The sequence below is a fragment of the Chrysemys picta genome, chromosome 3, assembly GCF_011386835.1.
Source record: "Chrysemys picta bellii isolate R12L10 chromosome 3, ASM1138683v2, whole genome shotgun sequence".
In the NCBI taxonomy this organism is placed as follows: Eukaryota; Metazoa; Chordata; order Testudines; family Emydidae; genus Chrysemys; species Chrysemys picta.
In genome coordinates, this window is record NC_088793.1 from 67,624,831 (window position 1) to 67,696,919 (window position 72,089).

At 41.2% G+C, this 72,089-nt stretch overlaps 1 protein-coding gene across 1 annotated transcript; it reads right to left on the bottom strand.

Moving 5' to 3' along the window:
- Positions 1-24,095: 24,095 nt before the first annotated feature.
- On the bottom strand, positions 24,096-50,534 carry TBX18 (T-box transcription factor 18). The gene is made up of 8 exons (XM_005310732.5): positions 50,093-50,534; positions 48,544-48,727; positions 46,323-46,424; positions 42,774-42,945; positions 34,062-34,229; positions 32,395-32,459; positions 28,877-28,971; positions 24,096-24,924 (listed from the first exon to the last, which is right to left on the bottom strand). The coding sequence occupies exons 1-8, from the start codon at positions 50,385-50,387 to the stop codon at positions 24,200-24,202; spliced, it is 1,806 nt and encodes a 601-aa protein (XP_005310789.1). The 5' UTR covers positions 50,388-50,534; the 3' UTR covers positions 24,096-24,199.
- Between the last annotated feature and the right edge of the window lie 21,555 nt (positions 50,535-72,089).

The following is a 72,089-nucleotide window of genomic DNA, read 5'->3' on the forward strand; positions in this document are numbered from 1 at the left end:
AGACTGAAATAGGTAACGTTGTGATTGTCACTATTGTTTTACCCCAGTAACATGACTGAGGATTTGGCTTTCAGCTAACATTCAAGAAATTGAACTTTTAGAACATGAACACAATAGGAAAAAATCCCAGTTCAGGATTTGAAAGACTCAACATTCTGTCAGGGCAAAAAATGTAGAGAGACTTTACTTAACGATCTTTCCAGAGTAACCAACTATTGCTGAGGACGTGTGTATAGAAGGAGCTATATATAGCTGATAACACTTTGTACAGTATAGATAGAGAACTGTCTTTCAAGAAGGAATGGGAGAGAGATACAGGGAGCAAAATCAGTGAAAGAAAAAGATAAGTATATGCCCCACACCCTATAGAATTAGTTGTGGGGTCCATCTCTAAGCCTGTCAGATCCCAGGAGATCCATGAGATGCTAGGGTCATTTGCACAGAAATCCTATGCCCATGTACCAGTTCTGGCCCCTGAAAACCTCTGGTCCCTGACAGCATGCTATGAGGGACTGCCCCTGGCTGGTTGGGTCTCCATGGAAAAGATTACATAGCCCCAGACTGGGGGTTATCTGCAGCTCTCTGGTTCTGCTCTTAAATTGTCCATCTGACACTCCTCCCCTTCCCAGACTCTGGACCCGCAAAGCATCCTATGGATTCTGGAGGTGTTGTGGGGAGATATAGCACCATGAAGCTGAGCCCTGACCCTCTTGCTTTGTGGGGCTCTTCCACATGCCAATTTGGAGGGGCGTTTATTAACAAAAATGTGCAGGACTAGCACCAAAGATGTTTCATGGTTTAGAGGTTCACAGAGGAAAAAGTTCCTTTCTGCCTCTCACCCCTTTTGCATTTATGCTTCCTTCCTGTGTTGATCCTTAATTAAGTACTGGGCCCTGTAAAAAAGCCCCTAACTTTTTAACCGAAACTTTTTGCAGACATGGAGCAGGATTTATTTATTTTTTCTAATAGATAAATAATTACATCCTTATGCAAAGTGCAACATGTGCTCAATAACTATTTTTCAAACATCAATATCTTGAAGGCTTCAAAAAAATTTTCAAAATACTAAAAATAAACCCCAACCCTATGTTCACCAAAGTCTAACTGATTGCAAACATGTTTTAAGTACTTAAATCTGTCTTTTGGTGGGTTTTTATATGTTTGTTTACTTGCCTGTTTGTTTTTGGTTTGGTTTTTTTGTTTTTGTTTTTTGGTTTGGCAGGGACTTTTTTTTTTTTTGCTATTCTCTCTGGGGAAGATTAATGTACAGCATTTCTCAAAAAGCAACAGCAAGGCTGACATTTCTATGTCAAGTTTCAGCTAACTGGGATTTTATATATACATTTTTATATATACAAAATCATGGTTGAGAGTGGAGTCAAAAGTCTCTGCCGAAATGCCTTGTCTTTCCCTAGAGCTAGATGCTTCACACTGCATGATATTTCAAACTGTACAATGATATAACAACTTTCCATTTTACCTTACCAGTACAAGATGGTACTGTTGCCAGGTAGCTTTACTTTAAGATTATACCACATCAAATATCCTTTTTAATACGTAACTCCTTTAACACAGTTTGATTTTGACACCTGGTGCATGGAAACAGCTAACCTGAGCACAACATGATCTTAAGAATGTGGACAAAATCTGCTTGTTTACTGTCATTTTAGTTATGTTTTTCCTGACCCTTTATCCCTGGTCTATAAAAGAGACCAACAGTACAGAAAACAAAATCAGTAGCACCGTGGCTAACCCAGAAGTGTGCACTTTTCTGGATATTATTAGCCCCCTTCAGTTGTGAATCAAATACAAAACAGAAATATGCTGGAAAGAAATAAGGAAGTTGAAATTGATATTCATAAAAATACTGTAAAGATCTTTCACATAGTTCCTCTTAAGTGCCTCAATGATTTATTCCCCTGGTATCAGACTAGAATCTTCTGTAGTGTTATAAATGCTTTATAAAATCATGGACTTATCTCATCTGCATGCATGGACAAGAGAATAGGCATGGCATACAGTACCCACTGAAACACCAGGTCCTTGAAAGGTATCATGGGGGTTCTACATGCTATGGGTTGCAACTGCTGATAAAGAGGGGCAATCAGATACTATGGAGATGACTGCCAGACCAAAACCTTAATAGTGATAGAAATCAGAGCAGAATTACCTAGATCTTGAATAAAAATAGAGAACATTAGGTGTAGTTACAGTCCCCTGGAAAAAATGCCAGTTTAGCCTATTCCCTGTTGCACAAGTGCTAGGGTAAAATGCCCAGCAGTAACATGACCTGAGAGTTTGAGGGGTTCTTTAATAGAGGAAATGGAAATTCTGCCACAGAATTTGCATCATAAGGCAAATGCACAAAGGAATTAAATTAAATTTGCCAGAATTAAGGTTGCCCAGGCATTCCTGACTTTTGAGTGCTTGACTTTCAAGCCATAGTGTAGTTTTATCTATGTTTTTCATCAGTAATTTAAAAAAACAACTCATTAAAACAAGTGGGTAGTGGGCATGCTGCTCTCTGTATGATAACACAATTTAATAGCGGAACAAGAGTATGCAGATCATGGCCCAGAATTTGACAGCTAAATAAACAAAAGGGTACCCAACGCAGGTGCATTTTCTATTGTGCTATTATTAATATTCTTTTAATATGGTGTTCTAAGGCCTGCAGTCAGCTGGTAGGTGACTGTCTTGACAGGTGACAAAGCCAGTCCTCTGAGCTGTCACAGTTGTCACTGAAGGGTGAGCAAGGGTAATTGCACCACTGCAGCTGCCACACTTCTATCTCTTGGCCACATTGGGACTCCAGTGGTGCAGGAGGCAATAGTCCTTAAGCCTTGCTCAGAGCAAGAGGAAACAACGTATGACTGCGTGGCCACTATTGGAAGAAGGTTTGTGGGTGGAAGTGATGTGTTTTACAGGTGTATTAGAGGAGATTTTAATGCCTCAATGCTGTCATGAAGACAAGCCTCTACAATCCAGCGGTGAAGGACTTTAGATTTGATTCTTCTCCCATCAACTTCCATGGGAGCAGGAGTAGGTCCTACGTTATTACTCTACTATGCCTCATTTTGTTCATGAATCCACAGTTGCCTCATTATTCATCATAGAAATAATAGAATAAGAGAAATGTAGGGTTGGAAGAGACTTCAAGAGGTCATCTAGTCCAGCCTCCTATGCTGAGGCAGAACCAAGTACATCTAGAACATCACTAACAGGTGTTTGTCTAACTGGTTCTTAAAAACTTCCAGTGATGGGGATTCCACACCCTCCCTTGGAAGCCTATTCTAGAGCTTAACTACCCTTATAGTTAGGAGTTTTCCCTAACATCTTACCTAAATCTCCCTGATTATGCCCATTACTTCTTGTCCTACCTTCCGTGGATATGGAAAACCTCAATCACTGTCTTAACAGCCCTTAAGATATTTGAAGGCTGTTATCAGGTCCCCGCTGAGTCTTCTTTTCTCAAGATTAAACATATCCAGGTTTTTTAACCTTTTATTATACCATGGGTTTTCTAAACTTTCTATCATTTTTTAGCTCTCCTCTGGACTCTCTCCAAATTTATCCACATCCTTCCTGAAGCGTGATACCCAGAATCGGACACAGTACTCCAGCTCAGACCTCACCACAGCCAAGCAGAATGGGACAATTAATTCTTGTCTTACATACAGTACCCCTATTAATACACCCCAGAATTATATTGAACTTTTTTTGCAACTGCATTGTACTGTTGACTTTGTGATCCATTAACTTCCCGATCTTTTACAGCAGTACTACTCCCTAGCCAGTTATTCCCCATTTAGTAGTTATGCATTTTATTTTTCCTTCCTAAGTGGAGTATTTTATACTTGTCTTTCTTGAATTTCATCTTTTTGATTTTAGACAAATTCTCCAATTTGCCAAGGTCATTTTGAGTTCTATTCCTGTCCCCCAAAGTGCTTGCAACTCTTCCAGTTTGGTGTCATCTGAAAATTTTATAAGCATGCCATCAACTCCATTAATCAAGTCATTCATGAAAATATTGAATAGTACTGGACCCTGCTGGACCCCACTGGATGCATCCTCTTTCCACCAGTTATGAACCTACCTTATAATAATTTCATCTAGATCATATTTCCCTAGTTTTCATATAAGATTCATGTGAAATTGTCAAAAGCCTTATTCAAATCAAAATACATCATGCCTACAGACTTACCTCCCATCCAGTAGGCCCAGTAACCCTGTCAAAGAAAGAAATTAGGTTCAGTTGGCATGATTTGTTCTTCACAAATCCATGCTGGCTTTAGTTATTACCCCATCATCCTTTAGGTGCTTCCTTCTCCAGACCTAAAGAACAGCTCTGTGTGGCTTGAAAGCTTGTAACTTCCACCAATAGAAGTTGTTCCAATAAAAGATATTACCTCACCTACCTTGTCTCTCTAATATCCTGGGACCAACATGGCTACAACAACACTGCATACAAATTAATTCTTTAATCATTTGTTGCAACCTCTTTACATTAGGCTGACTGGTCTATAATTCTTTGGGTCCTTTTTGTTCCCCTTTTTAAAGATAGAGCCTACCTATGTTTACCCTCTTCCAGTCTTCTGGGACCGCACCCATCCTCCATGAATTCTCAAAGATAATTGCTAATGGTTCTGAGATTGCTTCAGCTCGTTCTTTAAGCACCGAAGAGTCAATTTCATCAGGCCCTGCTGACTTGAATAGATCTAACTTATCTAAATATTGTTTAATTTGTTCTGTCCTTATTCTGACTTGTGCGCCTTTCCCCTTGTTACAATTTAATTGTGTTAAGCATCTGGTCCCAATTAACATTTTCAGTGAAGACTGAAGCAAAATAGGCATAAAACACCTAAGCCGCCTTCTTATTGTCCATTATTAGTGCTGCTTCCCCATTAAGTAATGGACCTATGTGTTCTTTGTCTTTCTCTTGCTCCTTATGTATTAAAAGAACCACTTCTTATTGCTTTTTTTTTAAAGTCCCTTGCTAGGTGTAACTCATTTTGTGTCTTAACATTTCTGATTAGCGTATGCTATTCTTTTGTACTCGTCTTTAGAAATTTATTCATGTTTCCACTTTTTTGTAGTATTCCTTTTTGATTTTTAGATGAAGAGCTCCTGATGGAGCTGCATTGGCCTTTTACTATTCTTCCTACCTTTCCTTTACATTAGGATAGTTTGATAATTTAATATTGTCTCTTTGAGAAACTGACAGATCTCCAGAACATCTTTATCCCTTCCATTTTCTTCCCATGAGACTTACCTACAAGTTCTCTGAGTTTATTAAAGTCTGCTTTTTTTAATGTCCACTGTCCTTATTCTGCTGCTCTCACTTCTTCCTTTCCTTACAATAATTAAAACTATCATTTCACCAGTATTGCCTTCAACCTTCAGATTTACAACCAATTCCTCCTGCTAGACATAATCAAGTCTAAAATGGCTGTCCCCTGCTTACTTCCTCCACCTTCTGAAACAAGAAGTTGTCCCCAATAAATTCCAATAACTTACTGAACATTTTTGTTGTATTGCTTTTCCAAAAGATGTCTGCATATTCAAAGTCCCCCATTACTCCAAGGTCTTGTGTTTTAAATATTTCTATTATTTGTTCTTGAAATGCCTCATCCACCTCCTCCTCCTGATTTGGTAGTCTTTAGTAGATATAGTATAGATTAGTAGTAGATATAGTAGACTTTTACCTTCACCCAAATACTTTTATGTGGTCTGCCTCTGACCTCCTTCTGGACCTCAGAACAAGTATATATATTCTTGATGTATAATGCAACACCATCTCCCTTTTTTCCCCTGTCTGTCCTTCCTAAACAAGCTATACCCCCCCCCATATCAAAACTGCAATCATAAGATTCCAATCATCAATTATCCCACCAACTCTCAGTGATGCCAATTAAGTTCTAATTTAGCTTATGTACTAATACTTCCAGTTAACATAAGACTGGCCATACTGGATCAAACTAATGGTCCATCTAGCCCAGTATCCTATCTTCTGACAGTGGCCAGTGCCAGATGCTTCAGAGGGAATGAACAGAACAGGACAATCTCAAATAATCCATCCCCTCTCAACCAGTCTCATCATCTGGCAGTTGGAGGTTTAGGAACATCCAGAACATGTTGTGTCCCTGACCAACTTGGCTAGTAGGCATTGATGGACCTATCCCCCATGAACTTACCTAATTCTTTTTTTAATCCATTATAGTTTTGGCCTTCACAACCTACCATGGCAACAAGTTCCACAGGTTAATTATGCATTGTGGGAAGAAGTATTTCCTTTTGTTAGTTTTAAATCTGATGCCTATTAATTTCATCAGGTGACTCTTAGTTCTTGTATTATGTGAAGGGATAACAACACTTCCCTATTCACTTTCTCCATACCATGCATGATTGTATAGACCTCTATCATATCTCATACACTCATAGACTTTACGGCTAGAAGGGACAATCATGATCATCTAGTTTGACCTCCTGCACATTGCAGGCCATAGAACCTCACCCCCACCACACCTGTAATAGACCCATAAGAGCATAGTTGTCTCTTTTCTAAGATGAACAGTCCCAGTCTTTTTAACCTCTCCTCATATGGAAGTTGTTCCATACCCCTAATCATTTTTGTTACACAATTCTGTACCTTTTCCAATTCTAATGTATCTTTTTTGAGATGGGGCAACCAGAACTGAACACAGTATTCAAAGTGTGGATGTACGATGGATTTATATAGAGGCATTATGATATTTTCTGTTTTATTATCTATACCTGTCATAATAATTTCTAACATTATTAGTTTTTTTTGACTGCCATTGTGCATTGAGTGGATGTTTTCAGGGAATTATCCATGATGACTACAAGCAGTGGCACTGGAACAAGTTTTATAGTGAGGGTGCAGAAAGCCATTGAACAAAACTGTAAACCCTGTATCTGATGGAAACCACTTCAAGCCAAGGGGTACTGCTTCACCCCCAGCACCTCTAGTTCCAGCACCCCTGACTCCAAGATCTGTTTCTTGAGTGGTAACAGCTAATTTAGACTGTATCATTTTGTATGTATATTTGGGGTTATTTTTTCCCATGTGCATTACTTTGCATTTATCAGCATTGAATTTATCTGCCATTTTGTTGCCCGGCTTAGTGAGAGCCCTTTATAACTCTTCCTGTTTATTCTGCATCCTCCTTGCATTTGTGTATAGACATAAATTGTTGAGCAGATTCCCCCACTGTTTTCCCTCTTGTTGCTCCCATGACCCTATTGTAATTTTCCATTCCCCCCACTCCAACATCTAGCCCTCTGTTAATGTCACTTTTTTTAATACCTATCTTGGGCTTTTGTCACCTGCTCACTTTGAACCAAGTTTAAAGCCCTCCTTACTAGGTTAATGAGTTGGTATCCAAAGATGCTTTTCCCTTTTTGGTCAGGTGGACCCCATCTCTTCCCAGCAGTCCTCCTTTCTGGAACAGCACCCAATGGTCTAAGAAGCCAAACCCCTCCTGTTGACATCAACTGTGCAGCCACGCATTCATCAGGATGAATGTGTCCCTGCCTGGGCCTTTACCCTCACTGGGAAGTTTGGACCAGACCACCATCTGTACCCCCAACTCGTTCACTCTCGGTGCCAGAGCCCGGTAGTCATTGCTGATTTCTTCAGAGTCACACCTGGCAGTATCATTAATGTTCACACGGATGAACTGTTTGGGGTAGTGGTCAGACAGATGGATGAGCCTCTGCAACCTTTCTGTAACATCTTGCATTTGGGCACCAGGCAGGCAGCACACCTCTCAGGACATCAGGTCAGGTCAGCAAATGAATGCCTCAGTCTCCCTCAGAAGGGGGAAACTGACCCCCTCCCCATCCTTCCATTGTCTCCTCTAGCCATGAGTCTCCCAGCTGTGTGGACAGGTAGCTCCGACTCTTCAGCCATTGTGGTCGGCTCCTAGCCTCCTGTTACCAGTACAGCATACTGTTTCTTGACCTCGATGGACCTAGGTGAGGGGTAGAGCACAGTGTCTTGCCCGAGGTGACCAGCAGCCAGTCTCCTCCCCTTAGAACAGCTGGTTCTCCTTCCTTCCCTGGTGCCACTGTAATCTTCACTAGTCAGCTAGCATCCTCCATCCTGGACATCTCCATGTGCATCCTGCTGGTGAAATCCTCATACTACCAGATTCTATGAAGAAGTAACGGCAGTTTCTAACACACTGGCACAGTTGCTGAATCTGACATTTCTCTCCTCTCTGCAAATCCCTGTAGAGACAGGGGCATGAACACTAGATTTGATACAGCTCTTATCTAAAGTCATTATGCTCTTTACTAAAGGGATTTTGCAAAGAAGAGGGTGTTTCTTTTTACTTGTATCAAGAGATTGAATCCCTGAATTAGAATGATGTTTAACATTGCTGTTCTCCTGTTTGTAAAACACAATTTGAAAAGTTTGGTTTTGCAATGCATGAACTGACCTGTTTAAAAGTTGATCTTTTCGGTAGGAGAGAAACTGAAGAAGCAGCAACTGCAACAGCTGTTGCAAAAGATTAGCTTATTCATAGCAGAAAGTCCAGACCAAATCTTTTGAAAGGGTGGGTTTTTTTAAATATATAGACTTCAAAGAAATGACTTGTGGCATCTGTAACATCTACCAAACAGTGCTAGTTGAAGCCAGTGAAGCACAGTCTATAGCAGTACAGTACAAGTCATGCAATTATTGGAGTTTGCAGTCCCGCTTTCTGGAACAACATATGGTCTGCAGCAAGGAAGCCAGGATTTTTAAAAGAGCTCCTACAGTGTTTCAAACTTTGATTTTACAGAGGTGTAGGAAAAGAAACAGACTCCATTCAGGCTCTTATATTTAAATCCATGTGTTGTCGTTTTGGTGATTGAAGAGGCCCCTGTTCTGCTCTTACATATGCAGAGGATACTCAGGATTTTTAAGTAACAGATGATCATGTAAAGTCACATAACAAACCCTCCTTTTCATTTACAGTTGATGAAATGTGTATGTAGTGCTGAGCTCTACAGGACTGCAGAGGGAAGTGACACAACATCATAAAAAAAAACACACCCAGAAAGTCTCACTTGCCAATATGAGTAAATTGCCTTTATTTTCTTCTCTGTTGTTGACAACGTACGGCATGGAGTCCGACTGGGGTCTGAGGCTGCACTGGTACAGGGTCCACCCATACAGATCCTGATGCAAGGTTAGGGTTCAACCTATGTTCTTCCCAAGCAGCAAACCGGAAGAGATCAGATATTCCCGCTGAGCAAACACAGCAGAGTTGTGGCAGTATAAGTTATAATATATGTATGTCATATTACTCATAAGCGCAAGATAGAGTCCCATTTGTCCCCATTTTCTTCAAGTTGTTTATCTAGTAAGTCATCCATTTCTCTTATTTTTGTCAACCACATTTTATAGGGGGTATTTGGTTTCACAAGCTCAGGCCCTGCTCTTGCAAACACGTGACTTAACAGGACTATTCGTGTGAACAAGTGTTTACAGGATCAGAGTCAAACTGCTGAAATACTTCGATTGGCTGCAGTCACAAGGATTCTAAGTGCATATCTCTTTGTGCTTGTTTTAGCAAATCAGGAGAATTCCTTAACACCATAATAGACTTTGGGAAATATATCCCTGAAGTGACTCTTGACTCTACTGTCTAAACACCCAGTCTTTTATTCAGGACAATCTCAGAAGACTGGAAGATTTTGAATATATTTGGACAGTATGAATTGTACAGCATTGTGGTAGTCCCAGTAAGATCATCAGGGTTCAATCAACTTCAGGGTTCAGACCCCAAGCCAAGGCCTTAACATAATTTTTTTTAAAATCTCTCAGAGGACTGTGCTATCCCCCAAACATCTCTGAGTCTGCAGAGCATGCTGTGGCCAATGCTTGTGATTTTATTATAAAGCATGTGATATTTGGTGGTTTTAAGGCCTCAGCTCCTGGCACCAAGTTATTATGTGAGAAACAACTCTTTTTTTTTAAAGATGTTTCTAGTTCTCATGGTTGTGGAGAAAAGCCTGAAAACATGAATCTCAAAGGTTCAAAAACCAAAAGGCAAATCAAACGTATTATTTTTAAAATCTCATGATTCATTGGAGCCTGACTGAGGATTTTGAACCTGTGGCAATACTGAGAGAATGCGACAATCACCGAGTCTTCCCTCCCTGCCCATCTAAATTCAGAGTCTCCCTCAACATGCTGTTCAGTGCTGAACTAGGGTCTCCAGGTGTCCAGTTTTCAACCGGAACGCCTGATCTAAAAGGGACCCTGGTGGCTCCACCATTAAAGTTCCAGTCGGTGGCGCAGTGGGGCTAAGGCAGACTCCCTGCCTCTGCATAGCTCCCGGAAGCCGCCGGCATGTCCCTGCAGCCCCTAGGCACAGGGGTGATCAGCAAAGCTCTGCGTGCTGTCCCCACCCCCAGTGCCGACCCCAAGCTCCCATTGGCCGGCAACTGCGGGCACGTCCACCATACAGAGCCGCCTGGCTATACCTCCGCCTAGGGACCAGACGTGCCGGCCACTTCCGGGACCAGTGTGGAGTCAGGGCAGGCAGGAAGCCTGCCTTAGCCCCGCTGTGCCACTGACTGGTAATCACCTGAGGTAAGCGCCACCTGGAACCTGCACCCAAAGCCTCCTGCCCCAGGTCGGAACTCTCTCCTGCACCCTAACTCCTTCCCAACTCAGTCTGACTCTGCTTAGGCTTCTAGATACATCCAATTCATGCTATGTTTGCTCAGAATTAACTAGCATTAGCAAAGTCATGCCCATACTCACTAAATCATCTCATTAAAATAGTCACTCCTGTTCTAATATCTTCATACCTGTTCTGACAACATTTCTGAGTGTTAGCTAACTCCCAGTTAAGAAGTCAAGACAGTTTCTAACACAGTGGCACAGTGGCAGAACATGATATCTCTCCTCTGCAAATGACTGGAGAGACAGGAACATTAATACTAGATTTGATACAGCTGGTATTTAAAATGATTATGCTGTTTACTGAAATTATTTTGTATTAAAGTGGGGGTTTTATTTTTACCTATGTCAACTGTCTCAATTCCTGAATTAGAGTAAGGTTTAACATTGTTGTTCCCCTGCATTTTTAAAACACCATCTGAAATGTTTGGTTTTGCAATGTATGAACTGACATGCGGGGATCCATTTACGTTTGATTTGTTGCTATTTAACTGAAGGTAATAAAAGTGGAACCTGTTATTAGTAGTCATAATGTGTTGAGAAAGATTCCTATCTCCAAGCACCATGACCAAGCACCTTCAGATATAAGGAATCTGATTTTCAAAGATGTGTGTGCACTTTTGTGACCATAAAAATGCAAATACAACTGCCTGTCTAAGCTGTGTGCACAATTACTGTAAATGCACATGGAGATAGGGTATTTGCTCCTGCGACTGGCCAATTACAGACATAGCAGCTCTCTTGCTTGTACAGATACCTTATGTGTGCAAAAACCAAATACCCCCCCCCAGTAATTATACATGAAGATTAGGTGTGCAGTTGCACACAATATTGAAAATCAGTCTTAAAGGATTGCTTCAACTCCCTTTGAAGTTAGTAGTGCAGTTTCCATTGACTTCAATAAGAAGAAGAGGAGGCCCTTAACCTAGTAAAAAATCCTTATGAATTTTCATAAGATCTTTAGACAAGATTTCATTTCACTTGCATTTCAAGTATATTTTGACCCTACACCCACAGAAGAGACTCTGCGTCCAGCTGGGAGAGCTGAGAGACTTCCATTATGCATCCCCAGTTGATGTCACTCAGTTTAACCAGCTCTGGCTCAACATACTATTTCAGTACAGATGTAGCTAGATACCAAAATACCCTAATATCCTAGCCAACTATTGCCCAGTCTCAAATTTCACCTTTCAGAGGAAGATCATTGAAAAGTAGATGACAGGCCAACTCCAACATCTGACATCCTTGGGTTCCCTGCACCCATCCATTCAGGACCAGACAGGGTCATGGTCATGAGTAAACATTGTGGTCAATGACCCTTCATGGCAATGGACAGAGGCCAGAAACCCCTGCTGATTCTGCTCAGTCTTCTCATCATTTTGGATACAGTGAATTACAAGAATGTAGGACTTGGCAGAAGTGGCTGGAATTGCATTAGAGTGGCTCTGCTCCATTCTTTCTGATCATTCCTGGAGGGTGATTATGGGCAGCCGTTCCTTCTCCTTGAGAGGTCTCAGCTGTAAAACACTTTACAGCTCAATCATGTTGCCTCATCATCAGTTCAACATTTATATGAAGTCCCTGGAGATTTCATGAAATAGTATGGGCTACACTATCATCAGTAAACTGAATATACTTAACTCTTTGGCTCCATTTTCACCTGAGCCAGAACCCCTAGTCATGAGGCTTACCCAACATTTACAGAAACTGTGATTTGAGTAAAAGGCAGCTGGCTGTAAGTCAACCCAGACTAGATGGAGATGATGCGGATCAGCAAAGATAAATACGTGTGGAGCTGGCAACATCAATAACTCTTTCATCAGCTGAGACCATCTGCCTGACTACTGTCAATATGGTCCACAGTCTTTGAATATTACTACAGTCATTGCTGCTCAGACTGTATCATTAGTCAGAAGGACTTTCTTTCATCTTTGGCCAGCAAAGAATGTATGCCCATTCCTCTCACATCTAGGGTGGGATCCATGACAGGACTTAGGCGTTACAATGCTGAGCATAATGATGCCTAGAAAACCCAGGAACAACACTGTGATCCACAAAGCTGAGTTAAGTGCCTAGGCTAGCTATACAACAAATGGGAAGAGACAGATGCCTAAGAATGATGTCCACAAATGCCAGTATGCAAGGCAGGGAGCAGCCTAAGCTGGCCAGTAGGGAGAGATGCCAAGGCCATGGGTGGGTTCCAAGCCCCTCCCCTCTCCCAGAGATAGGTGCCTACATCCAGGCTGCAGGGAGGTACTTAGCTGTGTTTAGTGGTCCACAAATGGGTACCAGCCACCTGGAGGCGGGGGTTTCTTGCAGGGAATGAGTCAGGCACCTGCCTCACACCACACGAAGTGGCTGGAGGAGAATCCCATCTTATAACTTGTGGGGTTCCCTCAGTCTCTCCTGTTGAAGCTAACTAATGAAAGTGTGAATGGAGGACTGAATGGGGGACTGGACCCAGGGTCTCCCACCTCCCAGGTGGTGCCCTAACCACTGGGCTACAGATTAATTCTCGCTCACTTTCTGACTATTTAAATATTCACAGTGGAACAGTCACTGGGCCAGAGACAGAGCGAGTTGAATTGATTTTGTGGCCCAGTGGTTAGGGCACCCCTTTGGGAGGTGGAAGACCCTGGGTCCATTCCCCCTGCTTCAACCACTCTTTCATTATTTAGCCACAGAGGTACCACTCAACAGGAGAGACTGAGGGGTCCCCACATAAAAATATCCCATAGCCAATGGTTAGGACACTCACCTAATAGTGGCAAATCCCTCTTCAAATCCCTTCCGCTCACCAGGTGGAAGGCTGTGGGGGGAATTAAACTTGGGTCTCCTACATCCCACATGAATGTACTAGCCACTGGCTAAAAGTTATAAGGTGGGCCCCTCCACCTCAGTTTTGAATGGGACCCGATCCCAAGGCACACCTACTGGATTGGACTCCACATGCAACTTAGGCAGACGAATGCCTATCTTCCCCTGGTATGTGGATAGCTCTTATGTGGTAAATAAGTGCCGAACACCTAGGTTGAGGTGACAGTGCATGTGTCCAGAGGCAGAAACATAAGCCCGATGGAACTTTTACTCTGAAAAACTTAGATACGGAATGAGTTTAGGGATCTACAGCATTTAGTGGGAGTATTGTGGTTTGCAGTAATACCAAAATTGGGACTTCGGCACGTGAGACAGGGACTTACACAGTTAAGTTTTGGGTTTAGGTGCCTGAATACTTTTATGGATCCCACCCTTTGTTACCTCTAGACTTGCATAAAGCTGCACTTTGGACTAACTGTGAAGAACACTCAGAATCTTAACAGACCAAATAGCAGCTGGCCACCTGCTTAGTGAGTGAAGCTAGTGGGTGGAACCATATTCCACAACTGGTGTAGAGGACCTGAGGCTGCTATTCCAACACAAGCTACTCCAGCCCAGACTTTGCAGCCTTCTTCCCTAGCCCCAGGAAAATCACTACTCAGACTCTGCACTATACCGCCTCCATCAGGCTTGAACACACCAGTAGGCAAGCTTTATTCATGTAAAGGGAATATGGAATATAGCAGGATCGGGATCAGCAAGGGAAGTTCGGTTTAGTGTAGATGAAAATAAAATAGGAAGTTTCCATGGTTTAACACACACACACACACACACACACAGATTTTCTTGGGTCTTTGAAAATCTTCCCCTTGAGTTATACGCAAATATTGAATAATTTATTAGTAGAAACTATATAATATCATCTTAGATTCTGAAATCATTTGACTATCTGAAATAGAGACAAACATTTTGTGGAAAAATACACACTACTCGACTGGATTCATTAAACGCTAGTAATTTTAGCTCAGGTTAAAACATCTGAGCCCTTAACTAGAGCAAGGGCATAGCATAAATCAACAAAGTAAGTTTCTAATAGAATTTGGCCTTGGGAAATTTTTCTACATATTCTTTCTGGGTGATGTTATTGTTTTTAGGGAGCTTATCTACTATCTTGCTGGGAACAACTATCTACTTTAATAAAGTGCCTAAAATATCGTAATAAACACACAGCTTATATCAATAGCATCAGATTTCCCCACATAGTATTGGTGTGTGGTTTAATTAGATGAAAGGATTACGGGAGAAGTTTGTGTAATGATGATTTTTTTAAAGGCAAACCATAGATCAAAGTTCATAGCTGCCAAATATACAACTTTCAAAATGAGCTCAAGTGCTGCTATTAATCATGGCTGCTGGGGGATTTGATGACAAAGATTACCCTGCTGTAAAGGATACTGCTGTGCATCAGATTCTTGCAACTGTCATCAAATACTTTGCCAACCATTAACAGGTCAGGGAAGTTGTCCAGCATTTACTGCAGGTGCCTCTGTCACTACATTGGGTCAGAAAGTCTATGCAACAGTGAATAATAGCTAATAACAACATCCTAGGCAGGGATTCTGAAACTTTTTCATATCTTAGAGAGTGCCTCGTGGACTAGCTCCCCTCCCATTTGTGAATGTGCAGACCATCTCCCTCGCATTCATAATCATATAATATCTCTGTGGGCAGCTACAGCAATTGCTTACATAGGAAGGTAATATTAGGAAAGTATTTAATGTATTTGTTTATATGTAGTTTTTTTTAATGCGACTTAATAGCAAGAAACAAGCAGGTGAGCCAGAACCATGTGACCAGCCAGCTCTCTCTGACCCATCAGCAAGTGCCCTGTGGTGGGTCACCATGGGCCTTTAGACTACACTTTGAGAATTGTTAACCTAGAGACCTGTAAACTCATACTTCTGCTGCTTTATACGGAATGTGAGAATAGTGCATTTTAGAAGTGGTGATTGTGCATAGTTTAACCTCTAAAACAGTCTAAAACAAGACATCAGAGTTTCTACCTAGCTGTCAGTGGAAAGTAGATGTGAATGACACAATGTGCTACAAGAAATAACTAAAGATCCAAACCATAACTGCAGATTGGAACACTCATCAACCATTGGGAGAGTTCAGATCTGGGTCCAAACTTCACAGCTATGGCCAGCTATAAAAGGAGCTTGTCTGTATAATGGGCTGAACCAAACCTCTATACCTGAATGCCCTTGAACTTTGGGGAAGTTTGGAGATACATCTGGATGTGACTTTTTTGATTCAGATCTATCCATTACTAACTATATCTTGAATAGATCAACAAAATAGATTTAAAAAGTGTACTAAATTCTAGATCACTGCAAGTGTTTTGGTGACTAACTTACCAAATAATGGCCATTCATTCCGCAGGCCACTCCATAAATAAGAGCTTGTTAACGGACCCACTTCTCTTCCTAACGCCCCAATTCCTTTTTTAATAATGTTTTTTAATAATGTTCATGGTAACAGTATAAACATTATAGGAAACATAAAAACATTATAGCATGGATAACATATAGCTTATATTAATAATAAACATATAATATTACATGTAACATTATAGGTTACAACAGTAGAGCCTATTGCTAAAGCTATGTTGACTCTTTATTTATACCTAGACTTTCATTTACATATATACTCTTTATTTAAACATTGTTTTCACATGCTCTTAACTTTCTGAAAAACTCTCTTTTGGGGCTGAAACTTTCAATATTAGGTCTCAGCCCAGAGGCAATTTTATTTTTCAGAAAGTTTGAGAAACTCCACTCATTCTTTTTTGACCTATAATAAAGTGAAAATAAATGTTTTCTTAGATTAACCCCCTCCATGCACATGTATTTCTTTATCTCCATCACAAAAATGGCTGGATTGTATGGGGAAAAGTTCCAAGTTTGGCATATAACTAGTCCTCACTGAGAAAGAATCTCCTGCTAAAGTTTTGGGCACTATTGTTCTGGGGTGGGATCTGCTAAGATTTATGAAGCCACCGGCATCTCCTACATAACATTATTAGGACCAGATACTGACATATACTCACCTGTAGCACAAGAAGCCTCCCTCACTAGCACCCCCTTAATGCGCATGGGCTGCTTAATTTGGGAGAATGCCTATTGCCTTAACAGTGAAGTATTTATTACAGTTCTTTAAAAATATCAAACATAACTACCCACTAAGAATTGCATTAAAGAACTGCTGCTGCTCGACACGCTAGCAGCCATATTATTTTCAAGGACTAGCAAGGCAACAACTTTAAAAACAAACAAAAGAACCCCAAATATCAAATCAAACAGAGTTAAACCAAGTGTGCTCTCTCTGGCTTCCTGATGCTCAAAAGGGGTCTGATCCTGCACTCACAGAAGTCAGTAGTGAAGTTCTCATTGACTCCACTAGAGCAAGAGAAGACTCTTAATGGCAGACCTCCAAGGGAAGCAAATTCCTGAATAGGGAGCCTTCAAGTAAATGCCTTTCTTCAAGTCCTTAGACTTAGACAGGTCAACTGAGACATTTTTCTTCATGAGAAATATATTACGCACTGTTATGGGGATAAGGTTTTTTTTCATTAGGCTAGTGGAAAAGATTGCCTTAAGAAAAGAAAAAAATGCCTTTTTAAAAAAAACTTTTCTCCTTAAAAAAAAAAAAAAAGAGTTGTGAAAAATCTCAAAAGAAATCTCTGAAATGAGCTGTGAGTGCAGCATCCACTGGCTATTCTGTGGATAGTCTATCCTTATTTCAGTGTGAGCTAGAGTCCGGTTTGAAAACTGCACATGTACGTCTTTTTTAAAATGTGGCTGTATAAACTGTGCATAGCATTCATGTAAGAAGCATTGCACCCCAATTCTGGCCAAAAGAATGCTCCTGCTGAATGCAATACAACCATAACTGTTGCACAACAAAAAGCACTTAACAGAAGAAAGGGGCATGATTTTGGTTTACCAGCTGTGGTGCCCCTAAAAATCAACTGGAAGTCAATGAAGTCAATGACCAAATGCCAGGAGATAAACTAGTTACTTGTAGGAACTCTTCATTCATGTTTTATCTCTCTCAACCATCTGTTGTTGTTGCTTATCATTTTGGCTTGTGGGCAGGGCCGGCTCCAGGCACCAGCTTAACAAGCAGGTGCTTGGGGCGGCCAAGGGAGAGGGGCGGCACCTGCGGCAATTCGGGGGTGGCAGGTCCCTCATTCCCTCTAGGAGCGAAGGACCTGGTGCTGAACTGCTGCCGCCGATCATGATCGCGGCTTTTTTTTTTTTTTTTTTTTGCTTGGGGCGGCAGAAATGCTGGAGCCAGCCCTGCTTGTGGGCTCCTCAGAGGGAAGGACTGTGACATATATTTGGACAGTGACTACAAACCATGGGTACTACCATACAAGAAATAATAACTTCTTTAAAAAAAAGAGTATGCTAGGATCCTTAGGTCCTGTTTGCCTGTCTGCCCCCATTCTTCCAGCAGCCTCCTGCTGAAGTGAAACCCAGCTGTTTGCTTTAAAACTGATGCATAATTTCTAACCATTAATGAAAGTCAGTGAGGGAAAAACTCATCTAGATGTGCAGCCACTGGAGCAATAGCCATGCGGTCTAATGGACTGTAGGATGTCAACCATTTCACAAATATTAGCTACTTAATTGCCGCAACCCCTTTGTGTGGTAGGTATTGCCTCCCCTCTACAGAAATTCAAAATGAAGTACAAATAGACTAAGGCCAACATTTTTCAAGTGTTGAGTGTATATAGTTAAGCACTGAAGTGCTTCATTTTAGGTAGTCAATTTTGAAAATTTCCACCCAACACTTGATAAAGCCCACAGTAGGGGGTTTCTGTCAGAGATGGGATTAGACCTGGGTAAAATTTTCAGAAGTGAGTAAATGACTTAGGGGTGGAAGTCACAACGGTATTTAGAAACGTAATGCCCATCCAACACCTTTGTGAATCCTACCCTTAGGAGCTTAAATCTCATTTTATTTAGTGACTTAGGCACCTAGGAGGCTAAATATCATTTAAACATAATGGAACTTCAGGTCCAGGTCCAAAAAAAAGCATTTAGGCTCCTAACTTCCATTTATTTCAGTAGCGAGGCAAGGTGGGTGAGGCAATATCTTTGGACCTCTTTCTGTTGGTGAGAGAGACAAGCATTCAAGCTTACACAGAGCTCTTCTTCAAGTCTGTGTAAGCTTGAAAGCTTGTCTCTCTGACCCAGAGAAGTTGGTCCAATAAAAGATACTACCTCACCCACCTTGTCTCTAATATCCTGGGACCAACATGGCTAGAGCAAAACAGCATACATTGATTTCAATGGAAGTTAGGAGTCTGAATATTTTTGTGGATCTGGGCCTTATGCACTTTTCAAAAGATTACCCTTTGTTTAGGCCCCTAAACTACACGGCCACTCTTTGTAGCCAAAGGTCATGCTAGCTGTTCAGAGTGGTAGCTGGCTCAGCTGCAGGCTATTAGCTGATAGGAAGCTTATTCCAGCATCATCTGTAGTAGCCTGCGAAGTTCTGACCCCAACAGCTGTGAACTTGATCTGATGTCTTCCCAAATCTCAAAGGACTGATGGATGGGAGGGAGCTGTGAGTAACCTTTGATCAGTGACAAGCTTTCAACCTGAGTTTACATGTTACCACACTATCTTTAAAAGGAAAGAGCTAGAAACTTATTTTTATACTAAGGCCTAGAGTCTTGTCCCTCGGCTCAAGAGAGCACTGGCTTTTTTTCAGCATGGCGTGAAGACATCCCTCATCTAGACCTCAATCTCCTTACAAGGAAAATGGCATGTTAGGAGAATTTAAGTTTTCAGTTGTCAGATTCCAGTGGATCCAGGGTCCATGGGACCATTGTATTCTAGCTATTTTTAAAGGCACTTCTGTACCTAAGTGTGAACAAAAGCTGATCACATAAGATTTTATTCTGGCTCATTAATGGGTTTTCCTTCTCATTTGTTTAATAACACTGGTAAAAAGTATTTAAACCAAGCTGTGGAGATTTTATTCACCAGTCACTCAATGACAGCCTCAATGAACACTTGCTAAAAGAGTATGTCATCTCTTTGGCATGATAATGTTTTGAATTACTTGCATGAGCTGATTAATGTGCCTGAAAACAAAGCAGGACATGTATGTTGATCTAGCACTGAACAGATTAAATAAATTACCATATAGTCAACTTTGTGACATATACATGGACAAATATTGTACCTGAGCCTTCATGTGAATAAATTCAGAGCCCAGCTGGCAAGCTAATACATTTTGTCAATGAAGTTTCAAAGGCAGTCTAAAAAGACTAGCAATTCTCTCTCAATTACACTTATTTAATTTAAATCCACACTTGGACTCCAAACTAAACCTGAATAATAATGCTATAGAAGTTTGAGGGAATATTCAGAAGAGTAGAGTGACAAATTCTTTTCATGTCCAAGTTACTACATAAATTAGTAAAGCAAGTTACTCTGCAGCATTTTAAAAAAACCCACCACACTCCTACAATATAAAGAGCAATTAGGTCCACTATATTTACAGGAAAACTTTAATATGGTTATGAAATCTCAAGGCTCCTTCTAGTGATGAAAAACATTTCCACTGATGAACAGCTCAAAGTATATCTTTACTGGAACTAACTCCAGTATCATGAGATTAGAGCTACTCCTTCCTCCCCTAGTTGATATGAGCAGTTAAAATCTAAAACATGGGGACTAGTTCTGCAGTTCTTATAGGGGAAATATTTTTACTATAATCATTATTTGTTTTCCATCCGTTTACTGCCAGATCTGGCCCCTTATGACTGAACTCTTCAGGCCTGATTCTCTGTTTCATCTTGTATCTTGCGTAGTCATTTGCAACAGTGCCCAAATGCCTGTAAAACATCACCATTCTGATTTGGTAGCATTTTGTATCCACTTTGCATTGATTACCCATGTGGTACAAAATGGCACCACCATGCACAAAAGTATTTTCAGAAGTGTTTGATTGCATGCCTGTCAATTAGCAGCATGGTACAACCATTTGATTATGCTCATTCTTAAAGACTTTGAAATCAACGTATTTTGGCATTTAGAATATGCAAAGCAAACATTGTGGCCGAAGTGAGAGCATGGGGAGAAATTCTGCAGGGTACTAAAGATCTCACTGAAGCACTTGGTAGCAGGCAAGTGTTAATTTCCTAGATTTGGTTGATAAAAAGAGGCTGACGTTATCCCATCACCACATTTTTTGGAATCCATTCAGGTATGTTGAGTTAACAGGGGTCTGTCACTAGCTAGTCAGCCTTGCAAGCCACTCATTCTTGTGTTCCAAAATAAAAACCTCACTGTTCTGCTATTGCTATTAGAATCTTCATGTGCTCAACATTTGTCATGGCCTTCACCTTCACATGACAAGGGGGCTCTCCAGCAGCTAGTTAAATTTAAACACACAAGAAATGTCTGCTGGTCGAATGCTCCCAAACTTTTTGTATAAGTAAGTGCACCCTATGGTAAGTTCCTTTGTTATTGCTGAAGTCATGGACAAACTCCCCCCCCCCAAACCCTTAAGTTTCCAAATGAAATAAAAAGTTTTAGATACACACTTTAATATAATTTCTGTGACATTTTCATAAAATACAGATATATAATTATATATAATGCATATATAGCATTTACTATATTGATAAAAAGCTAGTCTTTGCCATGACAAACCAATAACTATTTACAATATGAACTGAAGTTTAAGGGAAAATGTTTCAAGCAATATTGTGAGATTATAAGATTAAAAATAACGAAGAAAAAGCAACCAGTACTGAAAAATTCCCAAATTACAATGCAAATACTATCTCCACACATTTGCACGCGTGTGCATGCACATACATGCTACAATGCAATGCAAATATTATCTCCGCTCACACACACAAGTCTGCAGTCCTTATTCAGGAGTTTCCCCAAGTAAGGTCTTGCAGGATTTTACACACCAGCTCCTCCTCCCCACAACCCCATTAAGATGGCACACACAGTATGGAGAATTCTCCCGCTTATCCCTTTCAAACATAAAGTACAGAGAGTATTACGTCCATTTAACGCTTTGCATAATGACAGGATTTCAAATCTTTTGTTAGGACCGGGATTGCCGGACACAAGTATCTTGCAAATTAAATTGTCATAGCTCGATTGATTTGGCACTTGCTGAAGATCTGTCCCTTGCTGACTGTAATTTAAAGGCATTATATAAAGCTGAATTTCCTTATTTTAGTATGAACTTTAAAGACAAAGCATGGAGGGGAGGTAGAAAAAAGAACGCATTGTACTGCTGGTACACTTCATTAGGGGATCTGTCTGAAAGGACACGGATAAGTTGAATTCCAAAGCTAAAGATGGGCTGACACCAACCCCCACAATCTATCTAAGGTACTTACATGCCCCCCGCCATTACCGTAGTATCTGAGTGCCTCACAGTCTTTAACGTATTTCTCCTCACAACACTCCTGTGAGGTAGGGAAGTGCTATTATCCCATTTTATATATGGGAAACTGAGGCACGGAAAGGCTAAGGGCTGGATTTTGAAAGGTATTTAGGTGCCTAGTGGGATTTCCAAAAGCACCTATTAGGTGCGAGATGCTTTTGAAAATCCCACTAGGCACCTAAATACCTTTCAAAGTCTGGCCCTAAGTGACTTGCCCACTGTTACACAGAATGTCTGTAGCTAAGGAAGACCTTGAACTCAGGACTCCTCAGTCCCAGGCAAGCATCCTACACCTCCCTTATGTCGGGGGGAGAGAGAGATTGTTTTTCGTCTCCTTACCCCATATCCCCAGTGAAAACATATTAGCTATAATGAGTATTTCTTAAAATGTAAGTAGCTAAGTTATTGTTTGCTAGAAAACAGACAGTGGCCCTGAGAAATGCAATGAGCTACTTTTGTTGAAATCTAAAACCATACAACTAATGGCTTTGTTTTCATTTGCACTATGTCACTTTACACTGCTCTGGCCATAAAAAGTATTTAAATTACATTTGCACTCGCTTTAAGTTGTCTTTATACTACCCGAGTGGTAGCATAGGAGGCTTAGTGTAAAAAGAATGAGGCCTCCAATCTTTAAAGATTAAAATCTTTTCCATAGTTTATAAGATCTAAAATCTGACAGGTGTGTAGATCAGAATGCATCTCCAAACGTGCAGCTGAGCAACCATATTGACCACAACTAGGTTGTGCTGGTGTAACTAAGGGCAGAAGTTTGCCAGTAATCTTCCTTTTGTGACATAAAAGCACCTCATTTCACTGTGAACCATGGGAACCTTGCTAGGAATTGATTTAGATCTCTATACTTACAGACCAGCTAAAAACAACTAAAGGAAGTGAACTGTTTAAACTCCATGGAGAAGAGTGAGAAACAAAGCAGTAGCGACAGAAAGGAACAAGAAAGAAAGAAGACTCCCATTGGGATGGAAATAATAGCCTGTAGGTGCCATGCTAAAAACCTTAAGCACAGTACTATGGAGGTTGTCTAGAGCCATCCTGTTCCAAATTCCTCCTGGTTACATGGGTGTCTTCTCCAATTGCATTCTACTCCTAGTAGCACCCATGTATCTGAGGGCAGAATTTTGGTCACCTGTCTAAATTGGGTTTAGGTACCAGCACAGACAACTCCTTTGTTAGGATTCTAGGGTGGGCGGTAAATTTGCCCACAAGAAGAGTAAAATTGATAATGGAATTTCTCAGCCTGTTAATTCAATGGGCAACATTTTAAAAGACTTAAACCTGCATTTTCTTTATAACCAATCAAAGATTAATTAAAATATTCTATTCTCCAGCAAAACAATTTAAAATAGAAAATATCTGTGGAAAACACTTATGGAAAAAAATGCATCAAGTCTTTCCCCTTGACAAAAATGAATCTCCCCAAAAATTCACTCTGCACAGAGGAATAAGACAAGCTGATCTTTCCACTGCTTGTTTTAAATTACTCTTATTACCACAATTTGGATTGGCAATATTTGTTTTTTAAATTATGTGACATCATCAGGTGAATCTTGACTAACATTGAAATATCCTAATAAGAATGCCATGTCACTGACAGGCTAGAAACAGCATAGCATGAGAAGGAAAGCTATTCTTTCCATTTACTTTGTAGATAATCCATAGCTAACTTCCTATTTTAGACTGGACTCTGCATGCTTAACACTTGAAGTCCAATTAACTATTGTATCTCTTATAACAGAGAAGAAAATTGTACTATGTGTTTGCTGCATCAGCTCAGCATTCGACGAACACTGCAGGGAAATTTGCTAGTTCTGTAGGAAATGTGTTTTGTTTGTATTGTTTAATTCAGACCCAAGTGTCATTTCATTCTTTAAAGGGGTAAGAAAGGGGGAGGGCAAAAGGGGAGGAAGTCCTGCTTAATTTGTTGCATATGTTCCAATGTGTTATACAACTAAGTGTATTATCCCAGAACACTAAATGGACTGTGCCACAACAAACTCCGCAGAACTCAAACCAGAAAACAATCTGGCCACAAGCAAGTCAAATGATTCAACGAAGCTTCCTCTCATATTATATATACACTTTACAAGCTACATTGTGTCCTTTCATATTCCAAGAGAAATACATCGTAGACACCGAACATACTGTACTTTTCCTTAAGAGGCTTCATCAAACCATATGTGCAGACACTTGAGATGATGACAGTGTTAAGCTTCCTAGGGTCCTAGAGTCAAAGAAATTCTGCTGTCCCCCGCTGCTAAGTAAGTGAACTCCTTCCACAGGGGGCAACATCTGCCGATCAGTCATGGTTCCACTTGGTGAGGACCCCAAGAAACTTCCTTGGGAAGAAACAATTTTCTCAGGACTGGCAGCCAGTTTGGGGGATGTGGAAAAGTTATATCCATACAAAGCACAGGGACTGTGTAGTCTAAATGTATTGTAAGAGCCTTGGTGGGTTTGATTAGTGGTGAAGGCATTGCTTGCTGGGGATGGCATGATGTACTGAAGCTGTGGCGACATCCCTGATATCTGCATAGATAAACCGGTTTGTGGGCAGCTGAATGCATCACCGTCATTGCCCGTCATGGACATGTTCACAGTTGTGCTACTTGACACACCCACATAAGAGGGAGTCCTTGGGGGTGCAAAGGTCTCACTGGTTTGGTTTGTGAGCCTGTTGTAGGTTTCAGCCAGAGAAGTGCTGTATCTGTTAAGGGTTAAGCCTGAGCGGGCACAAGCCGAATAGTCAGCTGGAGCAAGGCTACAGAGCTGGCTAGTGTTGGGACCCAGGTGGAAGGCAGGAGAAGAGCAAGGGGACCCAGGTAAGAGGTGAGGGTGGGTAGATGGAACTCCATTGCCAGGTCCCTGGAGTAAAGTAGAGGAGCCTGCATTTCCTGGAAGAGAATTTTAAAACATAAATAGCATACCAGAAAAAGTTAACGTCTTAGACTGTGTTTGATCAGCAATTGAAACCTGCGCTCTCCTGGTACTAAACACGATCAGTTTGGTACAAATATTTTTGATAAATGTTACAAATATTATCCCTTCAAAATACACTAACTAACTACGGAATACTAGTTGGGACTGTGCAACCCTCTATACACCCAAGGTTACATCAAGGTTTGTCCTCCTGTCGCACAGTTTAGTTATTTCAGTAGACACTGGAAGCAAATTGTCAGGGCTGAGACTCTGGTGTTGCAAATTTCAACTCAGAATATATCTTAATTCAAAATTATGAACCCTAGAAGAGTTCTGAATTATTTATAACCGGCCTGCCCTTTGGAGTGCATTTATAGCCTCGGGCTCAGTGTGTGTTACACACTCCCCTCTGCGCCTGATCTACAGAGGACAGGAGTCTGCTACAGCTAGGGAACTAACCCTTAAAGTTTAGCTCAAGCTGTAGAGGCTCAAGTGTTGAAATGATTCCATGAAAATCAAGGCAGAATATTATGAAGTACACCTCTACCCTGATATAATGCAACCTGATATAACACGAATTCGGATATAACGCGGTAAAGCAGTGCTCTGGGGGGCCGGGGCTGCACACTCTGGCAGATCAAAGCAAGTTCAATATAACGCAGTTTCACCTATAACGAAGTAAGATTTTTTGGCTCCCGAGGACAGCATTATATCGGGGTAGAGGTGTATTGCCTCATTCTTAAATCCTGATCATACAGCTATGTATAGACATGTCTGTACTGTACAATTTGTTGTAATTAGAAAGTCTGTGTTATTTCTGAACCATATACTTGAAGAACACAGGTGGGGAAATGAGTTGGGAAAAATGCACTAATTAATACAGCCCAAGAGAGCTGTCAAGACTCCGAGAGTCTCCCTAGCTGCAGGAGAGCTTCCTGTTCTTAGTGGGTAGATCTCCCTCAGAAATGACCACATAAAGCTCATTTTTGGCCTTCTGTAATTACCTAAACCAATGGCCCTTAGAGGGAGGAATCTACAACTCTTCCCCACTCAAGAGTCATATATGACAATTGGATAGCTTGGGAGTGATGTGAAGAAACACAAAGCAGTTTTTCCCCCAACACATTAATAGTTTTTCAAGACAGATATATGAGTAAAAATACCAGACTGCCAGTGAACTTTGTCTGCCTCCTCTTGTTCTGCCCAGAGTCTGCATCGATTACCACCAGGCACTATGAGACGCTCACAATCCCAATTTAAAATGTACCTATTTTTTCTCTCAGGCTGTGTCAACGTGCCCCCAATGTGGAGACAACGTCTAACAATCAAATCAGGATACCATTCAGCAAAAGGATAAGTCTCAGCTCTGTAGTGGAGCTACTAGGCAAGGAGACAGAGGTATATTAGAGCTAAAATTTTGCCAGAAACCTAGCTTCCATTCTCACCATCGGTGAACGGCAATTGTAACTTCCACAGCCTGTGTGACCACCAGAGAAGGGGAGAGGAGGGGAACCAGAACTGTGAGTAAGTCATATATGGGAAGCAGGAAGTTTATTGATATGACCACCCTGCTTTCAGAACAGCACTGTTACTTAAAAGTAAATAGGTAGGGTTGATCTGCCTCCTGGATAGATCAGCCTGGTAAGCAAGCAGCATAAACTGCCTTTGGGGGCTTATGTACTCAAGTATGTCCATAGTATTCAGTCAGCTTTCTATGGCAAGCCTTCTCTCTCTCTCACACACACACACACACACCACTAGCCTTGCCAGAACTCAGCCAACCTGTCTGAAGTTTCACATGTATGATATTATACTGGCATAGAGCTATACTGGAAAGTTTGAGGCAAATAAAGCTGTGTGTTTTGGAAATCCGATGATTTAAAAAAAAAAGGAAGATGATTTCACTTCTTGAACACTCTCCTAGCCTTTTTTGGCTTTTTGTAACGTAAAATGGCTTGGCACAGAAACTCCAATTTTGTGTTTGGCCATGGCAAGGATTGGTGCCCGGGACTGTTTTTTTGTTTTATTAGAAGGTGGAGGAGGAAAGAGGCTAGTTATTAAAAGTGGTTTCTATGTATACTAGAGGCTCTGAGGATTTATTAACGTTTCCTGATGTGGATGAGACTGCCACAAAGGTTGAGGCGAGGGGACATGGTTGCATCAGGCAAGCACGTGGCATGTGTGGGGAGGCATTGAAAGCAGCAAAAGAGATCTGGTTTGGGTGGGGAGGGATGAGACATACACTTGAACTCACAGAGAGATGGGTTCGGGGAGGAGAGGGGACCCAGGCCCAGAGAGTGATCTGCCTCTGCCCAAGAAGTTCCACTTTATATGCCCCCTCCTCCACATAGCTCTCCCCACTATGGGGGAAGTGGGAGGCAGGAAACCATAAAAAGGGGTGTGGCCTACACAGTAGGCCAGAGAAAGCCACATGGAGAGAGGCACTCTCTAGCTCTTTGCAAAGTCTGCTGGAGTCTCTAGGCAGTTGCTGAGCAGTTCTTATGTTTTTCAGAATCTAAGGAGTTTCTCCAAGGGAAAGTTAGTGTTAAATTTGCCAATATCTATTAAATACTTCAGCACCCTCCTCCAGCCCACCCACACTTTTTTAAAGAAAACTAAAACCACACACGAGAGAGTCTGGAAATGCATGGTGAAAGTCACCTATAAACGAACTCTGCCCCTGCATCTCTGCCCAAGAGCAGCCAAGACCAAGAGACCATCCTGTCCTTAATAACTCACATCTTCAGCCACATTAGTGGCATTAAAACCAAGAACTAGTTTAACTTGATAACCTTACTCCTGTAGAAAAATTAAATATCCACTGCAGCAGCATTTAAACTGAAGTACTTTCACTTATACTGCCCTATCACAAGCTACTCCTGTCGACTTTTAAATTAACACCCTTATGCAGTCATTGGAAAGAGTCGACTTTCTACTTCTTTTCTTCAAAGGGCACCACTCTCAGGACAATTCTCCAGACATATGGAATTTCAAATGCAAGTGTTATGATACTGCAAGATATTCAGCTACAAACTTCAGAAGGGCTGGACCAAAAGACAGACAACACATGCAGCAAAACATCAAAGTAAGTGGGAAGACATGCATAGCATAGACACTTATCGCATAGACACAAAGTAGATAGCCACAAAATACAGTCTTTAGAGTCTATGAAAACCTCATTTAGCAAGAGTCCTTCACTATCTCCATTTTAATTAATTAATATCTCCATTTTACAAGTAAGGTGTAACAGGTGCACAAGAGACGAAGTGGAATGGATCAAAATTACAGTAGTTTGGGTGATCTTTACTATGCACTTCCATATTTATTTTAAGTGTAGTCTTTATTTTGAAATTTCTGGGTAACATTTGTGGGTTTATCTGACAGAACCTCAGTGCTTTTCTTAGGGCTCCCCCACTTCTTAAAATATTCCCAACTTCAGTTCCAGTTTAATGAACGTTCGTTGTTATTGTTGTTGTTTTTTGGGGCAGGGCGAGGTTGGTTAGGGTTTTTGTGCTTAGTATACACATTAGTCTGGATTATTGTATTTGAGAGATTTAAAGGCTTAATCCTTGGTGAAAAGCAAATTAAGTACTGGGGAAATGTTCAAGTTAATACATAGCTGTGTCAGTAACAGTATATGACTCCCTTGTTATGATTACTGGCATAATGTTGTAGAACAGTGAATTTACTGAACCATTCTGTACTCGGTTTTAGAAGCTACAATAATAGATCTCTTTTGTCCTGTTCACTGCAAACCTTGTTAAATTAGCTTATTTCTATCTCTGAAAATAAAAAAATTCATCTACATTTGGAGTTAAGCTTAGTTTTTCTGTAAATGATACACAAATCTAGCTTTTCATAAGGAGTGGTAGCACAATTTTATATTTAGACATTTTGCTTTTTCAGGACTACAAAGAAGATTATTACCTTGTTTCGGGATCCCAGGTATATCTTCAAATGTAAGTGTCCTCAGTGAAGGTCTCCAGAATGCATAGGACTCCACTAAAGCTTCCAGTCCCATTCTAAATAGAACAAAAACACTACTATGTGAAAAGAATGATCTGTATTTGGCTTGTCACTTTTTGTAGCTAGTTCATCACTCAGTCTCACACACACAGTATGTTTCAGGAAAAAAAAATATTTTTAGAACAATGTTTCTCAGACTCTGGTCCATGGACCACCAGTGATCTGCCGTGAACGTGCTGGTGGTCGCAGAGAGCTGGCTGGTCCCATGGTGCTGGCTCTTCTTGTTTCCAGCTGCTAAATCACTTTTAAAAAACTGCTAGCAGTACCTTTAATAATTTCCTAATAGGACTTTTCCACAGAAGTCTGATTGCCAGAAGGACGATCTGCCATCTCACATTAGAAGGAAAGTGATCCATAAAACGACTTCTGTTAAAATGTGATTCAATGCTCTCCTTGACTTCAGAAAATTGTGCGTACAAGATGGGTGACTCATGGATGTGCTGCTCTTTTTGAGCCTGTTACTTGGCGCTATTGGGTAAAAAATATCTTTAGAAAAATAGCTTCAAGAGTTTTCTCTCAGCCTTTATAGGTTTTTGAGTGACAAATAGAAATAATTGTCTAACCAGCCTTCTCATTGGATGTGCCACATACATTTATATAAATCAATTTGATCTTATACCTATATTCAGGTCATTCTTTCTGTGCCATGAATTCACAAACAAAGCTACTATGTCAGCACCCTGGTATAATTTTGCTGCTAGTTTTGATTGCTACACTCATAGGGCTTGTTAAGTGTCGACATCGAGCACATACCACAAACAAATGCTTGCCTTTGAACAGCAACACTTTGTAAACTGGAAATATGCAAATAGTCCGATTTGAGGCCATCCACATTCTCTTCTGATATTGCTTTTTTCACACTGCAGTTCCAGCAGGATCACAGATATGTTGCAGGAAACAGTTATAAAGTATTTATTAGCTGAACCTGGACTAAAACATAGCCTTCATTTTCTGCAGTAATGGTGACTTTTCACTTCTAGTTAAAGTGGAGATAAAAGCCACCTCCTGGAGGAGTGTAGCCAAGGCGATAATTTATACAAGATGCCTTCGAACAATTTCCACATTTTATCACCACCCTAATTTATGCTATTAAATGGCCAAGTTTATTTAACAAAACAGTTATGTTTTTCCTGAAGTATTTAAAGAAAAGAAATTTTGGTACCTTCCTGAGGAAAAGATTTTTATAGTGTCAAACCTAAGGCCTAACTGAAGAATGAAACTATTCTCAGCACATAAATTCTGTTTCACTTTGCAAAAGTACAGAGGGTGCTTTTAAAGGGCAAGGCTACTGATCTTTATAAAGCAGCCTGTGAGACTGTAAATGACCTGAAAGGGAATATTTTTAATTAAACAGAATTGTTTTATGTAGTGTTACAGGGCAAGGTTATTGCAGCACAATATACAATTAAAATGCATCCAAAAGGAGAATGCAATGACACCACAGTATTTTAACTTTCGGGACAGACTATAATGCCTGTATAAAAGACATACTATACAGTGCTGTAGAAAATAAAGCCTTTACATTTAGATTCTTCAAAGAAAAAAAAACTTGCTGCAAAAAGAATTGAAAATATGAACCACATTCCCAAATGTATTTGGCCGTGTCCTTAGTGCGTGTAAGTCAGCATAGGACTATTGATTTCAATGGAGCTACATCAGTTTGTAGCAGCTGAGGATCTGGCCCCTTCTACAGTAAACTTCCCTATTGCAACAAAAGGGCATTTAGATTTGTATTTAAAGGCAGAATGAAACCATTTACAAAGAGGCCCTCTTCAGGCCCTCACAATTCCATCATGCTCTCCTTGTTCTGAACGACACTTTTCATTTAATGTCCACACAAAGAGAATTTAATTACGGTTTAAAACAAAAACAAAAACAACCAGGTCCCAATCCGAAAACAGGATCTGTGTGGCTGGGCCCCTGCAATCACACAGAACCTGAGGAAGGTCAATGGAGCTCTATCCATGCAAACCCAGTTGCAAGACTGGTCTCTAACTTATCCCCACCTTTGGATTTAAAAGTTTATCCCATCTTCCAAGGGAGTCTGTTGGAACATAAAGGGTGAAATCTGGCCCCAATGAAGTCAGTAGGAGTTTTGCTATTGATTGCAGTGGTGTGAGGATTTTCTCCAAAGGCTTCTGTGCAGGGATTATTTATTTTGGGGTATTTGACACCCCCAAGAATACTGTGAGTGCTAAAGATATATCAAATATACCATCAGATGGTCATTGAAGGAGTTCAGAAGCACATAGGGTGAATTTCTCTCTCTAATTAAATATATAGCATGGCATTCAGCAAATTTAATTTGCTTCTTCCTTAACTAACTCTATCTGGAAGTTAGTTGTTTACTCAATTCTAAGATAAAGGACTACGTTCACCAAAGCTTTTCCAGACCTGAAGAAGAGCTCTGTACTGTCTCTCTCACCCACAGAAGTTAGTCCAATAAAAGATAGTACCTCACCCACCTTGTCTCTTTAATATCCAGGGACCAACATGGTAACAACAACACTGCAAACATAAGTTCGCAACTGGCATATTCAGGCACAACTTCCTTCTGCCAATGGAGTGGTGCCTATTTTGACCCAGAGCTGAGTTTGTCCAATTGTTTCTAATCAGGAAGACTCTTAATCCTTGACAGCAGCAGTGCTTGGTGTGAAAGTCTAAGATACTTTGTAGTAGATTCCTATCAGTCATCTCTCCCCTTGTATTATTAGTATTTATTATTAGTATTATCATAGCACTAGGGCTTCTGCCCTAGTCATGGCCCAGGACCCCACAGTGCTAGGTGTTGTAACGTTCATCTCCTCCTCTCCCAACATCATGCATTTAAAAAAAATACTAATTTGCTCTTCAAAAGTGAATCTGAGCTCTTCTGCGATTTGCTGTGAGCCCAAAATGATCTCCAATGCTTCACCCTTCTACTAAAATAAAAGCTCAATAAACTGGCAGGCACACACTGAACATTTTTACCGACACAGTTTGTTCTCTTCTCTGGAAGGTCAGGTCATAAATACAGCACTTGTAGGAAACAAAATGCAAAGTGGTCACTGAAATTACTGCACCATGTGCAATACAATTAAATGCTTTCTTTTTCAGGTGGAAGGGTTTAGTATGCAATTCATAAAAGAATCACCATTCAGACAGTGTGCAAGTTTTCTTTTCATGTTCTATGTCAATAAGCTGCAGTGTATATTAGTACATGAATCAAGTTAAACAGTAAACCTTCAAGATTGTATACTAGTCATTACATGCACAGAATTTAGGTTTAATTCTATAACTCTAGGGCTAGCACCGGGACACCTAGTTCTTACAAGCTTGAAAGGTCTGTAAGAACAGAAACCCCTTTTTGTGTGCATGGTAACCATTCTTTAACAAATTGATTTTGTCACTGCAGACAAACCCATTTTTCCAAAGCTTACCTGTTACGTCCAGAATCTCTAAATCCTTTGGCAAATGGATTCCTATCAATCTTCAATCGAGTGATCTGTAAAGATAATAAAATAAAGTGATGGCAAAACTTCTACCAATTCAGTTTAAGTGATATGCATAGCAAATATACCCACCAAACCTGAGCTGTCATTGGAATTTTCCATTTTAATTCTGTTTAAGAATTATAAAAATTCAAGTGGATCTTTCTTCCCATTTGAATCTGCTTTTCTTTTTAACACAATAAATTAAGACCTAATCCCACAATCATTCTCTGCATACATCCCCCAAGGAAGTCAATGAGTGTTTATTTTACATCAAGGCTGGTTGAGATTCTTGAAAGAAATTGTCTGGAAAATGTTGCTTCTTCAACTAAGACAGTGCATAGCCTCCCTGTCTGTGACAGAGTTACATAAGATATATACAGGCAGAGAAGGAGATGTTGAATGAGAAAGATTTCTATTAAGCGGCTATGCTCACATGTACATACTATAAACAAATGGAACACAAGAAAATAAAATATTTGTAATTTCTTTAAATCAACAAAATAGTTACCAAATAATGGTAGCTCATCAATCAGATGACTCTCCCGCTTTAAATGTATATTGCATCACTAAATCATTTTGCTTTCTACTTTCTGAAGAAAGTAGGCCATTAATAAGCACAAACTTTATATATACAAACATACACACAAACCAAAACATAATTGTGCTAAATTATTTAGAATGAATAAAACGTTACTATACTAAATATGATGTCATTGTGTGCTATACTTAGACAAAGTGACTAGTGCAGAAGAGTAGGAGTCGGGCAACCTGGGTTTTAATTTTGTCTCTGCAGCTCACTGTGTGAATTTGAATAGGTTGTTTATGGGCCAATCCTGCTCCTTTAAAAGTTAATGAAAGCTATGAATTACTAAATTAAAAACTAACTTCCCCTTTTACAACCTGGGGACATTAATACTTGACTAACATTGGAAAGTGTTTTGAAATCAGTGAGCGATAAGCACCTATGGAATTTTCAGAAGGGCCTATGTACCTATCTGCATTTTTAGGCAAACTATCTTTAAAAATCTGGCCTTCAGGCTATGTCTACACTACAGCCTATGTCAGCAAAATTTATGTCGCTCAGGGATGTGAATATTCCACCTCCCCAGGTGACATAAGTTCCACCAACATAAGCGCTAGTGTGCACAGTGCTATGTTGGTGGGAGAGTGTCTTCCGTTGGCATAGAGCATCTTAAACGGACATGCTGCAGCGGTGCAGCTGTGCCACTGCAGCGCTGTATGTGTAGACATGGACTTAGTTTCTTTGGCCCAGATCCTCATAGGTATTTAGGCACCCAACTCCCATGGGAATTGTATCTCAATCCCTATCTGTAAAACAGGGATAGAACTTCTTATGTCCTCTCTAGTTAAACTGCCAGAATTTCAGGTCAAGAACTATCCCTTACTATGTACAGTGCCTTGCACACTGGCACTCCTGTCTCAGTTGTGGCATCTACATGCTACAGTGATACAAAAAGCTATTAAATATTTAGAGTATTAGACAAATGCCTTATTACTAAGTGGTGAAATAAAAGTTTATCCTTTTCTTCTCTTGTACTTGTCTGACATATTCCGTAAAGCCAGTAAAATATTAACAAGAAAGCCAAAGTTACCTGTTGATTCTGGTATGCTGTTACAGTAGTGAAAACAGTTTCAGGAAAGGAAAATGCTTTGACGCCTTCTCCTGAAGGAATGGGCTTGACTGGAGACAGATCATCACCACAGTCTTTACGAATGACATGGACACGAGGCTGGTATTTGTGCATAGAATGAAGGATAATCTATACAAATGAAAACAAAGAAAAGGTAACATTTATTAGAAAGGATGCTCCGCTATTTCAATGCTAGTAGCATTTTGGAAAAAGATTATGGCATGTGTTGCTTATCATGCAATCTCCTGGAATTAAGTTTTCTATAACTTATAATGGGTCTCATTACACTAATCTAATCGTTATGTACTTACAACATTGCCATCCCTAAGCATTCAAAATTCATGAGTGAGGAACTCAAAAAATAATGAGTGGTGAAATGCTGGCCTCACTGAAGTCAATAGGAATTTTGCCATAGACTTCAGTAGGAATGGATTTCATCATATGAGATTTAAAAAAATATCAATTTGCTTTCTGGATTTTGAAACTTTAAGAAAATATTGAAAATGCTTCAGGTATGGTGGTGGTGGATTTGGTTGGTAGGTTTTTCTGACCATAAGGGCTAGAAACATACTTTGTTGGGATTTTATTTAAAATGAAAGCTGAGATTCTCATGAGTCCAAGAGCAGTGGCTTTAAGAAAACCACCAAATGTCACAATTGCAAACGTTAGCAACTGTGTATTTACAGTATGTAAACAGATACAATTCCCTTTACTAAGGATTTAGGCCCCGATCCTATAAAAATCTTATGAATATCATTGCCTCAAATTAAAGACATCCATAATCGTTTGTAGGATTGTGGTGGTATTTTTACATTTTGAAGGAGGCTTAAAACATAGATCTGTCCTTATGTTTTATTCAATTTCATTAAAGATAAACATACTTTTAATAAAGATTTCTTTTTTAAAAATCAGAAGCTTGGCAACTTTTGGAAGGTCTAATCAATAAATAAATCACCAGTCCCATAGCTACTGGCTTGCCGAAGCTTTAATCAAGATTCAAGAGCAACCTTTTTTAAATTTCCTGCTTCTTTAGCAGCCACAGAGTGCTTATGCAATCAGGCATCACAACATGGAGCCTTTAACTTCACCCAGCCTGAATAATGCCAAATACTATGAAACCTCATTTATCCAAATGAAATGGGGGACATTACATTAGCTTGGATAAACAAGGGTTGACTAGGCAGAGTACTTTTTAATACATTTAGTCCTGGTTGGGGGACATGATCCTGTTTTGGATAAGCAAAGTTTCTGGATAATCAAGGTTTTCATTATATTGCAACTGGGCTTTTTGACAATGACATCAGAAGAGCTCCAATAAATGACTTCAGACAGTCCCCTATGAATAGGGCCCTACCAAATTCTCGGCCATGAAAAACACGTCACAGACAATGAAATCTGGTCTCCCCCTGTGAAATCTGGTCTTTTATGTGCTTTTACCCTATACTATACAGATTTCACGGGGGGGGACCAGCGTTTCTCAAATTGGGGCTCCTGCCCAAAAGGAAGTTGCAGGGGGGGGTCACCAGGTTATTTTAGCAGTGTTGCAGTATTGCCATCCTTACTTCTGTGCTGCCTTCAAAGCTTGGCAACTAAAAAGCGGTGACTGTTGTCCGGGCACCCAGCTCTGAAGGCAGTGCCCCCCCATCAGCAGCACAGAAATAAGTGTGGCAATACCATACCATGCCACCCTTACTTCTGCGTTGCTGCTTTCAGAGCTGGAGAGTTGGAGAGTGGCAGCTGCTGAGGGCTGAGATCTGCAAGCAGCAGTGCAGAAGTAAAGGTGGCAATACCATACCATGCCAACCTTACTTCTGTGCTGTGACTGGCAGTGGCTCTGCTTTCAGAGCTGGGCTCCTGGCCAGCAACTCTGAAGGCAGTACCGGCACCAGCCGCAGTGCAGAAGTAAGGGTAGCCGTACCACAACCCACTCTACAATAACTTTGTGACCCCCCCACACAACTCCTTCTTGGGTCAGGATCCCTACAATTACCACACTGTGAAATTTCAGATTTAAATAGCTGAAATCATGAAATTTACGATTTTAAAAATCCTATGACTGTGAAATTGACCAAAATGGACCTTGAATTTGGTAGGGCCCTACCTATGGTTATTCTAATTCAAGGTGACTTCCCCAGCTTCTATAGCCTCACATAGAGCAAAAGGCTATATACTGGCTTTGTTGAATTGAGTGTTTAAATATCTCTTCCAACAATCTTTCCAGAGTTTTTCTGTTGGAAAAATTTCTATAAAAGAAGGATTAGCAGGTGAATAACAGCAAAAGTATGATCTTGCATTCCTTGCACACCCTAAATACCTGATGATGTAAGAGAGTGATGGGTGCATTAAGAATGCAGGATCAAGCTAAAATTATACATTAACGCCCCAATTGCCCATTGCCCTGCACTTTGCCTCGTCATTTACACCAGTATAATTGAATATAAATTGCTTTTCTACTATTCTGATTAGGCAGAAGTTTACACACACACACAGCCTTTGTACTGGGTTAAATGACTACACAAGGTGCAGGGCAATGGTGAAGTGGGCCCAAGACATTGCCAATTTAATAAGCAAATAACTAAATCACACCTCTCCCTGAAAATCTGTTACCCTCTATTGTTGTCAGTAATGCCATCACAGATTGATTAGAGAAAAAACCCTCTATGTTTTCAGTTTGCTTCCTCTGTGCATTTAATAGCACTGAGTAGACCGGCTCTACTCCATTGTCCCTGGAGAATCAGTCAGTTTCTCCTGTTTGTATGGGTCTTTTAAAAAGCAGGAAACATGCAAAACGCAAAAAATGGCCAAGGAATTAACATTACCTTGAACTTATTTTTTTAAATTGGCTGCATACCTTTAAAAATTCATTACACAGCATGACCCAGTCAACGACACCCATCTCAGACAATTCCATTCTTTATTTAAGATAATTAAACTCAAATTGACAAGCAGATCAGTACAGTATTTGGGTTTAACAAAATATTGGTTCATTTCCTTTAGATCCAGGCCTTGGTCCACCCTGTGAATGGGAGTAAGGAAGTCCAAGGCAGGCAAGCCATTTCTGTGACTTGAAGAGTCCCAATCTCCCTCCCAGACTGCTCCAGGGACAGTGCAACAACCCAAACTGCAATTGCAAACTGACAGTCCAGCTCTTAGAAAGCAAGTTGGCTTTCCACACATTTTAATTTTACTTCCAGAATAGCTCATCTTAAATATTAATATCGCATTGTTGGGATTTTTTAAACAATGACTATGTTAATAGTTTGTTCACACTCTCTTCCCTTTTGTTCCTCCTTAGGCTCATTGTTCTTGGACTGATTACCCATGAAGGTCGTCAGCTACCTGATCATCCTACGTAAACAAATATTTTAATGGAACCATGAGAAGAGGCACAGTGGCCTGTGACGGCAGGTGGCTATCAGTGTACCATAGCATCATTTCTCTAGGGGTGCTATCATTTCTTGCAGCATTTAAGTTTTCATTTTAAATTACTTAAGTGTCTTCCCCTATAGTGGTGAGGATCTTGTTCTTAATGTGGAACGACACAAAGAACAAAACAACAGCACCGAAGAACAAACCTTGGCCCTATTAGTGACTACAGCTGGCCCTAAACACAAGGGAAGCCACTGTTACTGCTCCACGGGCATGCACGCCATGCAGAAGGCCCTTGCTGCAACTCCCCTTTTCCATACAAAGTGACAGTGCCGGGCAACAGCTGATGGACGCACAGCCACACATGACATTTTTTGTAGCAGGGACTTTCTTTTTAAGAAGTGTTTATGGAATGCCTGCCACAATGGAGCCCAATGACGGGAGCCTTACGCATAACCAAAAGACAATCCATAACACCAGCACAACAGGGGTCCTCCCCCCTTGCCCTGCAGCCTCGCGGCACAAGGAACCCAGCCACTTTTCTCCTAGCTGCCAGCTTCCTTTTCCCACATCTCGAAAACCAAGCCAAGCAACCATGCAAAACCCCTTTTTGACCCTTTGTGCAAAGCTCATTTATTCAGGCTTTGGAGGTGGGGAGAAACATTTGGGGCTATGACATGTGAACTGCCCCCTATCACCTTCACAAAACCTAGCAATGCAAATTTAAATGTCAACATTTTCAACTTTTCATTGCAGGTAATTTTAACAAAAAATCTACAGCTACTCCGAACTTGTGAAGGTGGGCAGAGCAATCGCCTGCCTCCACCTGCAATCTGATCCCTGCATTACAGAGGGGAGAAAATAGACAAGTTTAATTCAATTTAAATACCACAGGTGGGACTCTATTTTGAACTAGGAGTTAAAACAAGCTACTCTCTATCAAAAGTAGTTAGTGGAAGAATGTCAAAAATATTGAATTTTTTCCCATTGAAATCTCAATAAAAAGGGTGTGAAAATTTCAACCAGTTCTAATCAAAGAGGATTGATCTTACCTGGGACCCTCTATTCCAGAGACTCCAGGGGAGAGGGGCTAGTATAAGAAAGAGGAAGTATGTATGTGTGATGAGTGCAACATATTTATCTATCTGTGTCAGTCGTAAAATGAAGATTTCCTTTTCATCATCATAAAAATCTCGAATTAATTATACTGATGTCTTTGCAAGGGATGGCATTATAACCCAGTGTCTCAGTGGAGATTACTACCCTGTATAATTTAAGATGCATTATCTTTTGAAAGCAGTCTGCAACAAATTAACTGGGTGACTCCCATTAAGTCCGCAAGCATCACATTGAAAATGTATCTTTATAAATTTCACCTGACCCTCCAGTTGCTCCACATGCAAAATTCACATGGGGATTCTACATGCAAAACCACTTCAAGATCTGGTCCATGTGTCTGTTTATACAACATTACTATAAAAGTGGGAAGACAAGGACTCCCAATCAAAATGCTGATGACAACATTAGCACACCGGAATGTTTACAAGAAGTGTTCATACGGAAAGTGAGTGGCCCTAAAATATTAAGAAATGTAGCCATGTTCAGTTCTAAACAAAGGGCTAAAATTGGGGCAGGCACTGTCATTCTGTACAGGGCCCTGGCCTCGCTGGCCATTCGTCACTTCCACAACATAAATGTTTACTAATAATACTAACTTGTCCTCAGTTCACATATGTAGCCCCAACTCACATGAATGTGAGTTACACATACAGCTTGAGGATAGTTGGACACCTGGGTTAGTATTTTAACATGCCCCTTAAAAATGTGTAACGTTGACTTTAGAGTATTTTACGTATTTACTTAGTGTCATTGATTAGTTGCAACAGCAAGCAACTTTGTGAAATGTGACTGGCCCTGCTGCCAGTGCCAGTAAGTTAGTACTACGGTGTACATTAAGGGCCCCAACTTGTCTCATACTACTGTCATTCCATGGAGGTCAATGGAGTTACGTTGCTGAAGGATCAGAATCAAGCCCCAGAACACTAGTGGAGAAACTTGTGTGTAAACTGGCCATACTTAGGTGTTTGGAAAGAGCAAAATCAACAGGGTATCCAAAATGGAGAACTGGACACATGTAAAATATGTTCAGAGGCAAAGGCTGAGGGCTAAATTCTGTCTCTCCTTACATGACCCTCAAGAAGTGAGTGGGGAGCAGAACTATAGAACCCAAGTGGAGGTTCCTCCAAGCCATTCTGCCTGAGCAAAAGCATAAAATCCACCAAAATTAAGGGATGTGAGGAAAGAACATTCAGACCTTGAATATAAAAGATAATATGTTAGGATGTTGCATGGGCCTGACTGCTAGCTCTTCTTATCTAACACCCCTCTTCACCACCATGCAGAGAAAAGTGGGGCATTCCCATTTATATGAAACATCATTATTTCTTATATTCATCACAAAATATGCAATTATTCCTTTTCCATTATTTCTGGAGGCCTCCAGAGGCTCCACAGCCATTTCAATTCTGCATTCCATGCTACTCAAAAAGAAACAATTGACCCATTGAGATAGACACGTCTCTGCTTTCTGTTTTTGCCTTTTCTGATAGCAGTGAGTGTTCGTAATTTCCCAGATTTTAGAAATATGAATTTTGCAACCAACCTTCTATTGTCTTTTTAAAACAAAAAAACCTTAAATTTCCATTTTTTCTTTTATTTTGGGAGTGGGGGGATGTTGTAGTTCTGAATCAGTTCAATGTGTCTTGAATCTCTGTAGAAAAATACTACTTGGCTAGCTTCCAAACTGAAACTTTAATAAATAAAGAGTGCTCCAGTAATTTTAAATTTCTCTGCACCATGAATAAGAATATGCTGCAAACTCTGTGGATTTCAGCTCAGGGGGAAGAAAGCCTGAAATGTGGCCTTGCACAATATAGTATAGTATATACCTGCACTATATTGTGCAAGGCCAATATAGCATACAGTACAGTAAATACAGTAATTTGGCTCTTTGTCCATCTTCAAGATTAAATCTTGAGCCCCAGTCCTACAACTGATAGCACATGGGCAGACTGCTGTGTCCATGTGTAGCCTCACTGAAGTCAATGGTTACAACAATCTGCCTGAACGGTTGGCTCTGTCTACTCTTGGAGGTAGGGGTGTGATTCCCAGCTCACCTACACATACTCTCTATAGCTCTCACGGAACTAGCACGCTAAAAACTATAGTGTAGCCATGGTAACATAGGGCTGCGGTGAGGGGTGGCATTGGCTAACTGCCTTGAGTTAAACCGGTCTGCACCTCATGAATACGTACTTGGGGCAGCTAGGTCAGGCTGTCGCTTGTTTCTGGCCAGGCTACCAATGCTATACTACTATTTTTAGCACACAGTGCGAGTATGTCTACACGAGCTGGGAATCACACTACTAACTGCAAGTGTAGACATAGCCTATCAGTTGTAGAATTGGAGTCTTCCAGAATTACAGCTCTCTTCGCTTTTTAAGCACTTCAATAAAATGTTGGTGCAACCCGTTCACATTAATTGCAGATACACAAGTAATCCCACTGAAACCCATGGAACTTCTCATGCTGAGTAACATTTATTCATTCCAGGATTGCAGAATCAGACCCCGCAGATCATAATCCACAGATAAAGAGTGTAAATATTGGGGGGAGGTGTTAAATCCTAAATAGAAATACTGTTAATTCAAAACCTTTTATGGACATATCTACAGTGAAACAGCAATCTAACTCCTGCAACATCTGACAATAACATACTATGAATCTTTCTTGCAACTGAGTGGGAAAAAATAGTTGCTCATACCTATGTAACATAAACAAAGGATAGGCAAAGAACTGAAAAAAGAGTGCAGAGATAAAGAACAGGGCTTAACACAGCAGAGTTATTGGACCAGATTTATCCCTAGTGCAAATCCATTATTTAATTAGTTATGAATTGGTCCCATCACTTTACTACCCCCTCCCATGTAGGGATATTCAGCATGGGCTGTACTAATCCACCTGGAACCCTGATTTCACTGCTCCCTTACCCAACCTGGCTAGGTTACAGCTAGCTCAGTAAATCCACCCAAGCTGCAGTCACACCCTAAGATTGCAGTACAGACATACCCTACAGACACATATTTTCTTTAGAAAAAAATGGAGGTGCTTGTAGAATTTACAATTGGGACCAGGTTCTCGCACTATTCTGCAAGCAGCGGTCACATTGACTTCAATAGGAAATGTGCACAGAAGAAAAGTGCTGATAGCTATATATAGCTTCTTTGCATACAGTGCTAGGGGTATTCCATTTTATTCCTTTTTGTGACTGAGGAATCATCCTATTTAATAAGTCTGGCCACTTTAGAGTCAATGGAACCCACATCCGGTCTCCGACTTGTCACTCAAGTTCTTAAAACTCCAGACACTTTGAGTTCAATGTTCCCTTTGAAAGAAAGCCAACATTTGCCATTTATTACTGGATTTGTCAAAAGTAAAGACTTCATCCTGTCTAAAAACAATTCTTGTTTTTTAATTATTTCCTAAGGTGTCAAGTACAACTATTTTAGGGATTGTTGGAAAGACGCTGGCTTACATCTGTCATGTTTCAACAGTTTTCAAGAGAAAAGGAAATATGAATATAAACACATTTTGTCACATTAGATAATGTCATAACTAAACAATTCAGAGCTTGCAAACAGAACACTCATACTGCAGCAGTCTGCCAGCTTTTTCAGAAGTAATGAGCCTCAGCTGTGAAAGGGTCTTGCTTCATAAGGTATGTAATAAATCATTATCAGAGTGAACCCAGCTCCCATGTTGTTCATTTTGGAGTGCAATTATTAACACCTCATGGGATTTCACACAAATGTTTAGGTTAAAAAAACCAGTTAAATGTACTTTTTATTCACATAAACTTATTACATATTACTAATATTTATTCTCACTACTTGTGAGTTTAAGCACACTTTTTTGATAAAAACTGAAATTGCAAGATAGATAAATATGGTGGTAAAATATAAAAGCAATTCTGTACTTTTACTTTAGTTCGTTCAGTCTTGCACAATTCTACTTACCCGGGGGCCTTATATTTTTGAGGGGCAAATACACTAGCATCCATTTTTAAAAAATCATCAATCAATTATCAAAGCAAAAGAACAAGCAGATTTTGTATGTGTGCTGGTCAATTTTTATGAAGCTTTGCAAGGCTGAGTTCATTCTTGTCAACAGAAGATACACGTCATAAAATCTTTACGTGATGACTGATGTGCTAGTTTGTAATATTGTAAGACACGGGATACTCACATGCCCTTGATCGTCCAGCTCGTTGTTTGTAAGTTTCAGTTTGTCAAAGCTGATCACTTGTCTCATCCAGGTCTCCCCTGAGGCGGGTGAATCAGGGTGAATATAAACACGAGGAGGTACTGGTGAATCAGCATTCCCGGCCACCATCCACTTCGAACTATGGTAAACATACCTATGAAAAGAAGCCCAACATCTGTCAGAATGAAATTGGAAATAATTCATCAGGATGATTTATATTGATATAGCAGGACTTCGTACATACAGCACCCGTCAATCTACAAATGTTGAGGGACAATAATTACAATGGATCTAGTCACAATATCCCAGAAAGAAGTGATCATTTTTCCAACAGAAAAAGAAAAAGAAGGAAAACACAACTTAAAAGAAGTCTATAAAAATAGCTAGGAAATTCAACTGCGATTTGAGAGATAAAGGGCAAATAATCAATATAAACAAAGTCACAGCATTTTGGGAAGCCTTCTCTCTCATCACTGTCAAGATTACCTTAATAGCTGCACTAACAAACACAGTAGTCTTCTTTGCTGCAAATAAAATGTTTAATTTACTTTCATTTCAATGTTCAATTTTCAGTTGCTGCAAACAACTGAGTTACAAAATATTAGCAAAAGTATCTACAATAGACAGGAACAAATTCTGCTCTCATTTAGAGCCTTATCCAACTCCCATTAAAGCCAGTTGCTGTCTTTCCACTGATCACCAGTTACGCTGGCATAGATCCATTGATCTCAATGGCATCACTCTGGATGGGCTCCAGTGTAACAGAGCAAAATCTGGCCCTTAATTTATACAATGACATAAACAACTCTTTACATGACTCACTTAGCATGTTGTTTCTAACATAAAACAGTCCACAAATAAAACTATTCCAGATACAACACATCTTGCGACAATGAAAAAGAGAATGAAATTAAAATGAGAGAATTTCTGTGAGAACCATATTGATCTTCTTGACAGTACCACAGAAATATTTAAATAAAAAACCCACATCCTATTATGTTTCTTTTTATATAAAAAAAATAAACAAAGTCATTCTGCAGTAAAAGTATCTTATCCTTCAGTAAAAATATCTTATTCTGAATTCAGCTATTTTGCAGGACAATTATTTTTTTTTAAAACCCACTAATTAAAAACTGTGCAAATAATATGTCTGATAGGCATGCACTCTTCAGTAAAAAGAACAATTCCCTTAGCAAAAAAAATTAACAGTTCGATTTAATTTTAAGAAATGTCTTTCAACACTTTCACCTGGTATGTCTCTTTGTACGGGTCTCCTCTTTAAGAGAAAAAAGAATATGCAACATTATCAATAGTGGAAACAAAATTATTCATTACAAATATGTATGGATGTAAATCATATCAAGCCATCAATTATGAAATGATATGTACTTTCTTGTGATTCCTTCCGATGGAGAAATATCCTCTACCTAAATCATACAGTTTGTTATTTCTTTTAATATTTTTATCTGACTTATTATTATTTTTAATTTGTGAATGAATTAGATTTAATATTTTCTTTACCTATTTTAAGATGTGAACATTACAAACTGTACTTCATTAAATTTATTTAAAATATTTAAAAACAATACCTAACTTTTCAGATAAGGCTTAATTTTGCTATGTTTAAATGTAAATTATCCTCAACTGACACCATTTCAGTTAAAGTTTCATCATTTACTTCAAGGGGAGTAGGATTGGGCCCAGTGTACAACTGTTATAGTATCTCTTTACAAACTGTCTGCCCTGAACATCTGAACAGCAAAGTATCAAGCACAGTAATGGGACTAAAATAATAATCAGTATAAAAGAATACATCCACTGCATCAGAGCCTTGCTTATAGAAAAGTGAAATCAGGTAAAAGTAACACCACCATTTACCAGGAAGATAAAATAAACATAATACTAAATTCTTAACAAAAATATGTGTGTGCCAACCATGAAATTACTGCATTTTATATATGATAACATGAGCTGAATTTGTTGTTGTTGTTTTTTAAATTAATAGTCAGCAGTGCAGAGAGCAAGGACTATAATAATACATATATAATTAAAATGAAAGAGACACATTCATTGTTAAAACTACTAATATTTAATATGAATTTCCTCATTTGAATATCAGAATTTTTAACTCTATTCAAGTCCTGACATAAAGATTGCTGTTTATAAAGATCTGAAACTACATGCTCACAGTACTGTGTAAATTTACATTTCTGTTATGACCAGTTGACAAAGTCTTAATTTGGACCCAAATCAGAATAAAGATTTTCCATTTTAATTGAACTGCTCTAGCCCAGAGAAAACCTGTTTCAGTTTGTTATGACATAATCCCAAAAACAAACAAACAAAAAAAAACCCACCAGACAACCACTATATGAATTGTTCTCAGTGAACAATATTGTCACCTTGCTGAAAATTTCTCTGTAAACAAAACTAAAATTGTCATAAATGTGCCTGTGGAAGGAGGAAATTACAGTTAAAATGATTTTAGTTACACAAGAAATGTAGTTCAGACTCAGTGTTGGTATGGTGAGAAAAAAGTATTCCTTGACAGTAAGTCTGTTCAACTTGATCTTCTTTCCCTATATTAAAGTTTCATAGTTCTACAATTAAACCTATGGCAAATAGATTTACTGAATTGTTCTAACAATGGGTTGAAATAACCAAAATGATAACATGTCCTTACATTGGGCACAATCCTGCTCCCACTGAACCACTTGGTAAAAATTTTCTCTTGACTCTAATGGCAAATAAGGTCAGGCCCTTGATTCATAAAGTTTCTAAAAGTGCTAATAGTAATTATTGTGGGCCTAAACCTGCAAACATTCCATCAGACCAGTAGTCCAATAGGCTTAGGACTACTTGCTTAGCCCAGGACTGCCCTGGTAAGAGTTCACATAAATGTGACCCTTCTTTGAAGTGTTAAAGAAATAATTAGCATAACTGGTCATTCATTAATAAATATATTCTTTAAAATATGAAGTTTTATAGACAGAAATGCCATTAATTAATTCAAATAAAAATCACTAAAGATACCTACCTGCTATCCCTTTTTAATCTGAATCCATAACACAAGGAGCAGCATTTATCATAAATCCATTTGAACCATAATTCAAGAACATTTAAATGCTTTACATTTTAATGTAGTGTCACTAGAACATATAAGTTTAATATTTATTTATTTATAGGAAATAACTACAAAGTGACACAAAGTGGATGTATGTAGCCATGGACTAGGAACAAAATACATTAAAAATTTCTCTTTGCTGGGGCTAAATTGCAATCTGTAAAAGCGAAAAAACTGACTGCTAAACTATTGAACATAAGCCTAATGTAGAAAGCACTTCAATAAAAACTGCAGTTGTTCTTGCATACTTGGCACAACAACTTATTTTTATGCACTGAGATGAAAATAGAAATTTGGAAGAGCGTAACATTCTACCTTCTGTTGATATATATTTGATTAATATTCTCTGCCAACAGCCGTATCTGTATGGTTTGCATCACAAGCTTTGAGTTTTACAATTACTATACCTGTATCTTTTGTTATCCACTGGCACAATGTCCATGGCAATGTAATATTGCTGATGTGGGTCTAAACCTGAGATCTTCACTCTCATTGCGGGGAACATCCGCCTGAACATAGAAAAAGGGAGGTCATTTTAATATGAAACGGATTTGGGAACAGTTGTACAGCAAAGTAACCAGTTTGTGAGTACCCCCTCCCTAATACAGAGAAGTCTGTAAGAGTCTTTTTTGATCATTATGGCCACATAGCCACGAAATGGTCCATTTGATAGGTCACAACAGATTTTTAAAGTGCATTTTTGCTGAACAATGCTCCATATGTTTTGTGATACATTTTGAGAGTACAAATATCACCATTTCATTTCAACTTTATTGTTAAATAGTAAGTCATTTTGTTTTGAGATTTTATTTACTAGACATATATTACATGAGATGCGCAAGTAACAGTTCTTATCAAGCAAGATCACAACCTGCAGAAACTTAAATTGTCAGATAAGTACTGACAGCAGCAAAGGGATGTCACTTATATATCAGCAAATTATACCATTAAAGACATGGTGATATAAATATAAAACAAGGATGCAGTTATAAAACTCAATGTGCCATGCTAGAACCAAACAATATGTTCCTTATTCAGAAGGGACTTACGGTTTGCAACATACTAAAGGTGAAGTCCATGAGTTGTTCTATGTTTGAAAGGTATAGTAAAACATCTTTATTGAAAACAGAAACCAAAGTACGAAGTATGTTTATAAATAAGTTCATAATTTAGATCATTTGGTGTCCAAAAGTGGAATAGTTAACTAATGTGGAGATTTTAGATAAAAAAAATTATGTCTCAATTCAGTGTGTGTTTGACACTTGCCTTTTAGATGAAAAGTTCATTCTGAAGGACAAAAATAAGAAACTTTACAATGACTAGTTGACTGCATATTAATAAAATATTTTTTCTTATTACATAAATCCAAATGCCATCCAAATTAAATTCTGTGTTTTCTGTTGTTCTAAACAATTAGCAAAATTAAAATTGTAGAAGGAAAAAATATATGTTATTTCTATAATTTCTAAATAAAAAGCAGGGTGAAACTGTCTTGGCTAACTCGCTCTTACTGTTATTTCAGTGCACCTGTAAGATAAAAAAGGAAAATCTTTGACTGGACCCTCAAGACAAATGTTGCTTTGTGCTAGTTAAGACTGCATTTCAATCATTAATAAAGCCTTGCTGAAAATGGAGAAGGTAGCATATGGATTCAATCAAATATGTTTTTGTAATTTCTAATACGTTCAGATATTTTTATACTAGCCAGGTTTTTGCCATGTGTATCCATTGGAAAGGGGGGAAAGTTTATTCTAGAAGAATACAACATTCATAGACTTCATCCTAATGAACAGGAAACCTAAAACTCCACATGCTCCTGTGCCCATCTAAAATTATTGTGATCTACGTAGCTCATAAATCAATTTGCTTTATCCACTTTGATGTATTTGCAGATTTTAGACTGTGCATGTCATCTGTATAGTTATTATAAATTAGCTGTCCAAAACAGCATAAAAAAATCTGGCTTCTGCAGCATCAGATTTTGTATTTGATTAACATGAATGAACAAAGCAATATCATGAGACAATGTGTTTATCCACCTGAAGGAGAGCATAGCATAAATCAGGTGGGCAGTTAGGATATCCTGTCTCATTTGTACTCAGTCTGATCTTCCTTTATCAATGGACTTCGGAATTAATTTTAGCCATATTAACCGCCTTAGAAACTCCAGCTTTCCCTAATTCCAAGAAACAACAGGGGTACCAAGAAAAAGAAAAATGTGCATGTCCTGCAACTGTAAATTGGACCAGAGACTAGAAATTAATAAGCCAGTTTATACTATTCATGTGTTGTATTTATGAGTGTGGGGTGGAAATGACTAACAAACTATTGCTTTCTTCGGGGACCCGTGCACTAATGTGCTGCCTGCGGGAAAATGGGCCTCAACTCTTCAGTTTTCCCATCGCGATTTGATCGTGATGTGGTAGTGCCGTCTGAATTCGATTAATTGCTAAGCAACTTCTCCCTCCGCGGTACTGCTGCGCCCACCCAGCGGTGCGGAACCTGAGTGCTGGCTTTCTGCGTCTCTCCTGCGGTGCAGCAGAACAGCCCGGCGCAGAAGGGTACCTTTGCCCTAGTGCATTTGCCCCAGAAGGGGGAACTAGATAAGTGCGCGCGGCGCCTTTTTACCTTCCTGCCTTGGTGATGATCATCTCGGTGCCGATCTCATGGAAGCGCTTCCACAGCTCGGCTCCCTGCAGATCTACCCGGGGCGCTTGCGGGGTTGGCGGAGGGGAACCGGCCCTAGACCCCTTGGGGGAGCCGCCGGGCGACACTGGCGGGGACCCTCCTAGGAAACTCTCCTCGCAGCTGCCTGGAATGAGACCCGGGAGGAAGGGAAGCAGAGGAGAGTGTTAGGCAGAGAGCAGCAGGGCCCGGGATCTCCGCGGCTCCCAGGGACTTTGGAGCGCCTCGCTCTTCCATGGACGGAGAAGAGCCCGGGGAAGGGCTGCTGGGTCCAGCCCTTGTCCCCAAAACAACAGAGAAAGAGCAAGTCAAAAGTCTCCACACGCCACCCAATGCAGCGAGAGGAGAGGCAACGAGAGGCCTGGAGCATCTCCCGGGCCTTTGCAAGACGCCCGCACTCTCCCGGCCCAGCGCGCGTCCTTCCCAGCGATTACACACAGCGCGGTCATAGCTCTCGGGGCCGAGGCCCTCCTGGCCCTCCCGTGGCGGGGGCCCAGCGCAGAGCTACGCGGCCTGTGCAACTGCGGGGTGAAAAATCAGCCGCGATCACGTGCAGAGTTTGGCCCTGGAGTTCAAAGCTGATAACAGACGCCGGAGGGGTGTCTTTTAAACAGCAACCATACCCCCATCTCAGACAGGGCTCTCCGTGCGACCTGGCAGCACAGCGTCAGGGCTAAGCACCAGCATGCAGCAAACCCCTGGCACCGAGAACACATCGGGCTGATTGTTTTCCTGGTGCTGCCGGGGCAGAGCGAGCCAGGCCATTTGCGCTGCTTTTTGCGGGCTTGCGGGAAATGAATTAGCGTCGCAACGTTAACTGCAGATTTCGTTGGACGTTTGATTTCAGCTCTGCAGAGTTTGCCCTTCTCTGGCATATTAATGCACCGGTTTTTTTAACTGACACGAATCCCCGTTGTTCCTCGCCTCGGCTCTTTCACGTCTAGTATTAGGGTTAGGGTGTTGTTAGCCTGAAATACAGTTGTCAAAAATACCAGGGAAAGGAACTTTTAAATTAACATGATCGCCCCGCACCAGGCCGTTGGTTTCCCCGAATGCCTGGAGAAGGTTAATTAACACATCTCCGCTCTGACAGATATTTTACTACCAGCTCATTGGCGGGCGGGATTTTTGCCCCACGGTGTTAAAGAGAAAAAATAATCAGGGGAGGAAAGTGTTGGATCCGGAGCCAAGCCGGGTTCAAAGGGGAAGAGGAGAGAGGAAAGAAACTTGAAAAGCTGTCAGAAGCGTGAGCCTCCAAAACAGCAAGAGGGCGAAGCCAGCAGTGACTGACCCGGCGCAGGAGGGTTTACACCAAGCAAAGATGAGCCACGCCGGGGTTCGGCTCTGGGACAGAATCGGCCCCCGCCCCTTCTCAGTGTGCCCGGTGTGGGGGGCCAGCGGCTGCTTTGACAGCTTGTGCGGGGTGGGCAGGTTTGTCCCGGCCCCGCTGCAGCGCCCAGCGCGGTGGGATGGGAACAGGGAGGAGACTCACCGGCGGGTCCCCGGACGCTGCAGCTCAGCTCCAGCTCGCCGCAGCTCCTGCCAGGCGCCGACACTGCCCCAGCGTGGGGCTGCAACGGGGCGCTGTCGGCGCCCTCGCTGGAGCCCTTTTCGCAGCCGCTGCCCGCTTCTTCCGCCGCCGCCGCCGCCTCCTCCTCGCCGCCCAGCTTGCGCCGCTTCGGCTGCTTGTGCTGCTGCTTCTCGGCTCCGATCAGCGCCTCTACGGAGAAGGCGTGAGCCTTGAGACTCATCGCGGTGCCGGGCGAGGGTCGCCGCTTCTCTGCCATGCCCGGCGCGCACACCTCCCCGCCCTAGACCCCGCTCATAGACACGCAACGGGCCCCTGGCCAAAGCCGCGCCGCGCTGCGGCGCTCGGCCTGAGCGGAGTCCCGCTCCCTGCCGCCCTCCCGATCCCCCAGGCGAGGGGCGCGGGGTTCTCCTCGCCCTGCTTTTGCAATGCCAGGGATCAGCCAAGTTTGTCTAAACTAGTCCCGTTTGCAGAGGCGCTGTTCCTCCCTCCTCCTCCGAGCTCTGCCTCGTCTGACGGGCCAGGCAGGACTGACATGGGGAACAAACGCTCTGCGGACACAAATTAGGGCTTGTAATTGAAATTTGTTGCCTTGATCTGTCAGCACTTCCAAGCAGGAGACCGGTGGGAAAGAACTCGCTCATTAGTGTCAATAAAGTGACTGGGGCTGGGCGGAGCCAGGGGGATTCTGTCAATCAAACCATCTGCGGGCCAATCAGAAATTGGGGATTATCTCGAGCCCGGTCCCTCTTCCTTACAAGGTTATAAAAGTGCAGGGTGTGGGGGAACCCAACGTGTTGCTCTCTGACTCCAGAATTCACCCCCTTCGTTCTCCCTCCGGGCGTGTCAGTCACAGCCCCGCCTCTCCTTCCCGCGTGAAAGGTGCGAGGCTCCTTCACTTGATCGTGACAGCCTCATAGACCAGAATTCAATAGATAAAAATAGGTTCGTGCCCCTCCCCCGTTACACGCCCATCAAATTAACTCTGGGTAAAGAGTATTCATTAAAAATAGGGAAACGTTGCTTTTCCCAAGCTTGCAAAGTTTCCTCCTGGGAACACAGGCAAGCCTCAGAGGGGACTCAGATTTGCATACATGCAGAATAAGAGTATGGAACTACATCCAGGTTTATTAGCGTGGCAGAGTTTTTTGTTCTTCTTTTACCTTTCCGGTCAGGAGCTTTTAGGTCTATGGTTGTGGCTGTATCTGAGTTAGACTTGAAACTCCCCTCAAGGAATGTCATTTGAAATGTACAAAGCTGCCCCGCGGATTTAAGTGCCCGTTGCATTCCCTTTCTACTGTAGTTCTTCGGGGGAGCAATCGGGTTTAAAAATAAATAAATAACATAAATAACGGTTGTGAACTATTGCTGCTCTGAAAATGGATTGTCTTATTCTACAGCGAGGAAGGATGGTACTTAGAGATTCACTGAATTGTTATTAAAACAGGGGTCAGCGTGAATTTAAGCACAAATCCTCGAAGCCCCCGTTAGAATAATCGATTGTAAACTGAAGCTAAAAAGAAAAAAAGGAAATTCAGCGAAGCCTTGTCTCAGCACTGACATATCCGGCCGCAGTAACTTTAATAATAATCATATTCAGGTGCGGACTAGGGAAGGGATCGTTTTGTCTTTTTTCCCATGAACAAAATATCAAACGCTACAGAGCTGAAGCCAGTATTATTATTATGCTCTTTGCTTTCCCAAGCAAGTCAAAGAAACTGCTCGCCTACCCTTTACTTTACAACACAGCGTTACAGTACGTTTCCACTGTCGTATCAAAGTGCTTCATATCATTAAATAGAAGAAAAACACATCTTACGTAATGAATATTAAGGTTTTATATAAGAGCGATCACGGATTTAGGGCACTGTTTTAAACAATCCTATCCATGTTCTGTAATTGTATGACTACATTAACGTTCTGCGTCATGTATGTTCTTACAGCTATTGTTTGAACTATTAAGTAGCAAATCTCATAGATTCTAAAGGTCCAGATAACAGGACTTTAAAAAACACTAAAATGTAAATCCATCTGTAACCTCAGTAACGAGTGGGCTGAACCCCCGGAATTTGGGGAAAGGGGAAGGACTGCCTAGTAAATATTTTAGTGCTAAAGTAGCCTTTCGAGTAAATTTAACAATGTTTAAACTTTAGAAATGCGTTAACGGTATGAAAATGTAGATGTCTGAGACACATTTCATGAATCAAACAAGCAGAGGCACTATCCAGCCCCTTGGAGAAGATAGTAACTTGTCTTAAAGCAAGTCATTAGTGGGAAAATCCCCCTCCACTTGATGTCATTTTGAATCTATAGCATAATGTAAAATGTCTAGGTGTCAGTCACTGAACAGTGCTGTGGAGTTAGTTTATCTTTACATTCAATCTGGGATCTATTAACTGTTCCGTGGTCTAAAATCTGTTTGCTCTGCCTATTCCAAGTGTGATTGAATCTGAAGAAAATCAGATGTGCAGAGTGGATGAAAGTGCTAAGCTAAAGAATCTTTCAAGAGTTTAAACGCCATCAAGATGAAAATTAGGCCAATATATACAGAGGAGGGGAATGGATCTGTGCATGCGGCGGCTGCGGGGATCTCTCTGTATTTAGGACCCTGCCCGCGGATCACCAAGGCCCCTTTCCCATCTGCAGATATCTCACCGGGGCATCTGCCTATTCGCAGGGATCTGAAATGGCAGGACTCACCCGGGCACCCACCGAGGAAGCTACGAGCCATCCACCGGACTCTGATCGGGAGGTACTTTCCAATTCATCATCTCCCTTATCGGCAGGCCCCATCTCAGGGATCAGGTACTGACCTACCAACGTATATACCGAAATGTTTCCACCCACCAACCGTTACCGTTTGGAGACCGGGAGCCTGCCCGCTGGGTTTTCCTGGCAAACTTTGCAGAATGTCATATCGGGTCTGGTGAGAATAACAGACGAGGGCAATACATAATAAACATCACAAACACCGGGGGTGGGTTTAAAATTTGTCTGTCGATCTCAATGTTTATGGGGGGGGGGGAATTAAACAGGCGAGAGCCCCGAGGTAACTTCTGCAGAAAGCTGTGCCACGGGGTATGCTATGGGGAATGCTAGGGCTTAATACTACAATAACTTTCCAGAAATGTGCTAAACTAATCCAAACAGTCGCCAGTTTAAATGGCTACAACAATCCCCAATAAAAACGTCTGTTCTGTATTCCCAATAATAATACTAGGTCTGTTAAAGGAGCCTGGTATGGTATGCACTACACGGGGACCGGATTTAGAAGAATAAGCGGGACATAGTTCAAAACGAACCAATCAAAACCAACCAGTTACAGATGCCATACGGATACTTTAGAAAACCGGGAGTTATTAACATAAAGGTTCCTGATCAATCCCAATTCCTGTTTCGTTCTTCTGGGGCTAAATCATTGTCCTTTACCAGAGAGGAGTCTAACATTTAGAGATGCGGAACGGCTGCAGTGTACGAACACTCCTGAAATGGTTATTACTCTGACCCCGAGTACGTTCACATCAGGTCTATACAAATCATCCCGTATTTCAGGGCGTTTACTTTTGCAGTTTTCTGTTGCAAATCTGCGATTTGACTTGCTGTTTTCATTTTTTTAATAGCTGGATTTATTGAAATGTGTTGAACGATCTGTGATCCATATGGCTGTAAAAAAATTTTTTTGGAAGGGATGATGAAAAACACACCTTCGTGGTGTCTCTCGGCATAAACTTTATATTTCTGGATTTTAAATGTAGATGGGGCTTAAGCATTTGAGTTCTGTATTTCTGTGTTCAGGGCTATTACAAATTTAGACCCGAAAAAATATATTTAAACGACTTGACATTTTCTTACACTGAGTATCTTTAAGGGCATACAGAAGTTTGTTTGACCGCGGTTAGTCGTCAGTCAAACCTTTTCTTTCTGCAAACATATTTGAACATTAACCCTCGGCTTATCATGAAAGAGGGCAGGAATGTCAAAAGCTGTAACTTCTTTTCTCTTTAAGGACCCGATTCCGCATATCTTTTATTCAGCCAGGGAATCCAGAATCGGGCCCTAAGAAAGTTGTTTATATCATTTTACAAAAGTGTTCAATAAAGTGGACCCCCTCACCTCCAAAAAGTCTTATATAAAAAGTCAGCAGTTATTTTAGCTCAGCTGCTTTGTAATAGAATAAACTAAATATTACCAACCGAAGAGGATTTATAGTTGATCAGAAATTCTCATGATAAACCATGACCTTACTGTACATGAGACGTGTGTCCATCATTATAATGTTTCTAGCTTGTTCTAAGCAAAGTACTAAGCAATTTAGAGCAAATATGTAAAATGCTGGAAGGCAGGTTAACACCTCAGTTATTCCACCAGTACAGTATTCAGCCCGGGTAGGTGTGTGTAGGGGGTGGGGGGAGGGGCAGAAACAAAAAAAATCTAGACCGACTCTCCCAGAGATCTGTATCACCTATAAAAACTCGCTAAAATAGGGTTAAGTACGGCTTAAATTTAAAACAGACAGGAAAACTTTCTTAACCCTCCTGGCTGTGCGGGGGTATTACAGTTTCTCAGCAGTGAGCTACATGGGGCTATCTAGGCCCAAGTCTGGAAATTAGGGACTGGATTTCAAGCATCAGTTCCGTTTAAATGCTCTTGCTGTTTAGAACCAAGTTGTTTTCACCAGCTCTCTTGTTAAGCGTCCTTCTCTGTGTTTAATGGTAGCTTAAAAAGAAAGAGGTGAGCATAAAAAATAAAAGGCTGTCTCCAGTGACTGAGAGTTACTGACTAGATGATAAATCAATCAATCAATTGATCGATAATGGGCCTGATCCCGTTCACACTGGCGATCAGGAGGGTTTTGTCAGGGATTTCAGTGAAAACGGAATCTAGCAGGATGTCTCATTTGGAGCTGCACAGTTGAAGGGGGGTGGGGTTCAGTCGCTCACGTTCTATTCAGCCAAAACCTCCCACTGAACTCAGTCAGTTTTGGCTGAATAAGGAGGGTTGAATTGGGCCCTGTTTGTACCAGGGCCTGTCCTTCTCCCAGTCAAGTCAATGGCAAAACCTCCAGGGACAAATCACACGCTTAGTTCAATGGGGTTTCACGCGGTGTGAATCGGGACAATATTCCCACTCCCCCCATTGACTTCAGGGCGATCAGGATCGCTTCCACAGTCTCCCAAGTAAATGGGTGTTGTTTTCCGCGCACCCGAAAATGGGCGGGGCTCTTTCCCAACTTGATTTTACAAACCGAGGAGTCAGGCGCACGACTCCCACTGACATGAATGGGAGTTGTGTGGTTAAATCTCCTAGTCAGTCTGGAACATCTCAAGCCCACTTTCGGAAAGGTTTTCGTTCAGATTATTAGGGCTCGTTTAGATTTTCCCAAATTGTTGTCCCCAAACGTAGTCAATTGTTTCCAGCCCAATGGCCGAAAACCAGAGCGCATACCATTGCTGACACAATCCGCCATACCCTTCTGTCCTTACTGAGTCTACACTGCGGCGAAACTTGTCTACACGCTTGAGTAAAGGCTGGGTTCTGATGTCAGTTACACCCGTGTAAACCTAGAGTAACTCCATCCACTACAGATCCCCCATCCATGCAACAGATCAGATTTTCGCCCTGACTCAGGACCTCAAGATTTGAACCAACATTATCTGCGACGGCTCTGGTGAATACGATGCGATTCGTTAGCATCCAGTAAGAGTCAGCAATGCAGGCCCCTGGAGCTAGAGACGTTGGGTGTAAAGTTTAGCAGGTTGGCCTCATCTAGGGTGACCAGATGTCCTGATTTTATAGGGACAGTCCAGATATTTGGAACTTTGCCATGTATAGGTGCCTATTACCCCCCCATCCCTGTCCCGATTTTTTACACTTGCTGTCTGGTCACCCTAGCCTCATCCATTCTGTCATGTTTTTACCAACGGATCCGGATCCCATGAATGCACCTAAACCGTTATATTTATAACACGGTTCTACTCAGCAACAGGTCTCATCTTAGACTGTTAGAAAGAAAGAGAAGGATGAAGCCCAGTAAATGAAACATGCAGCTATTATTGTTAGCTACCCAACACACTTGCTTCAGATGTTCCACGCCAAGATTCCAGTGTAGCCTGAAACAATGAGACCGGTGGGAAGGGGCAGATTAGATCCCTTTGGGGAAACAGAGCGAGGAACCAGCCTGTCAGATTTATTAAATAACCAGGTGTCCCGCGATTATTCAGTACACAGGCAAACCTCCCGTTGATTTCAAAGAGGACTGCAGAATCCGTCTTCGGGTCCAGGGAAGATTTGCCTACATTATAGGATTGACCTGTCTTCTCTATTTCTGTTGCATTTGGACCGTTGTTTTGCTTAGCCTCCTGCCATCTCAACACGCCAGTTGACCTATTTTTAATTAACTGTAAAATGATCACTCTCTCCGTATCCATAGTTTCGGTTTAAAAACTCAGGAAAATATAAGTATAAAGACGGAAATAAACACGTGATCCCTTTTAATCAGTTTTTCCTGACCGATGAAAATGCTGAGGAATTGCATTAAAGAATTAAAGATACAATTTAAAGCCACCGGTGTTAAAACTATAAATATTATCTTCATTGAGTTTTCTAGCATTTAAAAATATGACATCAATTGGGAATTATGCAGCCACAAGTATGAATCATTTTAAAGGAAATCTCTAGTCTTTAATATGACTTTGTCACTTACATTTATTGTTAATTTCAGAAAAATGATTTAAAAACCAGCTTTTTCATGATTCTAGTCACAAAATAAGAGACGGCAAACATTAAATGAGGGCTGAGGAAACCTGAGGCTTAGCTTTTTTATTGCTTTACTATAAATTTAAGTAATATTTTCACTATTGTCTCAGGAAAAAAATATCAAAACATGTAGGGAATTAAATTAGGTGGTCTTAAATCACCATCGTTTGGGGGCAGAGGCACTAATTGGAAATATTTATGTTTGGGATTTGGGATTTGAGCAGTAAAAAGATACAGTGTATATATCCCAGTTTTATCCTAATGTGGGCCCACAAGAACACTATGGTACAATTGTAAGCAACAATTTGGAGTTAAATAAAATGTTAAAGCAAGGCTTGTGTTTTTATGGTGACCCTCCGTCTTTAGTCAGGGCTAGTTCTCATATTACATAAAATGTACTTTAAGAAGCACTACCTGCTCTAGCTGTCCAGGAAAAACTGAATTATGGAACTAGGAAACATATGGCAGTTGCATATTGCATAAGGAAGGTACATATGAAAGTTATAAATTTCTTTTTAAGTAACCATTGTAAACGCATTTTTATAGGTTTCACAGTATGTATTACATCTGTAATTTTAATTTTTGCAATATACCTTTTTAAAGATATCTGTGTTTTCTGTCCCTCAGGAGAGGAAATGCAAAGAGACGTTTATGCGTTAGAAATGCTACGGAAAAAAACAAACAAATACAGTAAATAAAGCGGCGAAGGTTTTAGTCCAGGCTCCCTTACAATGGAAAGGACACTATGCCATCTATTGGCAAAGGAGTTATTTACAAAGCAACAGGTATAGGAAAAAAGTATTTTCCTCTTTCTCTCCCCCACCCCACCCCCTTGTGTGTGTAATTTCTGTACAATCATACTTTTTGTACATTACAAACAATATCCAGTTAGGTTAACGGAGAGAGCGAGAGAGAGTGTCTGTGAATTTATACAGAACAAATTAGGTCATTATCTCCCCGGGGAATTTTTCAGCTGGTTGCAAACTCTCGGCTTGGAGCGTTTGAACTGGAAAGGCTTAGTTTCTCGATCATTTTAATTTTAAACTGTGTAAAAGGGATTGTTCCCCTGAAGCATAAATATGAACATAGGGATAAGAGCCTTAAAATTGACTTTATGGAATAAGAAGGCACAAAACAACCCAGAAGATTATTTGTGGTCCCGGCCTTGCAATCTTTACTCGGACAAGACTTCCACTGACTTTAGCAGGCGTTTTTACTGCAGGATCGGGCCCCTAATTTCCTGTTCATAGTGTGGGCATCAGCTAGCTCGCCTGAAACATGAGTCTGCTCTGAAATGCTGTATAAAATAATAGTCTCCAGTGCAGATAGGACAAAGATGAAGCCATACAATTCCATAAGCCTAGCAAGCCAGAGGTCACATCATTTGGTTTGTTGCCAGAGAATTATTGGAATTTCTCTGGAGTGAAGAAGAGATGCATTACATAAAACGCACGCTTAAGATAATACCATACTGTTATTCCTTCGGATTTTTAAAAGTAAGAATCTCGTAAATCAAAAGAAAGATATAAATATATAATATTCCTTTTTTCCAAGAAGGAGAGGTGATATTTCAACATCAGCTATAAATAAGACAGAATAATTGTATTTATGGAAAAGGGAAAGGTATAGCTTTCTGTTACAAACGCAGATCAATTTTTGAAGAAAAGTCACTGCACCGTTCTCTGTTCGCCTGCCCTGAACTGGCTTTCTCCCTGTTTCTCACACTTGCTAAGGACTTGGCTTTTTCACTGTAAGAGCTAGACCGGTGGGAAATACGAGATCTCTTTGGTTTTTGCTTTTCAACATTGTTAAAAGTTGTACCGCAGAACAGGGCTATAAATGGGCTTCTTGTCCACTTATGAAAAACGTGGGGAAAGAATTCTTATGAGCACCTGTATTCCTTTGCTTGAAAGGTTGGTGCTTCCCCATAGAGAAAAAAATAAATAAATCTCCTCTATCTAAAACCAGACCCTCCCCCCGCCCCAGGAGAGGAAAATATAAGATTCAGACAGTGCACTCAGACGCTTTTCTCACTGTGAACGTGTAACTAGATGATGTTTTACAAAGTTGTCCGAATTTCTTGAAAGGCCATTCCGGTATTTATATGCAAGAGGAATAGGAGAATTGCAATCGATCATTGACTAACGCAGGTTCACTAACTGATTTTTAATCTAGCACTTAATGCACACGTTAGATCCAAACATCTCTGGTTGCCTTCGCTTTGGACTCTCACTGTGAGATTTTCAGATCAGCCCTCTTTGCCTTTTTGTCATAGCCGAGGACAAACTAATTTACTGTATGTCTGAGGATACAGTTTTGTTTAATAAAAGCTCGCACGACGTCACCATATTTGCCTCTAAGTTTTAGTGCTTTATCTTCGATGCACAATTGTTTTTAATAAATGTCTGCTTGAGTTCAAAATGTTCAGGGTGATTTTTTTTAAAGTCTCTTTTATATACATTCTTTCAGACTGATAGAGGGAATAACAATTGTTTAGTCTTTGAAAAGAAAAGAAAAAAGAGCATTTTTATAATATAGCTACCAAATCTCTCGCAGCGAAGTTGACAGAAATATGTTTTTCAGCTATCCGTGTATTAGAATCTAGAAAAGTTCTTCAAAGCACCGCAAATGAAACATTTTGCAATCGCCTTAAAACCTGTGTTCCCTGAGCTGCCTTAATTGAGCCAAAGAGTCAAAGCCCCGGTTGTTTCTTCGGTTTGTTTGTTTGTTTGTTTTCAGCCGAGTGAACGGAGAAAGATTAAACCGGGTAAGAATTAAGAGTGGAAAACACATTTATCTAGGCGGAAGCTCAATTCCATCTGGTCAGCAATCTTGCAAGCAGACCATCAAACAGATTTTTTTTCAACATACACAAATAAAAGTCTGCAGCTCTCTCTCTCGCCAGTGAAAGGAGGCTAGAAATGCTATTGAGGTCCAAGGACATACTATAGTCTGATTTTTCATGTCACCTGAAAGAAGGCATTTGGCTCGTCTAAATTAAATTCCTTTACAATCAGCCAGCCCAAAATACTTTCATAGAAATTTATAGGAGATCATTTCCGTGGAAGCTAGCTATCAGCTGTTGCATGCATAATATATCTTTTAAATATATTGCTCTTTCAAAGTGGTGAAAGGCAGAGAGTTATTGAAAACGGTGCTAGAATTCTGCTTGTACAGAGAGCATTAAGTAGGACGAGGCATCAAATAACTCGATATAAACTACAGTTACGTGTCGTGAATGATAGCCTTAAATCGAGCCACTTTACGGTTTGTGTAAAATCTCTCGGCGCCTTCATCAATTTAAAAATAAACAAATGTGTAAATCGACTACATTCTCTCGGTTCATTTTGCAGGGCGCCTTCGTTAATTTGTTTCCGTTGATAAATGCACAGGACTTTCCTTTTTCCCAGTGTAAAGTGCACAGTAAGTGTGAAGTATACATCATCTCCCGAGGAATTTGTCTTGAAAAGTCCTATCAGCCCCCTGGTGTTCAAAGACTGAAGGATGATTATTGATTAGTACACTAGATCAAACTCTAAATTAAAGCCAGGAAAACAAACGGAAGGTTTTGGAGCGCTCATACAATGTTCAGAGTTTATTCCACGAAATTAACACAAAGAAAATATATCGGAGTATTAGACTGAATGTCTGACTGTATAATGTTACACACACACTCGCTTTAAATGTAATGGATGCTATGCATAAAACATTCAAGCAACGCCAGCTTGAACCTAATATTAAAATAGAGTATCTTTTAAACTTGAAACAACTGGACTATGCACAGCTCTCTTTTCGCTTCCATATTATTTATGATGAAAAGGGTGTTAGGGTATTTTGGAATTTTGTCTCAGCCTCTTGATCATAGAAATATTCACTTCGGATCAAATCCTGCTGCCTTTTGTCAGGCAAAACGCCCCATTGTGAATTTTGCCAGTGTAGGGACAGCAGGATTTGGCCACACCAAAATCAGATGGGACAGGAGAGCTTGTCGGTCACTGAAAAGTTAATTGTTGTTTTTTAACGGAGCCGATTTTAAAAAAGTACAAATGAGTGCAAACCCCAGCCAAAGCAGGGGCGGTAAATCCAGGATAAACCGAGATTTTGCAGGTAAGGGGGTTTAGTGCTGTTAATATCGCCTCACTCGAGAAAGAGCCCCTGGTTTGCAGCTGGCCCTAGTGCTGCTGCCAGAGAACCCGCTGGGAGCGGAAGGCAGGGTAGCCCCGCGGCAGATGTTGCATTCTCTGGCCGGTCTGTTCCCCTCGGCTCGGGAGGGAGGCAGCGGCAGCCCCTGATGCGCGAGGAGCGGGAGCTGGGTCTCTGCCGCGGTACATCGTTTCCTCTCCTTCGTTCGACAATTCACGTGTCTGTTGTTCGCTCCCCATATAGGGCAGCACCAAAGCCTGGCCGCACAGCCCCCCAGATTCCGTGACTCGGATCTAATCGGAGACACATCCCGCTCTCGTCTGGACCCTAAAAACAAGTGTCCAATAACCGCAGGGGAGGGGTAAATGTATTTAAAAGCGGTGGGATCGCACAGCAGGCTCCCTCGCCGAGGGGGAAATGTGGGCTTCCGCTGAGTGTTTCCTTCATGGTGCAACCCCCCCCCCCCCCTTGTTGCTGGGATTCAGCCCCGCACTGACAGCGAGGGGCCACAGTCTCCGGGGAAGCAGCAGACTGACCGCGACAGGGCACGTTTTCCGGACCCACAGGGACCCGGGGCAGCGCCAGGGGAGGGGCGTGGCCAGGGTCAACGCCCAGTTTCAAGCTAGGTCAGCTCAACCTAGTGGACTCCTGGCATTAACTAAAGCCAGAGCTGCCGAGCTAATGGGCAGCAGCCGGACGCCAGCTGAGCCGGGCCAGGCGGGCACCGGGGCAGTTTGTTGGACGGGATTCAAGCTGCTACGCGCCCAGCTCCCCCTAGAGGCGACCTGCGAGGTTGTGGCTGCAGCGGGGCAGGCGCTCAGAGATGGGGATCTGAGCTGGACACTTAGCGCTCCGGCCGGGGACCCCGACAGCTAGCCGTACTGCATGCTCAGCTCGTGGGCGCATGCTCAGTGCACCGTCAGTCGCACATGCCTGGGGGGAGCAGTTTCCTGCACTACACGCAGCTTGAGCCGGCAAGATTTGCACCTGCCTTCATTGATTTCTGAGTTTGGGACGCGAGCACTTCCCCCCACTCCCTCTATTTGGACCCATTTTGCAAGTGCAAAAAACTAGAGGGTTTATTTTGAAGTTGCCAGTTTGACCAGTGACAAGAGAGGCTGAGCCTCTTCCTAGCTTCAAATATACTCCACTTTGTGTAAAGATGTGTCTGCTTCCAGAGGCTATAAGCATACAGGCCTGGGAAGGCCCTGGAACAGATTTTACACCTTGCCATTATTCATATGCAACAGGACTATTTTAAGTAATTTTAACATAAGAAACTGATGTTTTAATTTTATTTTTCTCTCCCTTTGAGCTCTGTACTCTTCCACTCATGGTAACCTAGACCCCTAGCTCCATGAATGAAAGGATTAAAAAACAGTCCCAATAAATAGTTCAATCAACGCCTCTCCTCGGTGCCCTGCTCCTGTCCCCTTCCCTACTGATCCCATATACTCTGTGTCCTGTATGGTCCTGCCCCAGGGTATTATGGGAGCAAGAGTTGCAGAGTGAATTGCATCACTGTGCCCCATTTGGGGTGGCTTTTCAGCTACCCAGGGCCTGCAGGCCTGAGTCTTTTGAAGGAAGCTACACAGGGAATTCTACACAAATAAAATGAAGGTTGCTTTATTTACATTTATTTACATTTACATATATATGAAATATATATATATATATATACATATATATATATATATATGCCAAAATGCAGTATACATTACAGCTTATATATCTCCCCCTCTCCATAGGTATATTTAACTCCCATTGACATTGATAGGAATTATGCACATGTCTAGAAAGGAGAACAAAGCCTTAGATCTTTTTCTCATAGTTTACATGAGATCAAAGGAAATCTACTGGAGTTAATGAAGGGCCAGATGGGTTTTGTTTATACTCTCTAAGACAGTACAAGAGAATGTGAAGGAATATTTGTCCTTTAACTGGGCAGAAGAGGACACTTATTGTAGCATTTAATGGGCACAGAAGCAAGCATGCCATCTTCAGAAGCAGGAAAGGCTTGCTTATTTTCCCCTTAGGTAGTGGTGGTATGTCATGGCTTTGGCCAGCTTTGGCAAGCATTGGATGAAGGGCTTCCAGACTCTGAAATCATTCACTTTTGTCTCTTTGGAAGCGTGAGTTTCTCTGTACCCAGAGAATTTTATATTTTTGCTTTTAAGCCGTGGGATATGTGGAGTTTTCCAATTCATGGCAAATGTGTAATCTAAGCTTCTAACAGGAGAAGGTCTGTAAAGGCAGTAGTCTTTGATTTGGATCCTTGCTGTGAACACTTACAGGAGATTTTGGCATAAAAGACACAGGATGTTACAAACCTTCCTGGTTGTGTATAAAGAGCAACTCTCAAATCCCAGAGGATTCAAAGGGGACCAGGGACCTTTGCCTTTGCACCAGCTCCGGTCCCTTCTTCCTCAGCTCCTTGACTTTATGGGCTACAACTGCCACTGGGATCCCTGCAAAAGGAGATGGGGGTCTGGAGTACAGATAATACAGCCCACATTGTATTACCTTTTTAACTTTAACTTTGCAGTGCCAGATGGGTAAGGATCACCCAGTCTCTGCCGCCTCCTCCACTGTAGCTCCAGACTCCATGGAATACAGTCTGCAGGGTCATAAGAAGAGTGAATGATGTCACAAGGGGTACTGAATGCCTTTTTGTGGGGGGGGGGGGAGGAGGAAGGGGAATCTGTACACAGCCATATCGTCTCCAAGTGCAGCTCTTGCAGGGGTGTGTTTGTGGGGGCAATCAGGGACATATTGTTGTATATATTGTTTACATTACGGCATCGTGCTGGACAATTAAGAAACATGCTACAAATTTCCTAACAATGTGATGTCGTGTCCTGGCATTTTTGTAATGCCATTTGATGAAAAAGTGATGTGCTCTACAGCTCTAATTTCGACAACGTGCCTCTCTTGCTTTTGAAGATTTAGCAGCTGAAACTGGCCTGAGAGACCACCTTATTTTAATAGATGCAGCCAGAGTCTTCCTTAAAATTACTTAGCTGGGGCTAATGTTTACGTACATTATTCTGAGGATGATAGAAACTGTTCATGTTTATACTTTCCAATTAAAATTAGATAAAGAAGACCCTAGCACTACATAGCCCCATCTTCTCTTTCTTCAGTTCTGTCTGGTAAAAAGGTAGTCGTGCATCTATGACTGACACCACTTTCACCTGTTTAGGTGTGTTTATATTACTTTCATTCTGGGTGCAACTTCACATTTGTATCCATTTGATGATTTTTATATGCATATGTGGTAGGTCAAGTTTTGGACATGTAAGCCACAGTTTTGTGCCGTTTGTTGTTAAAAAGGAACAACATTTTTTTTTCATGGTTAGGGGCTAGCAGAAAAATCATGAGGACTTCCTTGCCCTTTTATATATCTAGCATTTTTTATTGAGTGAGTGTGCAGTAATTTGTGTGGTTTAATAAGTAACTTGGCAGTTAATAGGATACATCTGTAATAGATTTCAAAATAACTGGTTTCTTAGACATATAGAAAACACCAACATTCAACCTTCTTTCAGCTCTCTGTTGAGAAATTCATACTTGGTTTAACTCCATTGAAGTTAAGATTCCATTAAAGATACATACACTTTGGGATCCACACTACCAGCCATAATTACCCTCTTATGGATCCCAAAATTGTCATTAGAATGAAGATATATTGTCTGCTTTAAATAATCTACCAAGATTTGCTGTTGCAGTTACAAAAAGACACTAATTAAGAAATGCAAGGTATTTTTATGAGGCTTAATGGTGCCGGTGTAAAAGGTAACTCAGATATTGAATTCTGCAAATAAAGAGACATCCTATGCCTCCATGATCTGTATGTAGATGGGCCCCTGCCTCACATATGGAAAGGGGAGGGGTAACTGCATCTGTGGCATTATGCCTCCTTTCCCCAGGCCCTTCAGAGGAAGCTCCATGAGATTAGAATCTGACCGGGTGAAGGGATGGAGACTGGTGGCAAGAGCTGTGGGCCACATCAGCACTCCACTGGCCCTGAGATGATCACATGGCAAAAGGCTGTAATTTCCTTTTCTGTAGTGCCTTCTTCATGGTGGGAAACCCTCCCTTTAAATAAAACAAAGCTTCCCAGCAAGAGCCTCAGATAGAGGGAGTTCCTGGTAGTGTGACCCCATTGGAGCCAGGATGGGGGTGGAAGGTAACGGTTATGCTGGAGACACAGAGCCAGATTGGATGGTTCAGGCATACTGTGGATCCTGGGAAATGATGCTATGAGATGGGAGAAACAGGATTCCCTTCTAGAGCTTCCCTATGTCTTAGCTCCTGGGGAGGAGGTGATGTGGACTGAAGTCTTAACTACATTTCTTTTAATGTTCTTTTTACAATGTTTTAAATAGATATGGATAGATAATGCATGATAAACACTACAGACATTTTTGGTAACCATCTAATATTTTACCAAGAAGATCATATAGGATGCTGAAGAATTATCTTGATCAAATCATTAGTAATTTCAATGAATCAAATACTCTCTGCTTTTCAGTGTCAAAGAGTTGGTAGTGGGTAAAGCTTCATCAAGTTGTTTTGGAAAGTTGATAAACAAGTCCCTTGATAACTCCCCACAAAAGGTTCCTTCATGTATTGACATCTGCCCATTTAGCTCCAAATGAAAGGCAAATCTGGAAAGTTACTCCAAATGTTTATATGTCAATTATTCAATTTACTTGATGACAAATCATTTTTCAATCTCTTATTGAGAGCAAACATGGCTCCTGACATAATTTATAAGGTTTAAATTTAAGACAACAGTATTGCCACACTATGTACAGTCAATTTTACCCCAATTTGAAATCTGTTAACGATCAGCATCTCTGCCTCAGACAAATACCACTAAAAGTTATTTACTGGCTATGGGAGATGCTAAATCTTTTCAATGTAATATTCAGTTGTGTAAGATCACAAATTCTCATTTTCAGTAATTTACAAAGGGTTATTTCCAGTTAGCAACAACACTTAGGACTTTCACAGTGCCTTAAATCTTCAAAGCACTGTACAAACATTAGCTAATTAATGTTCATAAATATCTACCTCACATGGGTGTTAAGTATTTCTATCCCTATTTTACAGATGGCAAAACAGAAGCAGTAGAGTTGTGATTTGCTCAAAGCTATACCCCAAGTTAATGACAGAGGGAAGATTAGAACTCCTGACTTCCTGGTTCCCAGTTATGTAAGTAAACACTGAGCAAAACTTTTTAAAGCACCCAAGTGATTCAGGAGCCTAAGTCCTACTGAAAGCCAATGGGACTTAATTTTCCAGAGCTACCAAGTCACTTAACTGCTTTGAAAAAATTATGCAGTGGCTTTTCCCCAAGTGTATAACATCAAATGTTGTAAACAGACATGTATATGAAGAGGAAAGCAGACATTTGAAGCTAAAAGCAGAGTTTCAAATAACTAGTGCATTGGTCTATATGCAGGCCAGTTCTTGATCAGGCAGTGCAAATGTGGACCCATGCAGTGTCATGACCAGGGCTTGGGCAGTCAGACCTAATGGTCAGAGCAGGAGTCAGGGTCAGACAGTGGTGCGGCAACAATTTTTATAGTGGGGGTGAGGAAGGCGGAAACCATGTATTTGGGTTGTTATTACTATTTCAAGACAGAGGGTGTGGCCAGCACCTATGGGGTCAGGAGTCAAGCCAGGGGTCAGAGCTGGAGTCAGAGTATAAAGCCAAAGGTTGGAGCCGGAGTTGGAGACCTGAGCATGGTCAGCAAGGTCTGTAGCAGCTGCAGCAAGACAGGACCCACCTTCTTGCCTTTCCTATCTCTCCTGACTTAAGCAGTGTTCCCATGTCCCTGTGGACAGGACCTTTAGTGGGTTACAAAGCAGGGGTTAGCCAAACTGCGGCTCGTGAGCCACATGCAGCTCTTTTACAGTTAAAGTGTGGCTTGTGTAGCCTCCCATTCTCAACCTACCAGACTGGAGTGGGAGGAGCTCTGGGCTTCTGCCCTGTCATGTGGTGGTGGGGGTAAGGGCTTCTGCCCAGTGTGTGTGTGTGTGTGGGGGGGGGGGAATGCAGGGGCTTCAGACCTGCAGGAGGCGCCTGCCAGAGCTTGGGGCTTCAGCCTCGCTCTTGCTGAAATCCCAAGCACCGGTAGGCACCTCCTGGGGGGTTGAAGCCCTGAGCCCCACTACCCTGCCGCAGGGCAGAACCCTTGAGCAGGTGCGCTCGGCTCTCAAACTTCTGAAGATTATCATATATGGCTCAGAGGATCAGTAAGTTTGGCCACCGCTGTTATAAATCCTCGAGCAGGTGCGCTCAGCTCTCAAACTTCTGAAGATTATCATATATGGCTCAGAGGATCAGTAAGTTTGGCCACCACTTATAAAGCCTTGTGGCTCCTAATTCTCCACTTGCCGGTGGCGCCATCAAGTGGTGTTGTAGAAGCCTCCTGACATTGGGGCTGGGTTTAAGACACAGGAGGAAGGGCCTGGAGCTCTATTTGATCAAGGTCAATGCTGACAGTGCCTACAACTAAAATACTATGCAACTGCCAGCACCAGTAGATGGGCTTGATGTTTTGCCAATAAGATTTATAATCAAAAAGCAGCCCTATCTTGAAAGTGAAAAATTTTGCAAAAATAAACCAAACAAATCGGTCAGCATTTTCAGTTGAAACAGACATTGCTCATTTCAAGGTGTCAGATAAACTAAAAAATCCAGTAGTTGTCCCATATTGTTGGATAAACATTTTTGATTTTAAAAGTTTCCCAACATTTTTGAAAAAATAAAAACTGGAGCTGATTCAAACCCATGAAACAAACATCTTTTCATGATTTTATTCTGTTTAACAATTCTACAATGCACAGCAATGGAGGAGGGGGAGCCAGGAGGGGGATGCTGAGTATGGCTCCTTTAGCTCTTCTGTCTGAAGCTACAGGCAGCCATGCTAGGAGTGGCACTCAGGATAGGCTTGAGAGGCAGAGCAATGGGTTGGGATGGCTAGGCCATTCAGAGCTAAAGAGTCTCCTTGTGCAGGGAGAAGCTCCAGCCCCCTCATACATTTCAGCCCTGGAGGGTGAGGTACCCCCTTTGATTGACTGCCTGTTTCATTTGTCCACCTTCTGGAGAACTGCCAATTAGAGCTTCTGCAAGATAGGCAGAGCTCTTCTACCCTCTCCCTTCCCCTCCCCTCAAGAGTTTTTGGGTAGGGGAGGGTAGACACTGTTCTCATGAGAGGGGAGTTGGGAGAAAAGTGCTGAAAGGGCCTAGAAGCTGAGGGTAGCTCTGGTCCCTCCTCCTGTCTCCTGAGCAGTGGGTCCCTCTACTTCTCTCCCTTCCCTGCAACACCAGGCCAGGCCTGGGAAGGGGGAGAGGGTGCCCTGGTGAACCACCCCTAAAACTGCAAGAGGATCAGAGGAGCTGCCAGAGGGCAGAACTGATGTGGGGGTAGAATTATTGTGGGGATGTGGTGTGGCTCAGTGGGAGTATAATTAATTGCTGGGCTGGACGAGGAGAACGCAATTAATTAATTAGAATTCTGGGAGATGGGGAGAAGCTGGAAGCACCACACCGTCAGGAAACCAGTGAGAGCCCCTACAGTGGGGAGCCAATATCACCTCACTATACGGAGGTGAGAGTTGGCAATGACACACATGCACACAAAGGGTGGGCAGAGTGAGTCCAGAAATCAGAAGGCAGAGCAAAACCCTCATTTAAAATCATGACTTTTGTGCCAATTTCATTATTTTGGGGGGCCTGACTCATGATTTTTGAACTTTTGAGGGTGGCAATACTTGAGGCAGAGGTTGGAGCCGGTTAGAGCTGAGGTGGGGAAATAGTTCATCAGAGGAGGTGAACTTGGGGAGAGAGTGGATTTTTCAGGGAGAGAGACTTACTTGTCAAACAGGCTGATCAGAAGAGAAGACCTCCGTGGGAGAAGGGGGACAGAGAGTGAGCTTGGCACTTGAGTGAGAGACTGAGGCAGAGACCTTGGCAGGAGGGAACTCAAAGGGAGAGAAAACTTTGTGGCAAAGGAAAGCGCAGCAGGTTTGCAGTTTTCATGGGACGACCAGATGGCAAATCCTGGTCCTCCTTTCAAGATATTTTCATTTTTTTAATTTGATTTTTTGGCTATGAGCTGTGGAACAAGACATTTACTGGCTACACATACTGTACTGTGGATTGTGTCTTCACTTTAAAACACTCAAAGGGATGGAGTAACTGTTTGCACTGCAGTTTTAAGTATTTTTTTTTGTCCCTGGTTAGAAATATTTAGTAGTTTCATGACATCAAAACCGTAAGTAAGTGCGCATAACTAAGAAGATCTCAAGGTAATGGTGAATTAAGGAATAAAAAAGCCTCCTTTTCGTGGGCGAAACTACCAAAGGACTAGCCTTCTAAGCCAAAACCTATTAAATCTGAAGGAAAAAGGAACTTTCAGATGGCCTTGTTCCTACACTTGGAAATTTAATTGAATTTGGAGTAGACTTATAGACCTAGAGACCCACAGCATGAGATTAATTATTTGCTGTAATGATGGCAAAGGGTAACAATAAATTGGCCAGCTGATCCAGCCAACAGGATAAAAGAACCTAATCAAGGGTGGTCAGGATAAATCAGGTTAAATCCCTCAATGGCGGAAAGCCACTCGGAGGGGAAGCAAGCTCCCTGAGAGTTGTTAAATATTCTTTTAGCTTGACCATTTAATGCTCAACAAGGCCCCGTCCTTACATAATTCTGTTTGCACAGGAAGAAGTGTATGGGAGCTTTGCCAACTGTATGTAACTCATTGCAAAATCCTTGAAAATCCTGTTTTTAAAATACGTATACAACCAAAAAGTTCTTTCACACATTTCTACTCAGCAACCAGGTTTTAAGCTAAACAATCCAGCCTCAAAAATAAAAAAGGAAGAAATATAGATCCAGATCCTCGGTTGGTCTAAATCATCAGACTTCCACTGAAGTCAATGCAACTCTGCTGATCTAAACCAGCTGAGGATCTGGCCCAGTGAAAATAAGCTTTCTTTTAGATTATAAACTCTTTGGACCTAGCCATGATGGAGCCTAGCTGAGCTCTCTAGGCACTTCCACAATATAAACCATAAATAGTAATAATATAATCCTGAGATTTTGCTCACTAAATGTTACATCAGTTGAGATTAGTGAATTTATGATTGTTCAGAGGACCAAGAAGGAACATGCACTCACATGTAATTAGACCTCTGAGAAGCCAAGTCATACTGGACCTAGATTAAGAGCAATCTATCAAAGTTCACATATTAAAAGCTCTGGGAAGCAAATTAAACAAAAAAGTTAGATATTCCTTTTAATTCTTGACATAAAAAATGGGGGTTCCTATGTTCAAAAGTGTGACGGCTTCGGTCACAGAGATTACCTTGGGACTGTCACCTGATGTGCTGAAATTACCTCTGAGCCCATTTTCCCTGCCAGCTTGGGACTTCCAGAAAACCTGTCTTGTTGAGCCAGACATGCTAGCCTGCTGCAACACAGACTGAGGGTCTGGACCACACCCCCAAAGCTGCAGACTTTAACCAAAACCAGCTCAGCAGGTTACCTCTCCAACACTCAGACACCCAGTTCCCAATCGGATCCAAACCCCAAATAAATCTGTTTTACTCTGTATAAAGCTTATACAGGGTAAATTCATAAGTTGTCTGTCCTCTATAACACTGATAGACAGATATGAACAGCTGTTTGCACTCCCAGGTATTAATCACTTACTCTGGGTTTATTAATAAACAAAAGTGATTTTATTAAGTATAAAAAGTAGAATTTAAGTGATTTCAAGTAATAACAGACAGAACAAAGTAAGTCACCAAGCAAAATAAAGCAAAAAACATGCAAGTCTAAGCCTAATACATTAAGAAACTGATTACGGGTAATATCTCACCCTCAGAGATGTTCCAATAAGCTTCCTTCACAGACTAGATTCCTTCCTAGTTTGGGCCCAATCCTTTCCCCTGGTACAGTCCTTGTTAGTTCCAGCAGACATCTGAGGTGGTAAGCAGGAGTTTTCTCATGACTGGCAGCCCCTTTTGTCCTGCGCCACTCCCTTTTATAGCTTTGGCACAAGACAGGAATCTTTTGTCCCTTTGGGTCCCCACCCCTCCTTCTAATGGAAAAGTACCAGATTTAAGATGGATTTCATTATCAGGTGACATGGTCACATATCCCTGTAAGACCCCTAGTCTCCATTCCCCATGGGCTGGCCCACACATACACAGGAAGTAACTAAGGCTATTTACAACTGATTGTTTCTGAGCACTCTTAATGGCCTCCACTTAATATGTTTACATCAGTGATACAAGTTTATAACTTATTCTCCTAACTCCAGATGTAGAAATAATACATGCAAACAAATAGCATGAACACACTTAGTAGATTACAAGCTTTCTAATGACACCATACAAGGGGTATTTAGCATAAAGCATATTCCAGTTATGTCGTATTCATAAGCATAGTTTCATAAAGCATATGGAGTGCAACGTCACAAAAAGGATATTATGCAATAAAACATATACTGAAGCGATCTTTAGCAGACTCAAAAGGCCCCATGATATTGTGAGCCTAGTGAGTTCTCTACTGTTATCATCCTTTTAGTGCTGATAGTCAAAGCACAATGGAACTTAAAAAAAATCTCTAGAACCACAGACTGATCAGAACTGAAGGATCATAATTATAATTTCTTCTAACTCTATTCTGGGTGATCACACATAGGATAAGACTGCAGTGATTCTAACACTTCCAGTTATTCTAGAGAGAGATACTGCTGGAGATCTAGGAAGAACCTCTCTAAAGGATTCAGTTCATCATATGACAATGGGAGCATTCCCTTTAAAGAACAAACTGATGAGAGCTGTTGACAATTGTGACAAGGCAGAGTGGTCCTGCACTGGTACTGCAGGGGTTAACCCTTCCTTCCTAGCAGAGGAGAACCCAGCATTTATGGTAGGAAGAGACCCAGGGGAATTGACAATTGTGACAAGGCAGAGTGGTCCTGCACTGGTACTGCAGGGGTTAACCCTTCCTTCCTAGCAGAGTAGAACT

Bases quoted from the DNA above. Each gene is read 5' to 3' on its own strand.
- TBX18 (XM_005310732.5), bottom strand. From the start codon at position 50,387: ATGGCAGAGAAGCGGCGACCCTCGCCCGGCACCGCGATGAGTCTCAAG. The intron at 42,946-46,322 runs GTATAGTAATTG...TTCTTTTCATAG, and splicing joins GTGGATAACAAAAGATACAG to GTATGTTTACCATAGTTCGA. The intron at 28,972-32,394 runs GTAAGCTTTGGA...TGTTCTATTTAG, and splicing joins AGAGATTCTGGACGTAACAG to AATGGGACTGGAAGCTTTAG.